The sequence below is a fragment of the Triplophysa dalaica genome, chromosome 4 (assembly GCF_015846415.1).
Source record: "Triplophysa dalaica isolate WHDGS20190420 chromosome 4, ASM1584641v1, whole genome shotgun sequence".
Taxonomy (NCBI): domain Eukaryota; kingdom Metazoa; phylum Chordata; class Actinopteri; order Cypriniformes; family Nemacheilidae; genus Triplophysa; species Triplophysa dalaica.
The window spans coordinates 14,718,812-14,790,900 of NC_079545.1; the positions used below are offsets into that span (position 1 = coordinate 14,718,812).

A 72,089-nucleotide genomic window follows, 5' to 3' on the forward strand; every position below is an offset into this window, starting at 1 on the left:
GATCCATTCTGCAGACTGGCACAGGCTTTTGGCAAGAAGTCTATAACGGAAAATCTGAGCAAAAGTCCTGTAGTGTATTTTAGCCTTAAGTTGGCAACTTAGAAAAGTGTGTCAAAAGTGTAATGTATTAATTTTGCTTAATTGGTTAAGTAACATAGAATTACATGACAACAGCGAGTCTTTATCATTTTGACGGTGTAATGATAAATCTTGTCCCCCCTGTGATTCCGCTCAGGACCCTGCATGGCCAAAAGAACTTCTAATGGGTATACTCTTTTTAGCTTTTTGTAATTCGTACAAAATAACATTACGATTTCTGTCACTAGTACTTTGTTAAAATGACAATTATTGTCTTTTTACTAAAGGCTTCAAATAATAGTACAAAGATGAGGCTATGGGTAGTGAAATCAAACAAATCTCGTTCATTTTGCTTATTTACTATAAAAAAAACATGGTAACTTTAAATATCAAAATTTATGTATTTTGTTTGTTAAGCAGATGTTGACCCAGATGTTGAAATATTGAAATACTTATTTTACATCAAGCTTTGACTAAAAATCTGTGTTATATGTTTTTCATAAACTTCAAATTTAACATGTTATTTTAATGCTTTTATTTTCCACAGCTACGGTTAGCCATACAACAACATTTCGAGATAAAAGCTTTGTGATCATGCTTTACAACTTAACATTGAAAAGCCCGGGTAGAAAATAGCCTATTACTGTTTTTGAATGTAAAACCACGCAAATGTCATAAGTTGACATCATACAACAGTATAAAACAATAATAAAGCCCAGTTCATGACACCTTTAAAACACAAAAAAGAGCATGATAATTGCCATTTTATACATTTCACATTGGAAAGAGAGTCGTACGCACATTTTCTATGCATATACGTTTAATCTAAAATAAAATTTAGGACGGTATCTACGAAGCATTTTATTAATAGGGCCCATAATATTGATAAATAAAGTACATTATGATACAACAATGGCATCTTATTGCAAACTCTCATTGCAAACTTACACAGCATTTTCTCTGTGCTAATACTGTGTGTGTGCTGTCATTCTGTAGAGCTGTGGACCATTTGCACGTCATTCTCCGTATCCCAGAATCCTGTGGGAATAGGCTAAGTGGCTCAGAATGTCTAACACAGCATTTACACTGACAGTGATTAAATCGCCGCAGGTTGCAAAGTCCTTACTTTATTGTAGTTACTATAAGGTAAAAGCTTCACTCCTATTTAAACTAAACCATCTCAGATTTCTAAGACAAGTGGATTGAACACCATTTTACTTTACTGAAACAGTTGTTCACGCAGAAATAACATTTCTGTCATCATTTACTAATAGCCGCAAATTGATCCAAAGCCTTATGATCGTAACTGTGCTTTCACACCGCCAGCGAAACCCAGCGACAAAGCGAGGTAATGTCATTCATTTCAATGGAGAGCTGTAGTTCTGTTTTTAAACACGTAAAAAAGTTTCCTGCATAAATACCTTATCAGATTATCCTACAGGATAAAATAAACAAGTAGGATTAATTTGTAATGCAGGTCAAGTTGTCCTACCAGTAGTAAATAAATATGTAGAATGATTTTACAACGAAAATAACCAGATTGTCATAGCAGTATTAAATTAACAGGTATTTAACAGTGCAAAAAGGTGAGGTAATATTGATGTGCGCATGCCTGTTAGGACAATCAGTTAAGTTGAAATCAGGACACCGGCGACTTCCGGCAACACAAGCAACAGTGACATATTTTTTGAGGATTGGTTACCTGTGGTATTATCTTAATTTGATTACACATATTATGGTTAAACCGCTCATTATAGTGAGACAGTGGTAAGTTTGTGGTTACCATGGTTTTTCTACAAATAAAACCCGAAATCTATTGTTCCTATACTGAAAACATATTATTATGTGCCTTAGTAGATTTTATGAAAATAAATTATTAAGATATTCCATTCCATTCCATTTTCTACCGCTTATCCGAACTACCTCGGGTCACGGGGAGCCTGTGCCTATCTCAGGAGTCATCAGGCATCAAGGCAGGATACACCCTGGATGGAGTGCCAACCCATCGCAGGGCACACACACTCACTCATTCACTCACACACTCACACCCTACGGACAATTTTCCAGAGACACCAATCAACCTACCATGCATGTCTTTGGACCAGGGGAGGAAACCGGAGTACCCGGAGGAAACCCCCGGGGCACGGGGAGAACATGCAAACTCCACACACACAAGTCGGAAGCGGGAATCAAACCCCCAACCCAGGAGGTGTGAGGCGAAATTATTAAGATATATTTAATATAATTATGTTAAAATGTAAAAATCTTGGTTATTCTACTAATTTTGGTTGTTAAGATTTTAATTATTGTGTTTGAGTAATTTTAATTGAACAAATTATTAAGTAAATCCAACTAAATTGTATTATGTTAATCCCATTTAAATTGGTCAAATTAAATTCACTTATTTATTTTGAGTTGAGACTACATAAATATTTTTTTAAATATACAAAAAGTTGAAAAAACACTAGGCCAGTGTTACATATTTCCTTTAGCAGAGTACTTACAATATCTCAAATGTTTCCAACTACTTGTAATTCGTGAGAAAATCGCCATTCTAAACAGTGATACGGGGTTGTGCAGTCGCCTGTCAATGGCGTCTTATCCGCATTTTATCTTTTGTTCAGACCAAATGCGAATGGTGCGTCAAGCGTGAGTGATTTACATGTTAAGTCAATGCAAAGACGCGATAGACCTACTTGCGGCACGAATCGCGCGAATTACGCAAATTGCGGGAATCCCATCATCCTCACTCCTTCACAGTGTCATCAAGCTACGCCATTGTTGTTGTTTTGATCGTACGCCCTCATAGCAGCGTTTTTTACAAACTGTAGCTTTAACTGTCATTTCAAGTGTTTTTCAGTAAAAAATAAAGACTTGTTCGTGTTTTTGTTGATTTATCTTAGAGATTTAGATTTTTTTGTATAATTTTTAAGCTTGGTTTTTTTTAAGATGTTGCCATTGTTCAGAACAGCGATGCTTGTGCTTAGGCTGAGGGAGGCACGATATTATTCATAATGAAATGTATTATTTCACTTATTGAGCCATAACTGTGCTAATGCCAGTACAGATACCACAAGTCTCTTCTTGCTTGACTATCTATGTTGTAAATAATAAATATGTTTCAATATGAAAGTAATGAAAGTAATTACGAGAAGTTTGATTTCGGTGTAATTTTTTTGTTTACTTGAAGTAACATTTATTTGATCATTTAACAAAAACTAAATGTATTTAATGATTAGAATTTACTTTATTCTCGTTAGTAAGTTGCACTTGAATTAAAGCAGCAAATTTTATTTTAAAAAAAAATGTGGAAATTCTTACGAGGATTTTATAAAGCAATTTTACAGGTTATTTTTCCCTGCAGGCTATGGTTAAACCATGGTATATTTTCATAAGGGATAGAGAATATTTTTCCAATCATGGTGAACTGTCCCTTTAAGAATACATACTCCTAAATTAAACACTATATAGTACAAATAGTATGCAAATTAAAACCCGGCACTAATTGGAATCTAACAGAAGACTTTGCAAAGTATAATGTTATTTTAGAAAGTGAAAGGATTCTTGATCCATCATGGATTTCAAGCGAGATTGAAATGGATGAGAAATTGCACAATTTACTTCAGAGCAAACCCATTGTCTGGAAATCATTAACTTGGCTCAATCAATTACCGCCTTTTCTTCATCCTCACCAAATACTCCACGGGGGAAAGAAAATATTAAAGGATAAAGAAAGAAGCTGTTGGTTCAGCAAGAGAGGCTTCGTTGCCCAGATAATAAAAAGGGTTATTTAATTTAACCTCCGTTTACACTAAACACTTCATTAGGCTGCTACACTTCAAATCATCTCATTAAAACAATTTTTTAAAGTTCGCCACGCGCTTCTCAGCAGAAGATATCACTGAGGGTGCGAAAATAAAGTTCAGCAATTCCAAAATAATATGCGGTTTTATTCGCAATCACAACTCACAGTGCAAATTACAAGATTTGGCTTTAGCACAAACAAAGTACACCCTTGGAATAAATTCCATCTGAAATATAATCTGTTTACACTTTAACAGTATAAAGTGTGGAAAAGCAAAGACGTGCTGTTATCTCCAAGCTGAGCAAAGTAAAAACCGAAAACTTTCGTTTCAGACGTACCCACTATTCTTCACTCTGAGCACGTAATGTCACATAAATAAAATCTAGCCGCTGTTATCCTTGAATTCAAACAGTAATTTTTAGAAAGTGACACTGATGTGTTTATGATCATGCTTATATTTTTATTATTAGTCTATTGGAGGAATTGAGGAAAGATTGGGTGATGAAACAATAGGGCACATTCAGACAACTGACATTTCAGCAGACTCATAAAGAAAGGATAAAGTGCAAAGCCAGACAGTGAGGAAAATCAAGGGGAAAAGAATAAAATTATATATACTTTGCATTTGACATTGTGACATTTTTCAGTAAAGCACGACTCTTTATATAAATAATAAAGAAAGAATTACATTTCTTTGCTTTACAGAATGTGAATTTAAGGCGCTAAATATCTTTCAGCAAGATATAAGAGTGTGCAGTGACATATGACTCAAACATGTTCATCTTGAATCAAAATAGTACTTTACACTATTGGTGTAAATAATGCATAATGTGCGCAGTATGTTAAAAGCAAAAATGGTCAGAAGTGCAGGAGAAGCTATTCTGGTGAGAAGTGGAGTGTATTTTATAAAGCAGGCATGTGAAACACCTCCCCGCTGGTCAGTCTGCGTACAAGCTCCTTCCACAAAAGATCTCTCTCCATCTGAACTCCTTTCATAACGCCACGGTTCTCCTGCGCCCGACGGGACAAGTACGGCATCACTTCGTTCACCGGGCCGTACGGAACGTACTTGTACACCGGAAAACCTGCCTGGGCTAAAGATATACAGTGTTTTTCAGTTATTTCATTTAACACTTATATTTTTATTAACACCATAACATTATTATTGGAGTTTTCTCAGTGATGAAGCAACAGAATTTGAACAAACACTTATATTTACATAACGCATTTGACATATAATTTAATCCAAAGTGATTTAAGATGCATTAAAAGTACATTGTGCCTTTTTGAAGTGTCTTCCCTGGGAATCAAATCCACGACCTGAGCTAAATAAACATGTATCCAAAATGTACAATGATGTTAATTGCACGTTAGCATTTTCTACAAATTATTGTAAAATTTTGAGCTCAACTGGTTGAGGATTGTGTTAGCAACACACAGGTCATGAGATCGATCCCAGGCCAAATGCGTACATGTTAATATATTTGAAGGTAAAATAACAACGAAGCATGCCAGAATAATAATAGTTAGTGAGCTCAATAAATGTTACAAGCCCCTTTCGCACATACTGACTTTACTGGTAAATTATCATAAGGTTCATGTGTGAACACTACTGATAGATCTGGATAGAAACATACACTTGTTTCTTGTTTATTTCATTTTTCCCATTTATTACAATATTAATCATATGTATTCATTCATTTATTTTATTATTCACTTCTATTCATATTATTTGTTCCTTACTTTCCTGTTGTTTAACCTCGTTGGGAGTTGTATTGCATCTCATTTGTTGCAAATGTATGATTATTTAATTTTGAAACATCAAGATGATGTTAAGAATATAGGGCCAAGAGTGTTATATTTGGAAGAAGTAGAATTACAGCCACTACAGGGGGGCCTCAATGGGTACACTTATACTATAGTTTTTGTAAATTCTAATTGTTCCAAATCACAAGGAAAAGCTGGTGCTAAATGCACAGTTGTTAGACCATTAACGATATCAAATTCTCACAGATGTGTGTTCAGGTCAATTTTCCTTGGAATACTCACCTAGAGGTTACAAGCACAATGTGCTACTACAGAGGTTGTTCTTATCCACGTTACAACTCATGGCATTTGCCTAAATATGATAATACTGGCTCCAATACCCAATTTGCACTCGATGTAAAATCTGAGGTCATTTCCTTCTGGTGTTTTGAAAGGAATGGTGCAGGAAGTAATTCTGACCCAAACCTGACTTTTCAGGTTTCTAAATGTAATATGAACTTTATCACAAATTCAGCATTCATTGCTCCTAATGGAACACACTTTGTTTGTGGTAACAAAGCTTATTCGTTCCTTCCTAAGGGATGGAGAGGAAGGTGTTATTTGGCTTATGTTTTACCAGCAGTTCGAGCAGGGCCGGCCCTGGCCAATTTGCTGCCCTAGGCAAGATTTCACCTGGTGCCCCAGGAATTTTGTTATTAAACTTACACAGAAACAAACTGCACAGCTTTGTCTTGATTTGTCTTTTGATTTGTCTCATTTTAAATAAAGATTTACGTTTATATAGCAACATTTTATGCAGAACTCATTTAAATAAAGATTTATATGTCACTACTTTCTACTCAAGGACCTTGACAGAATTGTAGTGGAGTAAAAAGTACGATATTTGTCTTTCAAATGTAGTGAAGTTAAAGTAAAACATCTCCTGAAAAAATAATACATATAACATTACTAATTTAGCCAATTCAAATAAAAATACCATAAAATACTGCACAAGTTCGACTAACTATGTCATAAGCTAATTCAAATTAGCGAACTTTACAGGCATCGTTGAACTAACTTAATGCAACATAGATAAACTAATCATTACCTACCTCTGTCTTTTTCGCGTTTTTCTTCCTCTTCTCTTCTTTTTTTTCTTCCCTGGGCACCAGATGGCTTCGGTCTTTTTGACATAATGACAACTTATCAGTGTCGGTGAATTCGGCCATCTGTCACTCACAATCACACACAGGTAACGGATGTTTGTTTTGTTTTTCAGCAGGGCGGGGGCGGGGGAGATTGATGCGTCACTCAGTCGGACCGGGGTGGATCGGGATTCGGGAAAGCAATGTTGTAGTTTTGTCTTTATCGGACGATCGCTTTTTTTAATCCATAATATTTAAGTAGTATTGGTAATAAAAAAATTAAAATATATTCATAAAAATAATAATTTGGGTGCTCGGGCGCCCCAAGGGGTGGGCGGCGCCCTTAGCATTTGCCTATTCCGCCTATGCCCAGGGCCGGCCCTGAGTTCGAGTAGTGTCAGAAGATTATGTTAGACATAATTTAATCCTGACACGTACTAGGCGTTCCCTTTCCAAGGCTGAAAAGTGGTTAGGGCGATTTGTACCATTCCTCGGAGTGACTGATCTACAAACTGAAGTACAGGCATTACAGGAAGCTTTTGAGGAAACAGCAACCAGTACTCTTCAGTCTATCACCAACATCTCTGTTGAAATGTATGCAATGAGAAAAGATGTTCTGCAAAATCGAATGGCTTTAGATATAATGTTAGCCTCTCAGGGAGCAGCCTTTAAAATAATTGGTACTGAGTGTTGTTCTTACATTCCAGACAATTCTGAGGAAGTTGTCCACAATCTAGCTCAAGTTCTACATGAACAGGTTGCTAAAATCAACAAAGATCATGGTATATTCTCATCTGAGTGGGATACATGGTTCGGATCAATATTAGGACCAATCTGGAATCACTTGAAAGCATTTGTAACAATTGTAGTGTCAGGGGTGTTAATCATCTTGCTCTTGTACATTACTTTGAAGTTGTTTATTTGTTTTGTCAAAAGTACAATGCTGGTCAGACGACAGCACATTGAGACTAGTCACACCCCCTTTTCTCGTGCTAGTATGCGGTATGAAAGAGAAAATGACCTGTCCATTTAAAGGGCATGGAGAATGGAAAAGTATGGCCTGATCAACCAAACTTTTGTTTTTGTTGTTGTTGGTTTGTCATGATTATGAGAGGTTGCTTGCTTTTAATCATTAAGATTTATAATCATACATAATCTAATCTATTCATATATGATTAAGAAGGGGGTATGATAGATCTGGATAGAAACATACACTTGTTTCTTGTTTATTTCATTTATCCCATTTATTACAATATTCATCATATGTATTCATTCATTTATTTTATTATTTACTTCTATTCATATTATTTGTTCCTTACTTTCCTGTTGTTTAACCTCGTTGGGAGTTGTATTGTGTCTTATGCTGATATGCGTATCCGTTGGTCTGCATCTCAAGGTCCATAATAGACAATGTTTTGATACTGTTATCTTGAATGGTTAAAAACACATATTGAATCTGTTTCTAGTCAGACGAAGTTTGACAGAGCTTGACTGAGCATCAACGCACAACTGAGATTATTCAATAAATCATTTCTCTGTCTATTTAACATCACTTCGTCTCCTGCCTGCTGTTCTTCCCTTCAGCTCTAAGAAGTGTTTTTTCAGTGTAAGAAGTTGTAACATTACCAGTAATTACCAGTATGATGTTATGAAAAACAGAATAGAATTAGAGAATGAAAGTTCGCTTTGAGTCAATCCTAACGCAAATGACGCGTTTAAACTGTTCAACAAATATGGACGATCTACAGTACGTCCAGATACAAAGTCATACTGCCGTGTTTTCATACACAACATCAGCGATGATGGAGACCTTTAGAGGAAAGTTATGCCTAATTTCCCCAGAGTTAATTTATCCGTACTGTGTGAAAATGTCAACTGTTACTGTAATTTCATAATCTTGAGATTTACAACAGCTGGCAGTGGCTTTAGAGGGGTTTCCCAAACATCGTGTGTGTTTGTTCGTGCGGTTTACCTAACGGAAAGCTGATTTGGTCGCCCATTCCCAGGAACTGGCCAAAGTACACCATCTTATCTGCGGGAGCCAGACCCATTTCATTCATCCTGTCAGAGCATAAACACACAGCGCCATCACAGCAAGTGAAAAATGAGAAAGGTCTCTTTGGCAAGGTCATTAGTAATGATACATTTCACTCACGGTTCTACTTCCATTATATTCATGATACACACACCTGATACATTTTGTGATACTTAAGAGTGTAATTATGTGTGAACTATGTAAAATGAGGATAACTTGTGTGTAGTTTACTTTATTAGAATCTAATGACACTGTGGGTTAATGATGTTTGTCAATGCATTTATTAAATGAGGTCACACCCCTACGGAGTGATTACATGAAGATTAATGATCTCACATTTCAGTGTCCACTGACACGGACTAATGTACTTCCAGAGACAACGACCAAATAGCAAAGAATAGAAAAAAAACAACACTATAAAAAGCCATCCATGATACTAGCGAATAAAACATGGGCAGAATGGGGCACAGTAGTGGCCAAAAGTGATCTCTAACTTACAAAATGCATCCAAACATTTATTTAAACATATTTTTTATAATAATTTAATAATGACTTATAAATGTCATATGCATGAACGCATAGTTTTGTGAAGAATTAAAGGACGCTGATGGCCTTTTGGGCCAAACGATTCGTCATATAGCGTAACGTGTTTCCGCTGACCCGTGTTTGGTTGCCGGCTTGAGGTCTTTTGCCAACACACTGTACTTTCCTGTCCTCTTCATATACAGTCATGGAACAAAATGACCATTCACAATTTTCTTTTAATCAGTAATTCTAGATGTAATGTGGCCATATCAGTGTCTGTTGAAACCAAACCTCAGGAGTGACAAAGCCGTCCAACAGCAATGTGAAACACTTATAGCATGAAAAGACACATGAAACTGTGAAAAAAATCCAGGTTGTCACATCATTTTTTTTTAACAACAATAATGTTGTATTGCTCAAGTCAATATGAACTTGTTTTCTTTTGAGTATTTGAGATCTACAGAGCCTATTTTCACCCGTTTCTCCAGTTTTTATCAAATAAATACAAAGGGAAACAATGTTTCTATTTGAAATTTGGTAGAAATATTGTTAGTAGTTCACAGATCAACAGAGGAATGCTAAAAAATAAAACATATATTCCGTTACACTGCAGTTTGCCCTTTTGCAATCATTTCGTCAATCAAATACCTTACCGAAGTTTAGTAATATTTCAATTTTGTGCGGTACTCCTGATATTTTGATAGTTTAATCTAACCTAGTGTCATTATAAGCATGTGCCCTCTGGACATCACTTTTGGCCACTACTGTACATCACTGCGTGCACCTATCAGGGTCAGAAATTAACAAGGGGCAAAACTTCCAGTGGGCAATTTTTTAATGGCAATTTCGTAAGCTCTGTTTCTGGTTGGTTGTAATATTCAACTCTCAAACCACAGAAATAATTTCTGATGCGTGATCAGATCTGAACACTGCAACGGACACTTAATTCATTTTCAATTTTCGTGTCATATCTCATCATAATTGTGACAGTTGTATTCGTTTTATTGAGCAGAGCCAATTTTTCTTCTTTTGACACAAATTTTGGTGTGCTTTTTGTTCATCTTCATGGCATTTTTGCCTCAAGTCCCCGTAAATTTTTGACCCTGGTACCTACAGTATGTACTTTAACCTTATTTGGCGATGTCCTATAAAAAGGTGTTTTTTAAATGTGAAAAAGCAGGTCTGTTTTCTGTTAGAATATGTGTTAAAGTTTCAATACACTTGGTGCGATTTCCCGGACAGGGCTTAAGCCTAGACCAGAGGTGAGCAAACTATGGCCTGTGGGCCATATCCGCCCCCCCCAAGCAATTTCATCCTTTTGAAACGCCCCGCGCTGAGATGGGATGAGTATTGTGAGCTTTGGTTTACTATAGCATGACATGGCAATTTCTGTTATCAAAAGCGTGTCTCGAGACACTTGTGGCCTGAGCGCTGAGAAAGAGATACAGCTGTTACGTATGGTTCTGCAATCGGTCACTATTGCTGTAAAAGGCTATTAGAGCGACTGCTTTTACTTTCTCTTCTTATAAGTCCAACTTGTGAAATGGTTCCCGTCATAGATATATATAGTATCAGATTCGAGGACCAGAATAATTGTAAATATGGCTCATAATGGAAACAGTATAAATTAAAGTGAGATTTACAATGGCAAATATTTAACTCGTATTGTAATATTAATTCAATATATGTGGACCAAAATCCGGGTGACCCGCCTGCTTGGGTCAATTGATGGAAGGGTTGCAGGGGTGTTGTGCAGGGCAAATAGGGCACCCCTCATTATTGTTTTAGTCTTTTAATGACTTTATATCTTACATTACAATTTTCATGTCAAATTCTTAAATGTTAATCAATATATTTATTCAGAATAATAAGACAGACTGTTTAATGCAGCTCTAAGGGCCATGAATGGTATATCTGTAAGGTTTCATTTTAATTCAGCATTTACATTTTGCCATAGATCTCAACGTCAGACATGAAATAACTTGCATCTAAATGCGGTTTAAAAAGCACAGAGCAGTTCGTCCCTTCACGGATCCCGTACTTTGGTTTATTAATTAGAAGAATAATTTCATTGTTTATTTACACGGAAGGATGGATTTATCACTGTTTGCATATTGCAGTTAATATTCACAAGAACCGCTTATGGTCACAGTAGGGGAAATATTAGAAATAAACTCTATATTACCTGTCTTTATTCAGAGTTGTCTGCAGAACACAACACTCTTTTCATAACATGTTTTTTGTAAAAGCAAAGAAAGTGTAACAACAAAAGCTCTACTGCATCTACCTGTCGATCGATGGAACGATCTGTCGTCTCCAGTGAGAGGACACAGACTGTGAGGAGCGAGCGTTAAATGGAAACCTCGGAGTGGAATATGCGGACCTTTAGCCGTGTAATAAGAGATAGTTTTAAGGGGATGTGAATCCTTTTTTTTGGAGGACACAGGTGACTTCTTTTATTATAAGCGCAATGCACACGTGACATATGTAATAAACAATTGCCACGGACATATCTTAAAATATATTAGTGTGATATTTTGTATTAAGATGCACAACAGTGGTGTTTGTAGCTCAGTAATACAGTGTCCTGTAGCTCAGTGGTTAGAGCATGGCGCTAACAACGGCAAGGTCATGGGTTCGATCCCAGGGGATTGCACATACTTAGAAACAAAATGTATAGGATAATGTAATGTAAGTCACATTGCATAAAAGCATCTGCCAAATGCATAGATGTAAAATGTAAATGTAGTCGTGAGAAAAAAACTTGTTAGTCAGTATAAAAACAACAGTCTGTTCCTATCGTGATCGGCTAAGTAAATGCACAGAAAAACGAGTCTTACCATTTAAGCGTATGTTTAACTGTATCTATGTTATGTGACGCCACCATGACATTTGCTTTCTTGTTCAGCTCGATCTCCTCCAGCCCATAATCCAGACATCTGAAAGAAAGCAGTGGCTCATACATCAGCCTGCTTTTGCTCTCGACTTGTAATCGACGCGTTGAGTTGACGGTTGATCGGCAAACACAAAAGCTATTGAGAACATCAGATTTATTTTGAAAGCTGTCAGAAAATGCCTTGATCATAAGAAGCTTACCTATGACGAGATAAGTCTAGATATATCTCTTTACTGTGAAACCTTCTGTCAGTAGGTAGACTGTCTAAATGAAGCACAGGTTATGTTTGATGATCAGATAAGGATGTTCTGTAACATGTCTTAAAACCGTCTCAGAAACTTATTCCCGATAAAGCAAAGTGAATCTGACCTTAAGGTTCAGTTATTTACTGTATGTGGTGTGGGTGTCTGTAGATGCTTTCATATGGGTCACCTATGGGTTTGAATTGGAAGTGGTCCAAAAAGTTCCCTTTGATGACAGTGAGGTAGTATGCTGGGTTTTCGAACTGATCGCTTGGTTACGTATTTAACCTCAGTTCCCTGATGGAGGGAACGAGACGTTGTGTCGAGAACGACAGATGGGGTTCGCCCTTGAAAAAACCAATCAACTCTGACTACTATAGAAAAGGCCAATGAAATTTGCCGAATGAAATTTGCATGCCGGTCTCCGCCCCCGGATGTCCCTTATAAAAGGAAGCCTGCGAGCAGCATTCATTTACCTCTTGTTCTGAAGAGCCTGAGAGCCTCTCACGGCTGCAGCAGAATACGGTACATGTTTGTGGCATAAGGGACACAACGTCTCGTTCCCTCCATCAGGGAACTGAGGTTACAGACGTAACCAAGACGTTCCCTTTCTGTCGGTCTCTCGACGTTGTGTCGAGAACGACAGATGGGGTTACCTATGGAAAGCGCCAGACACTGTATCGCGTCACAATCTCTAGCGAAGCAACGGTAACAGGCCTGGGCATGTCATCTGTAAGCTTTCGCGAAACTGTAACCTTCCAGTGTGGTGGTCGGGGGGTTCCAGAGCTTTCTTGGAGAAAGATGGGTACAGCCCTGACAGGTAACCTTTCACGGACGGAGGCCTTAGCTCTCTACTGGCGAGAGGCCGTTCGGCTTGGGTTTACAACGTGTAAGCGCAACTTCTTTAATTAGGGATGCGCTGCAGAGGCCACCTCCTACCCTTGTGGAGGAATACGGTGGACATAGGTATGGTCTCGTCCTTGGAGGAGAACGCATGGAACTTGCAGGCTGAGTATTTAACCGGAAGGTGGAGGTTCACCTGGGGAAGATGATTGGTTACCAGGAGTGGGAACCATTTCATGAGGACACATCAGACGGAACAGCCCACGGAGGGGGTGTTACAGACGTCAGGTAGCACTAGGTCCGGTTAGAGCTATCTGTGATAGTAAATATGGTGTCCCGGCCTAAGGGGGAAGGCTGCTCTGCCCAGCCGACCCCAAGGGGGTGCTTGCTTAGTGATGGATGGAGTGCCTGTTCTTAACCAGTGTTTGGGTAAGAAGGAAGGTTGGTGAGATACCTGTTATTAGCCATATGTTTGGGTAAGAAGAGAGTTAGATAGCACACTGACCCAACCTGCTGGAGGGTGGGAAGGTGCTTTCGCAGGCATACGCCCCCCCGGATGCCAGTCCTACATGTCGCCACGCAGGACACCGGGTTTACGCGAAGGTTATTAACCCTTGTGAGGGTGTTTAGGTGTTGCCCAACCCGCAGCTCTACAGATGTCTGCTAGAGAGGCGCTTCTGGCCAGTGCACAGGAGGTGGCTATATCCCTTGTGGAGTGAGCTCTCACTGCCAATGGGCATGGGAGATTCTGAGATCGGTATGCCGTCGTAATGGCATCCACGACCCAGTGCGCCAGCCTCTGCTTGGAGACAGCCTTTCCCTTCTGCTGTCCTCCAACACAGACAAGGATTTGGTCTGAGCTTCTGAGCTTTGCGTGCGGTCCAGGTAGAGGCGCAGTGCGCGTATTGGACACAACACGGATCGGGTTGTGTCTTCCTCCCCGATGGGGAGCGGCTGCAAGTTCACCTCTTTGCCCCGGAAGGGAGTAGTGGGAACTCTTGGGCACGCATCCGGGCCTTGGTCTCAAGATAAAGTGAGAGTTGCCAGGGCCGATTTCAAGGCAATCCGGGGACACGGAGAATGCTTGGAGGTCCCCTACCCTCTTGAAGAAAGCGAGCACCATCAGGAGGGCCATCTTACTCGTCAGGTGAGGAAGATCGGAACCTCTGAAGGGCTCTTGGGGGAGCCCAGAGGGCCCCCAGGACCACTTTAGGGTCCCAAGAAGGTATTGAGTGGAGACGAGGCGGATTCTGCCCTCTCGCGCCCCTTAGGAACCTGGTGAACAGGTCGTGTTGCCCTAGAAACATTCCATCAACTGAGTCGTGATGAGTGGCGATAGCGACTACATACACATTCAGTGTGGAGGGGAGATGTTAGTCTCCAGTCTCGTAAGAAGGACAACACAATCCTGATCGAGCTCCTCAGTGGGTCTTTCTCGTTGAGAGAGACACCAGGACGAGAAGAGGCGCTGTCTAGAGGCGTTTAACCGCCTGGTAGAGCTGTCGCGGTAACCGCTGTATTGTACTACCGCGCTACTGACAAGCCAACCACAGGGGCAGGAACACAACCGCAGAAACCGCGCCAACCACCTTTTTTTGAGTATGACATCAGGGTATGCTGTTCTTTTTTACACCTATGCATTCTGCAAAGAATGTTTAATAAGTCAATGATGAATACAAGAGTGTTACGTGTATCATTGTCCCTCCAACTGTTAGTATCGGGTGTTTTTAAAGATGGACGCAATAGCAGGCGCTCTGGTCCCAAAACCTAATGTAATGTCGCCAGTTTGGGAATACTTTGGGTTTGAACCGAATCTTAAGGGAGAGCCAGCTAATTTAGAGAGCCGATATGCAACATTTGCAGAAGAAAGGTGCCTGTAACACGCGGCAATACGTCGAATTTGAGGTCTCATCTCACGGACAATCTCCTCATCAGTGTCCGTACCTAGGAGAGTTCGCGCAGATAACGAGCTCACGTGCTAATAGACTCTAACGCAAATCCACTCTCCTTGGTGGCGCAAAAACCAGGGCAGATTTCAGATGCTAGCAAATGTGTATTTGTGCGACCAGCACACCATCAGAAAGAGTTTTCAGTGCCGCCGAATAAATTGTTACACCTATGCGTTCGTCCCTGAAACCACATAATGTTAATATGTTAGTTTTTCTAGCACGAAACAAGGACAACATAACCCAGGATTAAATCACATTCCTTGACGCTCAAGTGACTGAAGTCATATTTATTTAGCTTTTATTATTTATTTGCTGTATTTTCATTTACACTGTTTTCATGTGATACTCGAGTTCTTTCGTTTTTCAGAATGCATTTTATTGTTATAGCATATTGCTGTGTTCGGCATTTAGCATTGGACAAAAACATTTTATAACCCGTCTCTCCTTCATTTATAAAGTTAATGATCAAGTGAAGTTATAGCCTATTTATTATCTTTTTATTTGCTGTATTTTGATTCAAACTGTTTTTCTTTGATAGGCTAATTTAGTTTTTTCGTTTTTCAGATTCAAGGCATGGTTCATGGTGTTCTGTTCTGCATTTAACAATAAAAAAATATATATATAACCTGTCTCTCTGTCATTTAAAAACCAAAAAAAATATATACTTCAATGTAACAAATGATCAATAAATATTTAAATGCACTAAAACAATGAAAAATCACTCAAAAAATGTGGGTGGGTGCGGTAATACCGCCGACCGCGCTATTGTGCCAGCCATATTTACCGCAAGGGAAATTTCCTAACCGCGACAGGACTACCGCCTGGTAGATGGGGCCCTAGCCTGGGTGATTGTCTCCGCCATAGAGGGCGAGTGGCCAACTCAGGATCTTCTCGTCCCGTCTAGAGCCCAGACTTGGGTGTTCCAGAGGTCTGATCTGGGATGCCAGAACACGCCCTTCCCCTGAGAGACTGGGTCCTCTGTCAGGGGAATGGGCCAGGGGGAGTCGTTGCCCAGAGCCTCAGCTCTGAAAGCCAAGTGCGGTTGGGCCAGTGTGGCACAACCAATGACACCTGGAACTCCTCTTCAATGACGAGACACGAGAAAGATCACTCAATCTCACACAAAACCATAGGTTATGCCATGACTCCACTCAAACAACAAGAATAAACATGACATGATAGTGGAATCATGACATAAGCCCCCCCTTTAATGAGCACCTCCAGGTGTTCATCAAGGGGTAACTAACGAGACAAGACTGACTGGGAAACAGACAAAAACCAGACAGACAAGGTGAACATGACAAGGGGCATACAAGAAATAATAACAAATGGGTTGGGGTGAGACAACAAAAATAGCAAACAAGGGAGGGGGGGTGGGGGCAGACAAGAAAACATGGGTAGTCCAGAAGGGGGAGGGCTGGGTGGGGAAGTTCCAGCCCTTGGGGACGCGCCAGGGCGCGGAGCCCCAGGAGGCTTGACAGGAGTAGTCCTGGGGGGAACTGTCCTAGTCCCCTGCAGGACTGTAGGGCTGGACCACGGCTGGAATGCCGGGCTGGACCAGGGTTGGAAGATCGGCTGGGCAGCCGGACTTGACGGCGGCTGGGCAGACGGACTTGACGGCGGCTGGGCAGCCGGACTTGACGGCGGCTGGGCAGCCGGACTTGACGGCGGCTGGGCAGCCGGACTTGACGGCGGCTGGGCAGCCGGACTTGACGGCGGCTGGGCAGCCGGACTTGACGGCGGCTGGGCAGCCGGACTTGACGGCGGCTGGGCAGCCGGACTTGACGGCGGCTGGGCAGCCGGACTTGACGGCGGCTGGGCAGCCGGACTTGACGGCGGCTGGGCAGCCGGACTTGACGGCGGCTGGGCAGCCGGACTTGACGGCGGCTGGGCAGCCGGACTTGACGGCGGCTGGGCAGCCGGACTTGACGGCGGCTGGGCAGCCGGACTTGACGGCGGCTGGGCAGCGCTCTCTGACGGCGGCTGGGCAGCGCTCTCTGACGGCGGCTGGGCAGCGCTCTCTGACGGCGGCTGGGCAGCGCTCTCTGACGGCGGCTGGGCAGCGCTCTCTGACGGCGGCTGGGCAGCGCTCTCTGACGGCGGCTGGGCAGCGCTCTCTGACGGCGGCTGGGCAGCGACCTCTGGCGGCTGGGCAGCGACCTCTGGCGGCTGGGCAGCGACCTCTGGCGGCTGGGCAGCGACCTCCGGCGGCTGCTGGGCCGGGCTCGGTGCCGGACGGACCGTCACCTTCCCACAGCGCCCCCCCAAAAAATATTTGGGGTTTGACACCACCGGACTCGGGACCACAGGACTCGGGACCACAGGACTCGGGACCACAGGACTCGGGACCACAGGCCTCGGGACCACAGGACTCGGGACCACAGGACTCGGGACCCCAGGACTCGGGACCACAGGACTCGGGACCACAGGACTCGGGACCAACTGGTTCCCGGCTGACCTCCGCTGCCTCTTCTTTTTCAGCCGAGCCACCCGTCTGGTGGTCGGCTGAAGGAAGGAGGTAAAGGGCAAAGCCGGTTCCGGGTTGGAGGCCTCAGAGGAAGACCCTGAGGAAGTTCTCCTCCCCCGCTTGCCACGGAGACCAGTCGGTGGTGGTGAAGCTGCTGCGGTTGAGGCGGAGGGCACGGTGATGCCCACAACCCCGACCTGCAGGGTACGACCCTCTGGAATAGCAGCCAGCGGAGATGGATAGCAGGATTGTACTGGGACCCTGGACTCGGACCTGTTCGTGGCATACCGCCACACGACATCGAAGTCCAGCGGTCTCAGCATCCTCATCTCCGCCGGCGACAGAGGATCCCTGAGGCCGCGGCTGAACAACACCGCTAGCTCCGCCTCCCCAAAGACCACCTCCTCTGCGGCATCCAGGAACCTCTCTACGTAGGTCCCCAGATCACCATCTCCTTGGCGGATACCGCAGAGGTGGCGTGCCTGGCGGGACCGCAAGCAGTTCACCTTGGCTGCCTGCTGGGTTCTGTTTGGCGCGTTCATTCTGTCATGCTTCTCTCTTTGAGACATGGCGTGAGAACCCAATTGCAGGCAGGACTCAGACGTGGGGTAAACAAGGGAATTTATTAACAAAGAAACACAAAACAAAGACCCACGATGGGGTAAAACAAGACAGGATAACAATATAAACTTTAACAAGGACAAGAACACTAACTAACTAGACTATAAAACAAACACTTGAAACAAGCACTAAACTAACACTTACTATAAGGGAGGAAACAGGAACAAGATGACAAGCATAGAATGACGTTCAGACGAGGACCAGGTACATCTACAATGAACGCGCACAGGACAATGAAACATGAGGACTCTTTATAGGGAAGACAGACACAGGATCATAACAAGCAACAGGTGCTGGGGATTAGCACTAAGGAGAGGCTGACGAGGAACGAGATGTAGGGAACAATGACGAGACACGAGAAAGATCACTCAATCTCACACAAAACCATAGGTTATGCCATGACTCCACTCAAACAACAAGAATAAACATGACATGATAGTGGAATCATGACATCTCTTCCCTGACCTTGGACAGTGTCTGTGCTAGGAGGCTTATTGGGGGGAAGGCGTACTTCTGCCTGTCGCTCGGTCAGCTGTGCACAAGGGTCTCCGTGCCCAGGTGGCCTCGGACAGGGAGTACCAAAGCGGCAATGGTGGTGTTGAGGGAGGCAAACAGGTTTTCCTGGGCCTGCCCGAACAGCATCCAAATGAGCTGGACTGCGCGGGGTGGAGTCGCCACTCTCCGCGAGGCGTATACTGACGAGAAAGCGCGTCAGCTGTCTCGTTCAGTTTGCCTGGGATGTGAGTGGCCCCCAGGGAACGGGTCACCTGTTGACTCCACAGGAGGAGGCGTCGAGCAAGTCGTGTTAGCTGCCATGAGCGTATGCCACCCTGACCATTTGATGTACGCCACACCTTTGACCAGCACATGCTTGTCCTGCACGAGGGCCGCAGTCTGCTCAGTGTAAGTAGCACAGCCCACAAATCCTGGCAATTGATATGCCAGCGCAGGCGGGGGTTCGTCCAACGGACCGCTACTGTGTGCTCATTACACACTGCACTGCACCCCTGCAGGGAGGCGTCCGTCGTCACCACGACTTGCCTCGTAACCTGCCCAGAGGGACCTTACTCCGTCGAAAGGTCATGGAAGACCAGGGGGTTATGGTGCGTCGGCAGCAGGGCGTCATCACCATGCGCCTGCTGCCGGTGTGCCACGCTCTCCTCGGAGCTCGACTCTGAAGACCAGTGTTGGAGCGGTCTCATGTGCATCAACCCGAGGGGTATTACCAGGAGCCTCTGAATTGTTTCAGGGGGACCGCTGTCTGCCTGAAGTGTTCCAGGCAGTTCAACACCGACTGGGCGCGTACTGCGGACAGTCGCGCCAACATGGTGACAGAGTTGAGTTCCAGACCGAGAAAGAGGATGCTCTGCATTGGGGAGAGCTTGCCCTTCTCTCGGTTGACCTGTAGTCCCAATCGATCTAGGTGCCGGAGCACAAGGTCCCTTTTGTGTACATAGCAGATCTCGCAAATATGTCAAGATAAGCCAGTCGTTGAGATAGTTTAGTACCCGATCTTCGTGAAGACCGTGGGGTCAGGGACAGACCGAAAGAGAGAACAGGTCGATTGACACAAAACCAATCCTGACACCTGATAGATGTCTGGATGCGCCTTTGCGTGAGCATCCTGAACGGCAGCTTGGAAAGGTTCTTTGTTCAGGGTACGCAGACCTGTTGGGCACGACCTGTCGTCTTTCTTGGGAACGATGAAGTGCGGGCTGTAACCCACTGAACATCTTGGTTTTGAGGGACGAACTCGATACCTGTTTCCCCAGAAGGGTGGTGACCTCTACCCGAAGTACGGAGGCATCTCTGCCTCTGACAGAGGAAGAGAGGATGCCCAGAAACTTGGGAGAGTCTCTGGCGAACTGGATCGAGTAACCAAGACGGACCAGCCTCATTAGCCACCGAGACAGTGTGGGCAGCTCTCAAGCTCCCAGGGACTTTCACAGGGGGACCAAGGACGTCACGCGGGATCTCGGAGGCCTCTAGGCGGCAGAGTCGCGGCGCGGTTAAATGTGGCTAATCGCCACTGTCTGCTTCTTCACCGTCAAAAACTGCTGAGCGCAGTCCTCAACGGTGTTGCCAACAACTCACCCTGCGAGACGGGTGCATCAAGAAAGCGGACTTTCTCTTTGTCACTCACCTGCGTAAGGTTCAGCCGGCGGTGTCTCTCCTGGACCACTACCGTGGACATCGTCCGACCCAGGGCCAGTTCCGCCACCTTGGTCGTCCGTAGAGTGCTGTCAGTGGCGGCACGGAGATCCTGTTTTATAACCGGGTCGGCCTTACCCTCGTGGAGCTCTCTCAATGCCTTGGCCTGACGGACCTGCAGGATGGCCATAGCATAGAGAGAGGAGGCAGCTTGGCCCACGGCAGCGCAAGCCTTCGACACCAATGATGCCAAAGTCCTACACGCCTTGCACGGTAGGCGTGGCTGGTTCTCCCAGGTGGCAGCCATCTGCAGACACAGGTGCACCGCAGCCGCACGTTCCACCTGGGGGATCTCGACGTAGCCTTTGGCTGCCCCACCATCGAGGGAAGTGAGGGAGCTGGAGCTGGTTTGACTGGAGCGGGCCGTGAGTGGAGCGCTCCAAGTCTTACACAGCTCCTCATGCACCTCCGGGAAAAAAATGGCCCCCGGGGTGGGCGCGCTTTGCACCACGCTCCGACCCCAGGAACCACGTATCCCCGGGTTAGCATGGCTGACATCACTTCTGCTTCCTCCTGAGCTCGACCCCCCTGGGGGGGAGCTCAGATTCGTCAGAGTCGGATGCCAGTCTCCCTCCAATGCTGCGAGCGACATCTCATCTACGTCATGCATCGTTTCCGAGCGCGTGCCAGAGGATCTGGACGGTATGCCACCCCCTGTTTGGGAACGTTCAGAAGAGCGAATCGATGTGCACTTGGCCTGCGGGTTTACGTTTGCAGAGGTCCCCACATCACTAACCCTGCTAACACTGGTGGGCATCGGGGCCTTGGCCACCGACGTCACGGCCCGGGTAGCAATGAAATGGTGGCTGGTTCCCGTAGGTGTCAACCAAAGCTGCCTCCGTGTGCTGGAAATGCCCAGACAATTGACGCAGCTATCGTGTCCACCCCCTCCTCGATGAGAGTACCGCACCCAAGATCACAGCGGGACATGCCGCGCTGAAGAATGCTCAGTCCTGAAAAGAAAAAATCTCTAACACCTCCGGAACCGCCGAGACGCCCAGGGGAAGGTCGCTGCAGGTAGGGACGATCCGCTGCTCTACGTCATAGATCCGGCAATGTAGAATAAGAAGAATTTGTTGAATTCGTTTTGTTCGTAGTCATGAGCGAAGGCTCTGAAGAACAAAAGGTAAATGAATGCTGCACGCTGGCTTCATTTTATACCGGACATCTGGGGGGCGGAGACCGGCATGCAAATTTCATTCGCCAAATTTCATTGGTCTTTTCTATAGTAGTCAGAGTTGATTGGTTCTCAAGGGCAAACCCCATCTGTCGTTCTCAACACAACGTCGAGAGACCGACAGAAAGGGAACTTGTGTTATTCTCATATGCCTTTTCACACTGTGAAATGGATGGGGAATAGGTTGTACAGTTTTGTACCTGTGATAAATTCTGTGAGTAGACTGTTAGTCTGGGTTGATGGGATCTTCATATCCAATCTCAGCTGCTCGGCTTCTTTCCTGGTGCATGTACGCCCCTCTGATCAGTTTAGCAGCGAAACACCAACCCTCTCTCCTTGATAGCTCTACGTCCACTGAAACATTGTCAAACGCCTCCTAAACACACAGAACCAACAAACTTGATGAATTAGACATCCTAAAAGATCACTATTTTATTAGCAATATTTCAGGAACATTTCACCCAAAAAGGAAAATCTTGTCTTCATTTACTCACCCTCGAGTAAATGTTCCAAATCTGTATAAATGTTTTTGTTTTAATAAACACAGAGAAAGATATTTGGAAGAATGCTTGTAACCAAACAGTTCTTGGCCACCAATGACTACCATAGCTGGAAAAATTGCTTTATAAATGTCTTTGTTCTGTTGAACACAAAAGAAGATATTTTGAAGAATAACAGTTCTGGGGCACTTTTGACTATTGTTTTTATTTTTTCCTACTATGGTAGTCAATGGTGGCCAAGAACTGTTTACAAGCATTATTCCCAATATATTTTTCTGTTTTCATCAGAACTAAGAAATGTATACAGATTTGGAACAACTCGAGGCCAAGTAAATGATGACAGAGATTTTATTTTGGGGGAAACTGCTCCTTCAATTACATTATTAAAACCACCAGCAACCAAGTAAAGAATACAAGAAAATACTTAACCATTATTTAGGTGCAAGAAACCATGACTAACATAATATGCTAACATCTTGTCATCAGTCTGTTTGTTGCACGTGTTGTTTCGAAGCTGCGTTGTGTAAATGTTAAATTTGGAGTATAATGACAAACACAGAACCTTCAAAGCATCTACCCATCTGTCTGCAGATAAATCCCAAACCGTCATCATCTGTTCCGCGTTAACACTTCATATACGTGTCAGACTCCTGTGCGTGTGTGCGTGTGAGAGAGAAGGCAAGGACTGATAGGTGTTGAAAATGACATCTTTGTCTCGGTTGAAAATTCTCTGCAACTCCACAGTGAACCAGCTGATGGCAGGCTGGAAATATGTCTATTCTTCGTCCACCATAAGCCTAACGCCATGTTCAACAGCATGCTGTTCAAAACATAGAAACGTTCAGGAGATTGTATGGAGTTCTCTGTTGTGTTTCCTTTAAGGGTTAAGTGTGTATTTTTAGGAGGATCTATTGACAGAAATGCAATATAATATACATAACTATGTTTTCAGAGGTGTATAAAGACCTTACATAATGACATCTGCTATGTTAGATGTTAGATTCCATTACATGGAATTCATCATGTTGTTTCTACAGTAGCCAAAAACGGACAAACTGCTCTACAGAGCGCATTTCATAAATGCGTTATCTCCTTCAGAAAAAAAGCATTAGCATGACGACATCGTAGACGGGTGTCAGCCACTGTAGTGCTTCAAAGGGAGAGGTGAAGTGAGCAGTTGCAATTGGCAAACGCTAGATGCACTAAATTTCATACAAAGGACCTTTAATGTCAGCTATGTCTCAGATCATCCTGAAATTGCTTAAGAGATATAAAATTGTTAAAATCCGTGAAGATTACGGAGGTGTAAAATGAATGTAGATTCTAGAGGAAAAATAATCTGGTTTTGAGTAAATTTTATGTGAAATGTTTTTGTTCATTCTGAGATCCTCATTAATATTGAAATTAGATTGCAAACTTGACAAATCTGAGCTCAGTTTGAGACATTGTTGACATCTCTTCTGAAACTTGAACAGAAGTGTCACATAAGCGCTTTATTTATTCTCGATGATGTCTAAAAGCAATAACTGAGATATTAAAGAGGTCTTATCTGTGTCTTTCGGTCTCGACATCTGAAAGGAATACTCAGTGAGTAATACATAATATTAAAGTATAAATAAATACAACAAACTCAAAGTAAACTGGGCCAGCGCAGCATTACTGTTAAATGAAATATCACAATGTTGTCTGATTCAGTACTTAAAATCTGAGAAACACCAAGCACGGCTCACACTGAGCATCACACAGCATGTGTTGCTTGTACCGGCGGCCATTCACAGCGCGACATAAACCCGATACATGTTCCTCACATCAAACTGACGGGGCGGAACAGCTCTCGAACCTCCACACTCCAAAGAAAGCTTTCTTAAAATCCATCTCTGTTACGTTCCATGTCGATAGCTGTCTGTTAGATCGTGACCTTCCGACACTGCGCATGAATGATATTATATAAGAAAAATAAAAGAGGAACAAGGTCTATAAACGAACCTTAGCCAAGACGTCGATTCGCTGAAGGATTCGTGTCATCTGGCCTTCCTTTTCAGCTGTGAATTTAGACAGAAGAGGCTCTAGCCGACCGGTCTGTTCAAACGGAAATGAAGAAATTCATTAGTTGGGCACAAATTTGTCTATTTAATGAATACCATTCATATTTAGATCTTCATTTGCTTGTTCGGATATAGAAAAACCCTCCCACGCACACCATAGAAGCATCGTGACGGGTCCGATTTTGTTAAATGTTTAAAACTAGTTATCAATTCCATTAAGTGTGGCAGAAAAGAGACATTTACCTTTAATTCCTGCTATTACACAAGGGCATTTCTGTGCTTTACGACTAAACGTTTCTCTCGCAGGCACAATTCCAGACCTGTCTTTATAATTCAATTACTTTGAAAAACTCAAAACTGCAACGGGCCCCTGTTTATGGAACCAATTTCATCACACAAAATCGATCCCTCTCTTCATTTTGGCTGTGGTTAACGTATCCGTTTCTTGCTGTCTGCCTACCTGTAGGTTCGGGACAACTAGAAGATCAGATGTCTTCGTTCTGTCATCAATTAAACCGTTCCAGTCCAGCACGTCGAAAACGCTTCGAAGAGCAGAGAAACAGCGTTTAGCACATTACAGGTAATGTTCTTTTTTATTCATGAAACACACATTGAGCACCATTTCACTGGTCGACCCTGCAAAGCAAATTCTTCTAAGTGCTCACACGGTATGCAAGGTTATATCGTACGCATAATTTTGTTAATAACCACGTTTGGAGACTCGGGGGGTTTCGTCGAATGTGGGGGCTCGAGCGAAGCGGGGTGGTATAACAGAGAGCACCCATCGAGGTAATCTTTGAGTAATTCTAAAGATAACTTCATTGTCTGCTATTGATTTAGGAGATTTATAAGTCTGAGTGTCAGGCGTCTACGGGAAACTGGCATTTCTCACCCTGATAAGTGCTGCCGTCCATCAGAGAACCAGCCCTGAATGTTTCCTTCGGCTCCCAGGCTGGCGAGACATGCCTATTAAAAGAAAACACAAGCATCTCCATTCTTATGACCAAACACAGCACAATTATCAATCCAAACCTGACTTGGCTTTTTAAAACATTTTTTGATGGATGTTATAGTGGCTGTATAGCATACAGTGACCACGGGAGGCTGTCAAGGTCCCAAAAGAAGACGAATAAGCACCATTAAATTGAATGATGTATTTCTCACCTCTGAAACCAAAGGTTGTCCACGGAGAAGCAGTTTTCCAATATTTAACATCTGCCACAATATTCAGATTTTCTGTTCTGTGGTCACATGACAAATGAGAGCCAATGGAAATTGGCCTTATTGCTATCAAACTTGGCATGAAGCGTTATCACACAGTGCTTACAATAATGTATTCATTAACGTAAAAAAATATCTGAAAGCTACAGGAAATCGAAGATTTTCATTGAATAACGTCTTCTTTCATTTGTTCATCGTGTAAAGCTTACACAAAGAAATGTTTTGGTGTTTCTGAGAGCTTGACAACCTCTGGACACTTTTATTTCATGAAAACAACAGAATGCCATTTTCCAAAAGGAGAAAAGTATTCAATCTGGTTGATAGATAAACAAGTGAAGAGTTTATTTGCAAAAACAAATTTTAAACATGTTCAAAAATCATGTTTTATTATGTTATTTTACTGTGTTAGTTAGCTGCATTGTTTAATTTTTGTGTTATTATTACTTATTCAAAGCAACACTACAAAGAATGGTGGTTTATTTCAACCCAAATGCTGGGTTGTTTTAACCAATTGTTTGGTCAAATATAAACATTTTTAGGTTAATTTAATCCAACAGTTGGGTTTATCCCTTTTTGACTCAACAATGGGTTGAAATAACCCAAGACTTTTTTGAGTAAACTCAAATGAAGTTTAATTGATATTGCTAGGAATGCACAATAAAAGATTTCGCAAATGAACTCTCCAAGTGTAGATATGCTTATGCATGTAATAAAATACGATAACATCGCAGGATTTAACTCCGCAAGAGACAATCTGTGTACTGCCATCACTGTACCCTTAAAAAAAAGATGTTTATGAGTATGCTGTATTGTGTATTATGAATAAAAGCATCTTAAATTTCCCAATTATGACAATAAATAATTATGAATTATGAGTTGGCCTCATTTGCTATATTGCGGTTGTAACAGATCTTCTAGGCATCTTTTTACTCGCCGTAGGTCGATTTGTCATAGCCACTATAATCCTTTAATGCAATATTAATCATGCTGTAGTGTCTGTGAATCTTTCTGCCTTGGCCGTGGTTTGAACCCATAATGTACCTGCAGTCGTTCTAGATCCAGTTTCTGCTCCAACACCTCCGCGTCATCTTTGCCCTGCTTGGCAGCCAGGAAACTAAAAATGCACCTCCATTTCACCAGCACCTCTGAAAACTGGAGCTACACACGCCCGGGGGAGAATGAGGGACCCGTTTAGTTCACAAAGTTGAGGGATTTTAACCTATGTTTTTGATGAACCTGTTCTGAACTCCACTCTTACCAGGAATTGTGGGCGCCCGAGGGCAGTAATCTTAATAGCCGAGAAACCATCTTCTGAACTTCCACCTGAACGACCGGTGATTTTCTTTTAGAGGTATTATACTGCGGCAATAAGAGCCAAACCATGCCTTTTTGGAAACGATTTTCCAGCAACATGAATGAATTCTGTACTATTCTGTTTTATACTTGGTCTAGCACAGACCCATTACAACAGGTGTTTCTCCGATAGTGCTTGCATAATGGAAACTCTGAGCTGCATGCACATTCTCAAATATAAATGCTTTCAAAAGTTGGTTGTCTTCCACGCTTTGATCTTTCACCAGGCACTTGGCACACTTAAGTATGCACTAAAAATAAATACAAATAACATCTGCGAAGTAAATGCGAAAGGATAACAGGATAAAAGTTGTTGGCACTCTTTCCAATCTGTGGTACATTTTGAAAAGTGCATTGCTTACATTATTGTGTTTTGGTCATTCCTGTTTGTTGCGTCTGGCTTTTGTTTTGAAGTTTGCAAACTTTGAAAAAGTTAGCTATTATATACTTCTTTACCTGCTGCTTTGATGCATTTCAGAAAAGTCTCCATGTGCTCATCTCGCATTTCATCTCATCGGCGTAGAAATACATAGGAGCGCTCGTAACGCCCTCCCGCAGATCGCCAAACCTTCTGTGGGATATGAACCTCAACTCTCTGTGGTCCACTCCTGTTGAAGAGGAAAAATTTGGCCTTTCGATTTCAATAAAAGAATCAGAATGTTGAAAAGGTAAAGCTACTCACCAGGGCTTTCCTCCTCTGATGCAAACATGCCTGATCTATCAAAATGAGAAAGACATTGACGTTTGTAATAAAACAGGAGCCTAATGAAACCGACTACTTGTACTTTAGGTCTTTTTAGAGACCTTTAGCAAAACAAAATGAAGAAACAGCAGTTTCTGTACAGAGAAATCAATAATAAACTGCAGGGGCTGGTATGAGCTCACTTTATTGCATTGTGAGGCTGCTTTTTGTTTTCCTTCAACATTTCACGGTCAGAAACACACACACAGTCTCTTGCCTGATGTCTCCATCTCTACTGCACTGACACTCATGCCAGATACTTCAACAAACTCGAAGATTCAGTTCCTGTGATATCCACATCCTTCCACATACAATCTCATCATGCTGCACTTAACAGTGCGCCCCCCACCCCCCCAGCGCCAGCTCACTGGAGACAATGTTTTGACGTCTGCAACGTTTCAACAGGAAGTCATGTTGAGAAGTTGATGGGGTCAATAGTTGACAGCTTGACCCTTGCTGGCTGGAAGTGCTCGGTTAATGCAAAAAATACCTCATCTAAACAAAGCTGAGGTATTGAATTGACATTTAAGAAAAGTATATTTTTGAGTCTGTTTTTCAACCGATTAAATGTTTTTCCTCATTAACATTTTCAAAAATATGATTTATAACTTCTGGGTTAATGTTATATTATAGGTAACAGTAACACTTAACAATATGGTCTCATTCGTTAATATTAGTTACTGTATTAGCTAATGTGAGCTAACAATGAGCCCCTCAAAAGTTGCATTGATATTTCAAAATGTACATGTTTTTAATTCTTACCTTTATACTTAATTCTATACAGCTTTTCTTCACTTTTTCATTCTATTCTTCTTTTTTTATACTGTTTGTTCTAAAATGTTTTTTTTCTGTTAAACGGTTTGGCATTAATGCAAGACGTTATAAGGCAAAAAATTGAAAATAAATCTGAACTAAATAAATGCTATGGAAGTATTGTTACATTTTAGTACATATGACCTAATTTAGTTCTAATAAATAAAAGCGTATTGTAATGCATTACCATATTCTATTCTATTCTATACCTATAATTGTTACAATCAACACATATAGTATAATTAATATCATTATGTTAACTTTGCAATATAGTCAAACATAGAATAAACGTATTACGTAACCGTTTTTTTCTACAAAAAGGTACAAATCAGGAATGCCATGGCATTCTCTTGGAACAATGAGCCCAGAGCTCTTGCATATTAGATATCAGCCTACTCAGAAGCCACATCCTCCAGCATCTCCTCTCTATCACACCCTTGATAATGCGGAAAAGCCAAGCTGAGCACTCTATTCTGTGTAACAGCATTACAGGATCCATTGGGCTGGATGTTAATGCAATATTGATAGGGGCAGAGGCTCTAAAACACACATAACGAACATAAATTAGCTTTTATTAGCCAGTGACCAGGCAGGGTCCTCTGTGGTTGTAAAGAGCATTTCCAATAAACGCTCCATTTCAGGTCATTCTTGCCATTATGGGAATTTGTGGTGATTTAGCGCCACTTCTGGCGAGAATTTGTATTTGCAGAGAAATAAGGGGAGGGATGAGCGCTAAATTGCTCCGACCTCTGACAAGCTGGGTTTGGAAATGAGAGCAGTGATGTAGGGGAGTAGTCGTCCACTTATTGGATCTCTCTCTGTGCCACTGCCTTTTCCTCCAAATCTAAATGCCATTTCATCTACTCGTGTATCTCTGTCTGTCTCTCTCACTCCCTCTCCTCAGGCAATACATTTCATTTATGTTCAGCAGCATACTCTTGGGCACAGTACTGACAATCTCATTTCCAAAAGGTCAATGACAAGAACAAATGAAGATTTTTTTAATCAAATGTCAAAACGCTGACACATATGTTGAAATGTACGTAGGTGAGGCTGATGGTTAAGGAGCCAGGCTGATAACAGAAAGGTTATGGGTTCGGTTAAAGGTTGAAAGAGTTCCTTTCGGAGTTATTACGATCAAAACCTACAAGGATCCTGACATTCAAAATGACTGTTTTCCTTCCAGCCATTAGCGTTAGCCATTGGAGAGATGAGTGTCTGCTATTTAAATAATGAATGTGAATATTTCTGCTAACAGGAAATTAAGCAATTGGATTAGAAAATTGATTTTTACCATACTTTGAAATCTCAAAATAATTTCTCATAAATGTCATAAATTATTTCCCTCCTGTCATTGAAAACCTGTATATGACTCTTTCTTCTGTGAATCACAAAATAAGATATTTTGAGATATGTCCCAGTGGTTTTGTGTGCATACAATGCAAGTCAATGGGGCCAATATTATTTGATTACCAGCGTTCTTCAAAATATATTATTTTGTTCCGCACAAGTCACACAGGTTTGGAATGACTTGAGGTGAGTAAATAATGGAATCATTTTCATTTTTGGGTGAACTATTCTTTTAGCACACACATTGTGCAAGATAAATTGCACACTACAGATCAAAGACTTATTCGAATCACTATTCTCAATACGAGAATTTGTATTAGTTTTTCTGTATTTTGTATTAGCCTTGCAAGAATATCTAAGAAACTATTTGAAAAGCAATGATAAAAGTAAGCCAACAGAAGAGAAACTACTATAAAACCTTATCTTTTGCGAAAACAGAGCCACACTTGACAGTCTCCATTTAGCCTTGGGAACCTTGTGACAAAATTCCTAAAGAGTGAGCACGCCAATAGCACAATATCAACCAATGGTAAACAATGGGCCTTAACCGTGAAAACCAATAGGATCTCGGCTCTTTGTTTACATCTGTGACAGCAGATCAAATCTCAGTCTATTTCTGTGAGCTCTCCGCATGAGTGAAATCGCAGCATGGTCATTAGCTTTCAGGCCCTCCACCAAAAACTACTTCACTTAATGCAAAGCAAGTCTTAAACACTAATTCAGACAAATACAAGGGAATGTGCACTGCCAAGAGAAGTAGCGGGGCATTAAAAGTGGAAAAAGTTTAAAATTTAAAGTTTCAAGTAACTTTCTAAAACATCATGTTGTGGGGATAATGTTAGAAAACCAAGAACCTTGGTTGTGTTGCGTCATATACTTTGGAGTTTGGGGATATACAGTATAGCAAAGTTTGTCCGTACATTTGGGAGCAGAATAATAGCGGTCATTTTTAATTCTGATGATACGTCACTGATCTTATTCTTCTGCTCTTAATTGAATAAATCTGGCTGATGTTTGTTGTGATTAAATGCCTGCAATTCAGCTTCACATTCTCCTGCCCAAACAATATATTCTCATAGATTGTATTTCTTTTAATCATAGATCAGTGACCTGATCAGTAACAGATGAAACTTGGTAGTTTGCGGAGGTAGAGGCTGGATTTCGACACTTACTCCATCTCCTTCCTTTCCGCTTCTTCTTGCGAGAGATCCTCTTCTACACAGTAATCCAGCACGGCACCCACTCCATATGCCCGGTTCTTCTGTATGAGGGGCCTGATGGATTTGTGATCTTCACCCGCCACAAACTGACCATAGAACGTAATTTTCATGAACCGTTCAAACATCTTTTGTCCAAGAAACGTTCGGCAGAGATCCATTATCTGAGGAGGGGAAAAACACAGCATTTGAGTGAAATTGAATTCTGTGCAGCATTTCATATCTAGATTTTTTGAGTCAGAGGTTTAAATACATACATATACAAAATATTTAATCTTCCTTAAGCAAGCTTTCAACAATCTCTAAAATGTCTACAAATATTCTGACAGCTTGGAAGTAGTGAATTATGTACAATATACACAAACATCTGACCCAACAACTTTATGCAAATCTTCCTTATCTGAACAGGACGGAAATAATGCAGTTCTCAAAATATGCACATATCACAGCTTGATCTGAATTCAATTTGGACACTATTGATACTTGGAATTTGAAGTGTCAGGAGCTCACACATACAGTAAATAAAAAGTTGGCATGCTTTAGGCCTATATACCCTTGGGGAGGTATTCAACACAAACTAGTATTTGTATGCATACAGCCGCGGAAAAACTATTGTCAGTGTTTCTGAGTTTACAATCTATGTTTTTAGGTAAAATTGTCATTTTTGTTTCATTCTGTAAACTACTAACAATATATCTCCCAAATTTCAAATAAAAATATTGTTTATATGTGCATTTATTTGCAGAAAATGAGAGGTGGAGAAAAAGGTAAAAATATCAGAATAGATGCTCTGCAAAGAAAACAAGTTCGTTTTCACTTTTAAGCACTGCAACAGTTATATTTGTACACATATTTAGAGAAAGTTCAATAAAAAACAAAAGTATCATACTTTTCATGTGTCTTGTCATGCTGTGAGTCTTTCACATCGCTGTTGGTTGACTTTGTCACTCCTGAGGTTTGATTTTGTTGAAATTCAACGGAATGGCCACAATACATCTAAAAATGATGCTTAAATGAAAATTTTATAATGCTCTTATAAATTTAGATGTTTTTACACAGCTGCATATGTGAGTACAATAGATTTTTGCAAATGTAATGAAGTTGAACCACATGAAGGTGGTTTATTTTATAAGTCACCATTTACAGAACACTCCATTTATGCACTCTATTCTGCCCTTTTCAGTCTTGTTGTCTATGGAACCCCCATACACTAACCATATGACCTGTGCCTGGGCTTCTATATAAAACAAGAGTACATTCACTCGAGGACAGATGATAAATGCAAAACAGAACTGCACATCTTTAACGGGTAATGGAATTCAATTATATGCATTGAATGCATTACATACCTCTTTGTTCCTATCAACCAGGATGTCATGGAGCACAGTTTAAAAACTAACAAGCTTCTAAGTAGCTCAAGAGTATCTTTTTTTTTTAGACATTTGGCAGACGCTTTGAAAGCGACTTACATTGCTTTATCCTATACATTTTACATAGGTATTTGCAATCCCCTGCCTTCGAACCCACAACCTTGCGTTTTTTTTTAACGCAATGCTCTTACCACTGAGCTACAGGAAAGCATCTTTGCTCTGGTAGACATCTTTTGTCTGTTCCAAGTCAATGGAGATGTTTTACTGGATGACACATCTTCCCTGCAATAAACAGGGTCCTTTTTTGTTTTTGTAGGGTCTAAAGTGTGATAGGCATTTCCAACGGAGGGCGTCAGACTCCTGATATTGCTGTAAAGGGTCGCAGCAGTAAAGACAGATATAGTTTTGTTGAGAAACATGAATTTAAGAATTTTGTAGTGGGCATAGAATATAAAACATACAGTGGTCCAGCTGTCCCACGGTTCTGTGAACGCAACATGTAAACAAATATTATTTATATTTAACGATAATGAGAGTGTGATTGGTCGATGTCTAGACGTCTCCGTTTTCTGACGAAGTACACATAGGATTGTCATGGAACGTTGCAAAGATCTTGGAAATTAAGATAAATGTCAGAAACAGAACTGTCTTACTTTAGATGAGTACATAAATAGGCAAATCATTTTACTGTATGCAGTTTCATGTCTAAGTTTTATTGTGCATGTTTCATTATGACAACAGAAGGGGGAGCCGTTGGATAGTTTTAAATTAATTCATGTTCACTGCAGGACTGAAGAAAAACAGCAAGAACTTTATATTCTTATATTGTGTTGTCAAATTTGCAGTGGGCGAAATTATGACTACATTTTAAAACTAGCCATAAATTGTTATTATGACAAAACGTTTAATCTGTAACGACATTTAAAGCGAATAAATACGATAAAAAACGAAAAACCCTTCATTGAGAACCACGAGAGATTAAATAATCTAAATTTCAATTATTTTTATCCCATTTTAACGTTAGTGTGTTTTTGAGGAAACTTGAGCTCTCGAGCGTGTGCTGGTACCGGATGATGGATCCACGGTAGTTTAAACAGTCACACCCCTTAGAGGAGTTACTACGACAGTTTCAGGGCTTCTCTCACGAGCCAGTAACACAAAATGTTATAAGGTAATAGTTTTCAACCATACATCCTCCTGTATAGTTTTACTATATATCCCTAACATTACATAACATATCACTGAACATGGTGCCATCTAGTGGATTCTTACGAATAACAGGCACAAATAATGGATTTAACATTTCCTTATGAGAACCATTCATTTTAAAGTTGGCTAGAAGTTTTGCAATATGAAGCAACTAGAGACATGATAAAGTTTTACTTTCGTTTAAAGTAAACCGTGGAAATGTTAAGAAATTAAAACGTGTTTGTGCTTTTAATCCCGAAAAAAAACCAGCTCTCCCATTGGGATCATTGGGCTTTTAGTGCTCTGTTGCCCTCACTAATATGGCGGCGCCGTTGACGTATCGCAGCAGCGGAGGAAAGCTGCCTATGCGTAGTTTAGGTATTTATTATGTCTATGGTTTTAACACTGCGGGCTGTTCTCTAATGGATAACAGCATTATGGTAGGAGCGTGACAGGACTGATTTCAAAATAAAAGCAATCTTTCTAACTCAGCATGTCTATTAAAAATGAAATGATTAAAAGTAATTTAATTATCACATGAAACACAACAAGAAATAGGCCTGATCAAAATAGTTATACAAAACAATAATACATGCACACTTAACTAGATTAAAAGGTTATAGTCGATATAACATCACAAAATGTTGTAAAACAGGAAAGAATGGAGTAAGTGTCTGTTTGAACAGATTTGTATATTTTCAGCAACTGATCAGTTGAGTACAAAGCTTTAAGTAATGCATTAAAATAGTTATACAGAAACATTATACAAATAAGGCACTCTTTGATATCTGTTTTTAAACTTCAGTAGTTTTTTGTCACTCCTGAGGCAGATTTGAAAGAGAAATTAATTTCCGACATGATACAAAAACTCACTTCGTGGTTCATCATCGGCACATACTTTTAGATGATATCACGTCTCTTGACACAAGATATAAGATAACTTTAAAAGTTTTGAACATTTAAAAACAATTAATGAACATTAAGTGATAAGATAGTGAAAGAGGCACTTCTGAAGATCACACTGCACATTCTGATAAAGCAGACACAGTACAAACCAATAGGTGCTCTGGATCATAACGTCATCATTGCAGTTACTTCACTTTAGTAAACACTAACATTTGTATTAAATATCATTGTGTGTTAAGGCAGTAATGGGGTTACACTAAAATATTGTTCATCACATGTAAAGTATAAACACGTCTTATGTTTATACAATGAATGTTTACTGAAGAAAATGACTTAATCTTTGTCATTATCCACTCACACGTCTGTTGCTTTAAACCTGTTTGACATCATCTTTCTGTGCATCTTCTTTCAAATGCAATGTACATGCACAGTGTTTCTCTAAGGTGGTGCTTTTTGAAGCGAAAACAGTGTAACTGCAGAGAAACAATCTAGCAACAACCCAGAAAACCGCAGAAACACAAGGAAGTTCAAGTTCAATCGATAAAGGCCACTTTTATTTTGAAATTCGAGCTCTCGCGCTCATACCGTAATCCCCAGTATGCGCGCACAACAAACAGCTCTACCACTGGAAGAAACGGCCGAAATTGTTCAAATGAGGAACCTCGCCAAACTTAAAGATATTTTTTAGACAATGTAAAATATCACACAATAGGCCTATCTATTATTAAATAACAATACTGGTGGCAGTGTGGCAATTTTACTAACATTACCTGTCACGCCATTTGCTCTATTGCCTTAGTAAACCTAACGTTACATAGTTCCCAACAAAAGTCTTGTTTGGTGTAAAACATGTTGAAGATTAGCGGAGGCTATCACTTTATTAAGTGCTTCGCCATTTCCTCACACAAGCAGTTATTTAGCCCATTGAAGGCTGTCCTTCATTGACATCCATTCAAAAAAACCTCCCCTGCGTACTGCAACGTTACGCATTTTTAGCTATGATCGGGGGCTTGCCTTAAAGCGGCTTTGGCTTGAACGACTTCTTCTAACCGGAGGCTGGCCTGACCACAGTAAATGGACGCACATAAAGTTACGAAGACCTTTTGTTTCTCGACACATTTAAAAAACATCTTTTCCAAAACTTTGCACTCAACAATAGATGGATTACTAGGATATTTACAATTTTTTTTAGCAATGCACCAGTTACATCTTACAGTATTTGGAGCGCAAACTAACCCCAGTTCTCCGCAGGAACTGGAGCTGAAGAAGCTGACTCTGGTTGTATAACTTCTGCACGACTCTCCTCTCTTCTTCCTCTGCCTGTTTTTCAGTCTTTTTGGAGTCCGAAAGGCAGTGGATAAACGTGACGTTACGATTTAAGCGAATCATTTAACTTCCAAACTTCCCGTTGATGTTTGAAGCTGAAAGATTTCGGGCTTTGGAGATACAAAATATCAGCGTGAATTTGGAAAGGAATGCTGAGCAGAAGAGCCGCATGGAGAGATGAGGATGCTTCTATCATGGCACTGAAAGGCACTTTAGCAGTTTCTGTGGTTCTGATTCTTTGCTTTTGTTCCGTTTTTACTCACGAACTAAATCCAAAGGGCAGGAATGTGTGCAAAGCTCCAGGGTAAGTTGGATACATTTGTTTTATAGCTTAATCCATGTGCTGTTTGGTCCAAGACTAAGCGCAAATAGCGCACTGACAATTTATCTTTATCTTTTCAAATCACATGAAATCACACCAAAGGTCTGTGGGCATAAAATACAACACGAGACTGTATTGCCAAATAAATAAATAAAATGCACTTCTAAAGTATAAAACACATTTTTGTGAGCTTTTTGTGAAAATTGGTAAATCACACAGATACGGTAAAGTTGCAGATAACCTTAAAATAACTTTACATTTCAAGTTCTTTAATTTATTTATTAATGATGTCCATTTTTAATGCAAAATGGATGAAATATACTGTATGTGAAAGTGCAAAGAAAACTTTTTTTCTATTAGCTGTTATCTGTTGTGTGTAGCACACGCACACACACACACGAACACACACACATTGAGTGATAGGGGGCGACACCAGTGACTCTGGGACTGAAGTCGTGGCACAGTTTAAATGACTTAGTGGAACAACAACAACAGTAAAAAAAAGTTTGGAAGATCAAATCTCAATCAAATCTTATACATTTAATGCATTAGCCAACAATGAACAATATTTTTATAGCATGTATTTATATGTGTTAATTGTTTGCTCATTGCGCTTTAATTAAAGTTTACATCATTTGATTTTTACTATGTATAGTAAATGTTCAAATTAACACAAATGCAAAAGTACTAACATTTTGTTGTAGAAGTATTGTTTGTGTGAACTAGCTAACTAATGTTAACAAATGGAACCTTTGTTTTAAAGCGTTAAATAAATGAAGAATCATGTGAAAAGCCCCTTTTTGACCATTCAACTTTGTATATTTAAGAGCACAAGGATCAAACATAAAGCATTATCTTTGTAATTCCACATTAGTTGCCGATTGTAAAATATTCCCTGACGTAAACACAGAAGTAATTTATCAAGGGTGCGACATCTAACCATAACACATCAGCCTACTCCATCCATTCCACCTGGAATAACATATAGGTCACAAATAAATTCCTAGTAGAATGAAATCAGAAATCACGTCAAGGTTGATGTGAATGTCCAGATCACTGATATCACGGGCATGTGCAAACCAGTACAGTACAGCTTTCAAATGGGTCTCTGAGGCTATAGATTTTGGATCTAATTATTCTTTTTCAGATTATCTCAAAAAGGATTAAATATACATTTTCAGCCTGTCTGATATATTGGACTTTCACTAGTCAAATAGATTATATAAATTATAGTTTATATGTAATTAAAAAGAGACATTTTGATGTGCGTTATTCATATCAAAGCTGGTCTTTATGTTCTGTTCTACAATGTAGTTGTATTTCAGCTCGGAGGACATTTTAGGGGAATTTTAGCCGTGTTAAGTGCTGAATAGTTTACCCGGTTGTTTTAAAATGTGTTTACTTTGAGATTAGTGGCTCCAGATGGATATCGCCGAATTCAGGATCAAAATGGAAACCACCAGATATAATCTAGAGCATTTTCTCCCAAGCAGTGCTTCTCACAAGCTACAGACGTTGACAGGAAGTTCACATTCTTTTCATAAAGTTCCTCAAAATTTCCTCACAGGATTTTATTGTTGTTGAACCCCGTTGGCCCCCCAGCTGTTGAGCGATTCTCAGTTTCCATTTGTTTATGCTTTCATCCCCGTACGTGAATGCGGGTCTACCTTCTTATTCTGGCCGTGGTGTTTGTGTGTTGAGTTTGACATTGAGCAGGGAAGTCAGGGCTGCGGTGTAGATCATGTCTGTGGAAGACACACACACACAGGCTAAACAAACTCTGAGTGAAGGCAGAGAGCGACCCCTACGCTCAAGAGGAAGCGAAAGTGTGGACCAGGCCTCATAGAGGTCACATGTGGTGGAATATGAGGGGCGGCATATGTCTTACATCCGAGCAGCACTTACAGAGTATTCACTTTAAGGAGAAACCACTTGAACTGGAGATAGGAGTCATTATTTGATATATGTAAAGGATAACCATAAAAGCTTGTTTTTTGCGTTATGTGTGTGTGTACGCGCAATGTTGGAGATAACTGAAGGGAAACTAGAGCTATAGGCATTTAATTCAAAATATATCTTCATGCATGGATAAGCTGTTGATCGCGTCTAGAAGTATTATAGGTGTATCATAGAAAGTCCAGATCACATTTCATCCAAATAGCAAAAACTACAGTACATATAAGTCTACTATATGCATGATGTTGTGATTGAAGAAAGAGCATTTTAAAGGAATAGTTCATCCCAAAATTAACATTTTGTCACGATTTACTCATCCTGGATAACTTTTTTACCTTTGCAGAACACAAGATATTTTGAAATAACGTTTGTATCCAAACAACATTAGAGCCCATTGACTTCCATTGTATGGACACAAGACTTTTCTCAAACATTTCACAAAATATCTTTTGTATTCCACAGAAGAGTCATAGACAGGATTTGAACTTTTCGAACGATAAGAGTGAAAATTTATTTTTGGGTGAACTATCCCTTTAAACCAAATACTATGATTCCAAAGACCAGTGACCAGACCGACTTGAACTCTGGCCTGATTTACGACCTTTGCATTACTAATCGCATCAGGCTGTGGTCTTATTTTGCATCCAATCATTGTTTCTCCCTGTCTGGTGATCCAATGAAGTTATCACTTCAAACGCATGTCTGGTTTCCATGTCGCCTTCTGACAGCAAGCGGGTAGAGACGGGATTGAATGCTTACGCTTGTGTTTGTGCGAGTCCGTGTATGTTAGCTATCTGAAACATCTGCTCTTGTGAAGCTCAGGCAGATGGCACCCAGGCATCCGCAGTGTTCCCTGTGAACCACATGAATGAGATGCATGCTTGGATCTCTCCTGGACGGTTGAAATTTGGGTCAGAGCATTTGCAAAACAGGCTGATGCAAATTTACAGCTGTTCTTTGAAATATGAAAGAATACTGACGAATGTCATCTGAGCATATACTGTATATTCTCTAAATAAAGAGTTTAGATTGAACACATTGAACACATTTGACTCAAATATTTTGTGTGTTCCAATTTACAAACTCTTAACATGATTTGTCATCTTTTTAAAAGGTCATCAGGGTTTGTGTGCTGCAGCGGATGGTCACAACAAGGCGAAGAATGTTTAACACGTAAGTTAATTTCCTGTACGTTGAATCTCTTCCTGAGTTTACTTTATTTGAATTGCATGTTTATTGTGTTTGTTTGTCCTCAGCTGTCTGTGAGGGTAACTTCACTTGTAATGAGAATGAGGTGTGTGTACGACCGAACGAGTGCCGCTGTCGTCATGGCTATTTCGGGGCAAGCTGTGACACAAGTAAGTTGTCAATTTATCATGAGTTTTCCCATCAGGTCGAAGACCATCCATCTGCTACTAATGTAGTCTTAAGAACCCACTTTTTGCAGATATAGACCACTTGGGTGTCAAACTATACTTTCTCAAATTAGAATGTCACCTTTCCATAAAACACTTGAAGGCGAAAAATCATTGTTAACTTGAACTTAAGGCTATTAGTTATTGAAACGTTTGTTTGTTAAAAATAGGAATGCAAGATATATTAGAATTAAATTAAATACAATTAAATATCACAAAAGTGGATATATTCACAGTATTCATATAGCAATGTTTCGCAAATTATTTTGATATGATTTATGGTCAATAAAGATAGCAAGAGAGACTGGCGGGACATTGAGAGATTGATGCTTTCTTTTGCCGTAAAGTGAAATATGATTTTATAATTGCCGCTTTTAAACATTATAATTGATTTAACATACTTAGAAGTTAATAGCACATTTTGCAAATCGTATATTGTGCAGCTCTAGCTAAAAGTGAATTTTAATAATGTTTAGCATTATATGATTTTGGATGTAGGACACCTCAAAGCTAACAAAATTTGACTTTGTAGGGTAAAAATAACCTAAATATGTAATAGTCTTTGGCAAATTAAGCTGTAAAATATTACACATAGGGACACGCCAACATAGCACGAGTCGACCACCTTCAGTGCAACACTGTCAATATATCCAGCTATTGTTTTATGACTCTCTTTAAACATTTAATCCTTCTCCAGAGTGCCCGGCTCAGTTCTGGGGTCCCGACTGCAAGGGCCTGTGCACATGTCACCCCAATGGTAAATGCGACGACGTGACCGGGAAATGCAGCTGTTACCCCAACCGCTGGGGGGAAAACTGTGAAAAACCCTGCCATTGTCAGAAAGGGAAGTGTGACCAGGAAACTGGGAAATGCACCTGCCATGCGAGTTACTGGGGAGCACAGTGCAACAACAACTGTTACTGCAGCATCAACTCGGTGTGCGAACAGACCTCGGGACGATGCGTCTGCAATCCGGGCTGGTTTGGCCGTAACTGCGGAGCGCAGTGCAACTGCAACAACTCACCCTGCGAGCAGTTCACGGGCCGATGTCAGTGCAGGGAGAGACTCTGGGGTCAGCGCTGTGAGCGCTACTGCCAGTGCGCCCACGGGAAGTGTAACCCGACCGATGGTTCTTGTACCTGTAAACCCGGATACAGAGGGAAGCTGTGCCGCGAACCTTGTCCAGCTGGGTTTTATGGACAGAACTGCAGAAACAGGTTTGGAAATTTTAACATTACTTGGTTGTAGGGTTTGTAATATAATGAACAGTATAATGAAAGTGAATCAATATTTGTGTTTTGGATCTAACCATTCTTCAAACTAAATTAAATCTAAAACAATCTTTCCACGTGTTTGTTCTGTGCAGGTGCGGTCACTGTAAAGGCCAGCAGCCCTGTAAGGTCACGGAGGGTCGATGTGTGACCTGCGAGAGTGGATGGAATGGAACTAAATGTGATCAGATGTGTGCACCAGGTTTCTTCGGAGAGAACTGTATGAAAGAATGTCCACCGTGCAAAGACGGTCACTACTGCAACCGCATAGATGGCAAGTGCTCGCACTGCAATCCCGGCTGGATCGGAGATCGGTACGATTTTTATGTTATGGCAAACGCCATTGTAAAAAACAAAGAAAAATGCTTTCTGTATAAGTTATAATAGAATATTATTGATTATTATATACAGATCCTTATCAGCACAATAGTATAATTATAATAGTAGTATAATTTACAATGACCGTACAGCATCACTATTTTAAGACACTCTACTCCATCATTATCACTTGATGAAATACTGTTGAGTGTGTTTCGTCAACACATTGCGATCCATAAGCTTACTTACATTAACAAAGGATTTTTTGTACTTAAGCTGTGACGTGCGCTGTCCCAACGGCACCTATGGAGAAAACTGTGAGAGAGATTGCAGCCATTGTTTCAATGGAGACTGTCACTTTGCCACAGGAGAGTGTCTGTGTGACCCTGGATTTTATGGCACATAGTAAGTCACATCTCTGAGTCACGCACATATTTTCAATGTTAACCACAGCTTAGGTCATTTTGATATGTAGCCCTGTTTCCGTGCGAGTATAAATCAAAATAAAACTATTGAATGTGTCATGCATAATGGTTTAAAGATGAATTAGGCTTTAAACCAGGATGCTAAATAGGAAACTCAAAAACACTATGTTTGATTGATTATTTTTGCTAAATATTCCTTCATTGAACAGAGCATCTTAGATGTCAGGGGAAGCAAATTCAAAGGATTTGCGTTCGTGCACAAATATTTTAAAAGCAATTTATGATTTATTTAAGCTTTAAATGTCTGTTAGAATTGAACCCTTAAAGTCCCAGTGAAATAAAAAAATACAATTCCTATTTTATCATGAAACATGGTAGTGTTTATTATAAATAGCTTATCAATGTGTGTCATCCTCTTTTTAAAATTCATGTGCGCTCATAATCTTCACTTAAAATTTGAAAATGCACTTCTGCCCTCTCTAGTGACTATACATCGGCCTGGGTGGAGCATCCGTTAACTCCTACCCTTCACATGTCAGTCTGCTTCCAGTTCCATTTCATAATGCAACTGCTGTTTTTATACATCAAATCGCAGTAAAAACAAGCCACGCCCACTATTTTTTTATTCGAAAATCAGTTTCACTCAGGAACGGAAGTTAAAGCGATAGCAACTTCCGATTCACAAGTGTTTTAACCCTTACGACATTTCAGCTACAGGAAAACATACAGTAAAAATGTTTTATGAGAACATTGCTTTGTTTATAACTTTATGATATTCCTCAAACATTTTTTATATAAATATAGCAAGAAAGTCAAATAAAGTGCCCGTTGACTTTTAATGTTAGAATGTTCTCCGTTTCCATTGAAATGACTGTGATGACGTCATCGTCCTAATTGCGTAATTGCCCATAATTCCCAAAATTGCCTGATGCCGGTTTTACAGGAAGCTCCTGTTGCTATGTACACAATGCATTTACACAGTCTCTCCTCAACGGTCTGTTGTGCTTTTTGTGTTCCTCTTCCCTGCTTTTAGCTGCAACCTGACATGTGAATTTGGTCAGTTTGGAGTGAACTGCGCCCAGACCTGTCCGTGCCACGACAAGAACTGCAACCCAGTCTCAGGGGCCTGCAATCTATGTAAGAGGAACTCCATTTTGTGAATATCTAGAGCCTTGTGTCATATGCCGGAGACACAGGACTCCTGAACCATTGTGACATATTTGTGGAGTCCAACATGTCTCATATTTTCCATTACGTAAAAGGAGGGAAGATAGCTGCCCAGATGACACTGGGGTCAGCTCAAGATTCGACCCTTTGTACAAATTTTCCAACGTGTCACTTACTGAAGGTTGAACATTATGGCCCGGTTTCACTGACAAGGCTCCAAAAAAGGGACAGTTTACCCCAAAAGTTTTAATTCTATCATCATTTACTCGTTGTGAGTGAGACAATGAGACTTGTTGTCTCACTCACATGAGAGTTGTTCCAAATCTGTATACATTTCTTTGTTTTGAGGAACACACAGAAAGATATTGGAAACTTTTTGCTTTCCTACATCCTTCAAAATATCATCTTTTGGGTTTTCATAAAGAAATGTATAAAGCAATTTGTCCTACTATGGTAGTCAGTTGTGGCCAAGAACTGTTTAGTTAAAACTCTTCTTCCAAATATCTTTCTCTGTGTTCATCAGAACAAAGAAATTAATACAGATTAAGGACAACATGAGTGCGAGTAAATGATAAGAGAGGGTTTTTTTTGAGTGAATTGTCCCTTTAAAAATGTTGAAGTGTAGGATTGATGGTATTTTTCTTTGAGTCTGAGAGGTTGTGGGTGTAAATCCTTCCTGGTAAACACTTTTTTAGTTTACACTTTAGTAAACACTTTTTCTAAGTTAGTGGTGAGTAGGGATAATGATTACTGGTTTTATGATAAACCACAATAAAACGGTTAGTAACAGGTTAGTAATATCATGCTCTATTTTAGTTATCATTAAGCCGTACCAACTTATCGTTATTAATGGTAAATACTTGTCATTTACTTAGCAACAGCATAACATAGGGGCAGTATGAAAGGCGGGTTTTGTTCATTTATAAAATGATAAAGCAAAATAATGTTATTGATATGAGACATGCATATTGATCCTCATCTGCTCCCGTTTATTTGTGATCAAAGGGGCTTTTTGTACAAAATGTGCATATTGGGGGAACTATAGATATACTGAAACACGTTTACTTCATATTAGACAGACTGATGATTTTTTGCATATTTGTATATTGTAGGAGATGCTGCAGTTAAGATCCTTATGCAGCTTTAAATTAAATTGAATATATATTAAAATATACCTTTCCTACAATAAACATAATTGGGTGTTATTTTCAAGCATACAATGATCAAATGCAGCATAGATATGTTAGAGATTTAAGTATTAAGTTTGTTCATCACACAGATGGGCATACACTGGGCGAAATTGAATAGAATAAATTGACTTTTTTTAGGACGTAGCTAAAAAGGAGAACCCCTAAATAGCATCTAGAATGGCCTTCTTACTAAGGTCAAACAAAAGCTTTGCATGAGGAGCTTAAGAATACAATTGTAGACTCAAGCGATTATTTACTGAAATTCCTGTCTTAGTGTAATGAACAATTAATTTTCAGTTGGCTTATTCTTTTATATCATGGCATTATATAAACTTTTTAATATGAAGCTTTGTCATTTCCCTTTAAAAACACACACAGCAACAGTTGCTGTCTGTGTGCATGCACGTAGTCCTCACTATGTAGGTCACCGCAATAGACGGCAGCCGTTTAACATCGCCCTCCTGATGGGCTTTCCAGAGCAGTGTCTTAGTTTTGCGGCTGGGTTTTGGCCCTTTCCTGCCTGTGAGTGAGCCTGTGTTGTTTCATCCAGCTGAGAGAAATACTACAGGAAGAGAGTGAGAGAAAAGGCCAGGAGGAAAGGTGTGGGTCAGCACAGGGACCTGAGTGAAAGCAGTCATGATGTCATGTCAGACCATGTGGATGTCCCACACCCCAATGCTATACCCAGAGCGAGATTGTCTCTTTTCTCTCATAAATCGCAGAGAAATGAAGGTTGTTGGCTGTAATGCTTTAACTTTACATTTTGACAGAATCACAAAACTATCTGAGTTTATCCAATTTTTATTTTCTGCAAATAAACATAAACAAAATCAATAATTTTATTAAAAAAAATTAGGGAAAATATTGTCAGTAGTTCTCAGAATTTAACAAAACATGTAATTTTACACAAACACATACCTATAAATGGTACATTCAGAAAAACTGAAAAAAAATGTTGAAGGTCTCTTAATTTTTTGTCTCCAGTTTTCCTTTGGGTGCTTAATAAACCAGAATTGCATTTTGGTTCCCCGTTCGGCATTATTACAATGTACATCCATCCTGTAAATCATTTGAATTGTGGCGTTTGATCATGTTTCTGATCTTTCTCTTTTTCTCAGATCCTAACCAGCGGATGGGAGTTATAGCTGCAGGAACATTAGTGACGTTCCTGTTTATCGTCCTTCTCTCCCTGCTGTGTTGCTGTTTTATCTGTAGTAACAAGAACAATCGCAAGTGAGTTTGAAAACCAAACAAGCCTTCAAATCCTTGTTTTAAAATATATTAAGCGTTGAAGATGTGTCTAAGAAAAAACATGATAAAACGTGGACGTGTGAAATGTCAGCTATTGACTAAACCAGTGTGTATTCATTGTTCCTCTGGATTCATCTCTCGACACCGACACAAATCCACAGTTGTCTGATATACGAAATGGTCTAACATCATCGTTTCTCTTTCAGCGCTGACCAGGAAAACTCCACCAACAGCAAGAAGGCCAAAATAATCCTCTGTGGTGGGTTCAGTCGAATCAGCACCAAACTTCCCAGAATCCCTCTAAGGAGACAAAAACTACCTAAAGTTGTTGGTATGTCTGTATTTTCCATTATTTTGTAACAAGTATAATTCGGGTCATACTCTTAAAAATAAAGGTGCTTAAAAGGTTCTTCACAGAGATGCTATAGAAGAACCATTTTTGGTTTCACAAAGAACCATTCATTCAAAGGTTCTTTAAAGAAGCATTTCTTTCTTACCCTTTTAAAATCTGAAGAATCTTCTTTCACAACAAAGAACCTTTTGTGAAACAGAAAGGTTCATCGGATGTTAAAGGCTCTTTATGTAACTATTTAGACAAAAAAAATATTTTACGGTATCGTGAAGCACCTTTATTTATAATAATCCAGCGTGTTGAATGTGTATGCACTATGTACTTTTGCATCAGCTTGCAGGATGATTAGTCTTAGTGTCTTGATTCTAATTGGCTGTGCTTCGTGAGGTAAATTTCTTGTTTGTGGTGCATGTTTTTTTTATAATTTGCATCTAGCTTTTATGATGAAAACTGGAACTTTACACCTTAAGGTTTAGGGTAAACTGTAATTTGTTGAGGTTTTGATTCTAGTCCATTTTAACGTCCTTTTTTAATGTGATTATAATAAGATGTTCATCTAATGGAGTGCAATTAAATCTCAAGATTTGTTTCAAGTCTTTTAGGGACAATTTCCTGGGGCCAGTTGTATAAATGTAACCGCTAAATTAAGACTGCGTTTTAACAACAAGTCTCACTGACAGCAATTGTTTAGGACCAATCGGTCTTACTTTTCAGATTTCAATTAGACCAATCTACCTTTTTATGTAACTAACTTTAACAAGTTATGACCAGAAATGAGATGACTAACTTGTAAGACTATTCTAAGTAGTTTAAAGCCCCATAGACAGGGTTTAAGCCTAGTCCCAGACTAATTTAAATGTAAGTGTCTTGGTCGAAAGCAACTTGCACTGGCATATTTTAAAATATATCTTTTCCTTTAACTTCTTACTTTCCTTTTTTTATTAAAGCATTATTAAAGCATCTATTCATCAATATGCATTAGGTGAAGCGTAATAGAATTTAAATAAAATTACATGGAAACAGATTGCTAATCCCCAATGAGAGATGACTCATTTTTGTCAGCATGGAACCGTCTTGTAGTTGAGGAACTGGATTGGTAAACAACTTGCAGAAGTTTGCTTTAAAGACTTCATTTAAATGCCCATGCAAATACTGTATATTATACTTTTTAAATAGGGATTTGGTCACAATATTCATATTCAAAGAGAAATAAAGGTACATAAATAAAATGAGCAAATTCAGGTTGAGATGTCGGTTAAGATGTCATGTGAATATTCGTTTGCCATCATTTGACTGTAACCCATGTAAATAAAAAAATAAAGTAACCTACAATGTTTCAAACATAGATGACAATGGGGAAGTGAACATTATGGATTGCCGCTTTAAAGGAAATTAATCTAAAAATAAAAATTCTATCATCATTTACTCGAACTTATGTTGTTTAAGAAGTGATACAGTAATACTCATTTCCCAAATTTGGTTTATTTAGTTTTTTATGCTTTTCGTAAAGACAACCGGGTAACACTTGAATGTAAAAAACAGCTTGTTTGATAAAAAGCAACTATTTAACACAATATATAAAACAATGCTCCATTGTGTGGACAGTGGGTCACGGATGATAGAGAACAACAAGCCAATGAGAGAAAGCTACAAGCCATGCTGCCCTCTTAAAGACATGTGCTTCCTCACCTAATTTAACACATTAAGAAGTTAAAAAGTAATTGCCGTCGGGCTTGGGTAACAAAGTCCTCTTTAAACAATAATGATACTGTTGGTTAGGGTCAAGCATGGCCTGCAGCTTGTTTCAATAAACCTTAGGCCGTGAAACCCAGGAGAGACCAATCACGAGGTGAAATGCAATAATAAGGTGCCACTTTATTCTAAAGATATTTGAGAACCAGGTTTCGACAGAATTTAAGAGGGAGAATAAAAAACAAATGCAGATGTAGATTTACCAGATCCTTTTCTGGTGTTCCCCGCCCAATCATACTTCTCACTTTATGGGAGGAGCTGGATGAAAATATCACTCTTGCTTCCTTCTCTTCCTCTTGCGAACTGGCTGTTCTGCTGTCCTCATTGGCTGACCACAGTCGAAAGTGAGGTCTGCTATTTCTTTCCTTTTCTTCTCTTCACCACTTTTTTGTAACTCTACCCTATTAGGAGAGAAGTGGGCTGTGGGGGTTCTTTAGACAGGAAGTGACCAAATATACCTCTGGGTATTTCTGAGCTGTTTTTAACCATGTTGCTGCTGGTAATGATGAATTTAGAATAGGAGAAAGGGCAAAAAAGCAAATGTTAACCCCCTTCTTCTCCTGAGAGTTTTACATTGTGTTTCTGTAGATAGTTTGAATAAAGATGTCTAGGAAAAAGCATCCCTATACCAGGCATTTTGCTTTAAAATGGCCAATGTAGACATATTTTGGTAAATCTAAACTGACCAAAATGTGTCATGGGGTCTCATTTATAAAACTGTGCGTAGGATCCTTACTAAAAGTGTACCTGTGCCCGAAAGCTAAAAATAGCGTACGGAAAAAGATTTTCAGATGTATATAACCTGTGCATACGCACACCTGTAAGCAATGATCGCTTTATAAATCACCTACAAGTGCGTGTACGTGAATCAGCCTCATATCCCCCCCTTTAAACCTAAAATAGTCAGTGCAAAGCACTTCATGAATGCTGATTCGTATATTAATGAGCCTTGTTACCCCTGACATCATGCAGCATAATGGACATATAGCGTTTCCGCTATCAGATGCCATAGGAAAATAAAAAATGATGTAGAACCATAACCAGATATAATATCTAGATACGCCATTGTCAGCTAGATCGTAGGTCAACGCCGCCGCCATATTGTTCAGGGCAAAAGCCGACTATAACACATACAAGTGAATGGTAGAGCTGCGGTTTTCTGCATATAAACACAATAACAGGTTAATTTCTCAACTAATTCCAATTCTTTATTATATGCGCATGGAGTACAGAAACGTTACGGCTACAATTAAAGATGGTAGGATTTTAATTGTCATACAGAAATGTTAAAACCCAAGCTTGTCAAGCGTTCATTTAGGCTTAACAATTGTGTACACATGTGGTGTTATTTAAGGTGATGAAATGCACATTAGAACACAGCTTGTTTACTTTAAAATCTTGTGAAAAACCTGGTTGTATTAATCTTGGGTCTTACATGTATAACCATATTTCATAGTACTATTTATAATGCATGACAGTTATTTGTTTTACTATCTAACATACGTGTTTTTCTGCTGTAATTTTAACGGATGTATATAAGATCATCTTTAATTTTGAAATTTTATAAAATGATGACACAAAGCCATTTCCCCAACTTTTTAGACAATATGTAAATGAAATCATTTTACCTTGTGTTTTGTTCAATGTTTCTGAGATTTATTTGAATCAATCTCAACATGATGCATTTTATTCTCGATTTATAATTCCACGTTTGGTTATTTATTATTTTGCTTGTCCTGCATAAACAGTATCTTAACATATCACTGAACATCTCAAATGCCATCTAGTGGATTTTCCTGAATAACAGGCTCAATTATTTTATATTTCACAATTCCTTATGACAAAGATTAATTTAAAGTATAACTATAGAGATATTAAGAACCTAGGGCCAAGATACATTCGTACTCATTAAACCATTGAAATGTGTTAAGTAGTGTAAACGTGATTGTGCTTTTAATGCCAAAAAAGTTCACTCACTTCTGATATATATATTTATGTCTATCTTAGTTAGGCAGGCGCAAGAGTTTAATTGGTATGAAACCGAATGTCAAACGTCAAACAAACTTTACCGCTGTCTTCTGATGATATACAGTGGGTATGGAAAGTATTCAGACCCCCTTAAATTTTTCACTCTTTGTTATATTGCAGCCATTTGCTAAAATCGTTCATACAGTCATGTGACCACGATAATATTGAGACAATTTTGCTATTGTGATAAACACAATATCGATAATATTGTTACATCCCTACAAAACATGGAGATACGAGGTTGCAGAAGGACAGCAGCAATATGCAACATTATTGTCACTTTTTTGTCATAAAGATACCAGTAATGAGAATCTTTTGTGGTCATTGTTTTACACTTTACACAACAAGAATTTGGGAATAAATGCTTAAATTAATGCAGTCCATGCAAAAATACTTTAAAATACTGATGGTCATAAGACTGGTGTTTTTTTTTACATTTCTTTCACTTTTTTGAGGCCATGTGACTTGTTCTAGGGCTAGATGTAGTTTTTTTGTCCATTTATAAACATGTTTCTAGACAGGCGTCAGAGAGACAGGCCACCTGCTGCCTACAGTAACAGCAGAGATTTTTTTCGCAGCTGTGGATGAGCCACTAAAACACTTTTGTTCAAGGTCTGTAGAGCGATGGGGTGGGCTGCCAGACCGAGTCTCTCTGTCTCAGTCGAAGACAGCAGTTGTCCAATGTCAGTAACTCTTATAACACCATTGCATCTGTTTGTATGAATCCCCGACACGCATGTTGTGCATTTAATGGTGTGGTGGTCCCACAATGACCTTGTGAGTCCCTATGATCAGCAGCAGACACAGAGATAAGATTTTCCTTTGACATGAAGTTCTCGCCAGCTGTTCGGAAAACGAATAAAGAGTGGAATGTAAATTGTTACGTTATAGGCGATTCTCCAAAAATGCATTTTATTTCTCTGTGGTTTACAGCGCTATGTGCTGCAGAAAAGTTTTACCGTCCTTGGAGAAATGAGCTCTGAGAAATGAGTAAGATGAGCCCTTTGCAAAAAAGCAAAGAAAAGCAAGAAGCATCTACGTTTGCTCAAATCACGTATGGTTAAACAAAACAGTAAAGTTATATTCTTGGAGTGTATTTCACTTTGAGAGTGTAGAAACCAATGTAAACAGCCCGTGGTTCCTCAAGTGTCTGATACAAATCTTTCACTCTGTACTTCTCAGCCGCTAAGCAAAAGTAACATTTGTTTCTGTAGTTTTAAACCAAGATTAAGAAAACATAAATGTTGCACAATATCTTGTATACAGAATGTAAACATGGTTACTTTTGATTCATGTTGACTTTAAAGTGTAATGAAGGTTGTTTTAAAGGTTGCACGGCTAAATAATAAATATTAAAAAGACCAAAACGGGACAGGCTAGCTTGTGTGGTTGGCAAATACTTCAATGCCTCATGGCGGAAAGGAGACCACAGGAATCTCTAGCTAACCATCTTTTCTAGGTCAGCATAAAGGCATCATCACATTTAAACTGTCCAGACGGAAATGCGCTTTGTACATTTTTTATGTTTAATGGTATTTTTGTTATCTAAAAATACAACAACAAAAGGAAGGAAAATGTAATTGTGTAATGTAAATGTAAGAAAATGATTATAATGTTTATTTTGCAACTTTAAGATGCAATAAAAAGCATAAATGATATCCACATCTTATATTAAGTGAATAATAAAGCTGATTCTCCACAGTCAATTATTTCCTCTTTTGAGAATGTCACTGGTGTGCTTAAAGTGCAGAATCTGCCATCAACGCTGGCTTTCAAACCGACTCTCTGCGCTCATTCTGTAGACTTAATGGCCTTGTCTTTCACCAGTGGACTCCGGAGAGCCTAAAATCTCCACACACATGCTGTCAAAGAGCTTTTGTTCAGTCTGGAACCCAGCGAGCTGTCTGCTGACCTAACCTTTCTGTTTGTTTTCTTCTTTTCCAAACTCTTAGTCACCCACCATGACCCAGAAAACACCTTCAACAGTATTATTGAGCCACCCTCCGTGATGGACCAACCTTCTCCGTCGTGGTCGTCCCAGGAGTCCTTCTCTTCCTGCGAGACAAGCGAAGACGACCATCATTACTCCCTCCCACCTGAAGGTGAGACAGTGGGAATATATATTTTGTAAAGCTTTTCTTCAGATCATAACTTCGCTGTCCTTCCGAAACCTTGTACTTTTTAAATGATTGAGTACTGTGATGTCAAAGTTGACAAAGACTTTTTAATCGCTTTTATTTGTTCAATATTTGCAAACCCAGTGACAGACATAAAAAGTGACTTATAATAATGATTTATGATAAAAAAATTCAATCACGAAATGGAGATATGAGGTTTCAGAAGGACAGCAGCGATAATTTTGTTAATGGTGTTATTCATTTTAAGTATATACATTTTTAGCATTTTATTAAAACAATATCAATAATTGCAGTTATTAGTAGCATCCATCATAGAATCTTACACAAGTCACGCATTTTATTTTCTCTAAAATCTTTTGTTTTCTCTCTGGCTTAGAATCTATGAATGACAGTTGTGAGAAAGGAAGTGCTGCTCAAGAACTCTCATCAACAACCAATGAAGATGATGCTGGAGAGTACACGTCCCTCAAAGACACCATAAAGACGTCAGTTAATGATGGTTCCGAGCAGCCACTCCTGAAGTTTTCAGACAGCGAGGGGTCCACCAGCGGTTCCGAGTCCACCATGGGCGCCGTTTACGCTCATATAGCCCGTCTTTCAAAACACTCCAAAGAGGAGGAGGAAAGTTCGACACCAGAGGTCAAAGGTAACGGCAAAGCACCATCTCCAGAGAAGACAAAACCTCGTCCTCCTGACCCTTCAACCAAACCGAAGGTATCTTGGATCCATGGAACAGCTGGAAGCATCCAATCAGAGCAAGGCCAGACTCCGACAGCGCAAAACGAGAAGAAGAGCTCTGGAAAGGTTGATGAGAAACAGAGGTCAAAAGAGAAGTCGAGCAAGAACATTGAGAAGCATCAAGACAGCAAGAAGGCCAATGGAAATGAATCCCCAAGCAAAAGCAAAGCCTCTGAAACCATAGACCACCTCAATGGAACGTTACAAAATGCCTGGAAGAAAATTGGCAACTTCCACTCGGACAAGAAAGCCAACGATACCATTAAAGATCCGCCCAAGAGTCCAAAACTCATGCATCCGCACATGAACTCCGAGGCTGCCACCCTACTGGCCGCTCAGCTGAAGGAGAAGACCCAGAGCCTAAATCGTAATGAGGGTCTCACGGTGGAGGTCAAATCCAATGGCATCTCGACCCCTCAAATCAACAAAGAAAAACCGACCCCACCTCAAAAGACCAAGCGTTCTGTTACGGGGAGCAACAAACCCCTCCTGCCCACCTCCAGTAACCTGCAGAAGATGGTGACCCCTATTTCAGACTCGACCCCTGAGCCTAAAAGTCCAGAGAAACAGGGGGTAAACGGGACCAAGGTAGAAGTGGAAGGCGATGTCACACCAAAGAAAACACCCATCAAGAAACCACCGAGGAAAAAAGGAAAGGAGGGAACACTGGAAACAGAAAGCAAAACCACTCCAAAGATGGCCATTATGCCACCTCAGACGGTCAAATAGAGAAGAGCTCTGCTTTAATACTGAACCTCACACATTTGTTTTTCTTCTTATTATTTTGTTTACCGAGCTCATCTCAGTGCACTCTGGGATTGATCCTGTGTGAAGAAAACATGACGCTGCCTTTCAATTAGATCTTTGTTCTGGAAAAGACTTTGCAGCAGCATGCATACTAGACTTAATATCAGACTTGTTGCATCCATTTTTTGAGAACTTGTGACATCTTGTGATGGATTCCCTATCTTTAGGAATTGGACGATGGACGATGAACGAGCTGCTTATAGGATTTATAATTATGAAGGATTTTGGTTCTTATTAAGTCCTGATAACGGAAACAACACTTAACTGCTATGACTGTACAGGTAAAAAAAGGAAGATTTTGTAATAAGCTTATTCCATTCAGTTTCGGTTTTATCTACACCATGAACAAAACATTTGAACAAGACGTCATGTTTTTGAAGGTTGGTTTTGGTAAAAGAACAAACCCATGGTACTGAAGCGGTACAGGATTGATGCAAAATATGTTTTACTCTTATTTTCTCTCAGGCTTATGTGTATGTTCAATACAATACGAGTGATGTCAAATCATGAAAATTCACTGTTTATGGTCTGTTTTCATACTTTGTATATTTAAAAATATGCAGTTTAGCCAAGGACCAGTGTTCCCCATCCATTTACAATAGAACCACATGAAAGTTCATAGTAATATACTGTTAGTGTATTATATATCTGTTAGTATTCAATTTTAAACTCAGTGTTTAGAATTCATCTTGTCAGGCAGTTATTTTTGCCAAAATCAACTCTGATTAGGATACTAGTTGGCCAGCAGCTTAGACCAGCAAAACTACCTTTGTTAGTTTGGTCAAGCTGAAGATTTCATTTTATCTCTTAGTAGTTAATAACCGTTCTGATGTGTCCGTCTATATCTTTTGCCAAAATGAGAGCCATTGGAGAAGAGAAAGAGTCGCGCCAACTTCGTTCACTGAAATGGAACATATTTATTTCACAGCAAAACAGACAGAGAGAGATTAACTTTTAACACATTTAAAGGCGTAAATCAAGAATTAAATAAAGAATTAAAAGACATAAACAACTTCATGAAGGCTCCATGATTCACGTGATGCTCGAGAATTGTTTACTTCTGTTGACACGACTCTCTCTCTCAATCATCAGTTATGTGTATTGTGATCCAAAACCATGGCTTGTAAAATTCACCTGCCATAAGCAATATCATTTTTCGTCTGACATTGCAAATACTGTACTTTCAAACATCAGATTTGAATTTCTTGCTTACATTTGGATAAAGAACTCCAACTCTTTTATCACCAGTGATGCCTATTATCCGTACAAAGGACTTTGTAGCATCCATCAATACTTTACCAAATCATTCTTTGAACAACTTAATCCATAAAAATGCATTTAGTGAAAATACAAACCAACCATATATCATTTTTTTGAACAGCATTGCTTGAGTTTAAATATCTGTTAAGAGATTGTAATTGTCATGTCATATAATGCTCTTTATTATATTTTGCAGTATTGTTGTATATTAGCATTATGATAGGACATGTCTTATAGAAGTGTTAGTTTGGCTTTTAAATTCGTTTACTACCCAGTTATGGACAGCAATGCTGTGTTTTCATCGATTTTAGGATAGAAGCAAGATGCCAGTATTAAGCAATTTAGTCAGTGGTTCTTAAACCCTAAAATAGATCGAAGAGGGCCACAGATTTTGTGGCATTTTATGAAATATAGCAATATATCAAATTTTATGCAATCAATTATCAGACAAATAAAACCAGCAGCCAAAATAATTGATGTTCCAGTATTGTATAACTGAATATATTTTTGGATTAACAAAATTCTAAATTTAAGATTATGGCCCAGTTTCACAGACACGGTTGAGTTTAAGACAGGACTATCCCTAAATTGAATTAAGATATTTAAGTCACCTTTATGTCACCATTACCGGTGTGCATCTTGAGACAAAACAATGGCACTGATATATTTTAAGATATTTCTGGGCCAAGTAATATGCAGTTAAGACATGTAACGCGTTCATTTTAGTCTGGTACTAGCTTTAAGCCTTGTCTGTGAAACCGGTTATATAAGTCTTTATTTGGGGGGGTGCAAAGCGATGCACCCTATACAAGGGGGCCCTTACAACAAAAAAATTTGAGAACCACTGAACTAAGGGGTACCTCCCATTTAGGTACAACTTTATTGAGCACAAATTTGAGATTAAGACTGCAGCTAAGGATGTTGACTTGTAAATTAATTCTTAGCTTTGTGTGAATGCTTTACTTTTTCTATCCAGTTGCAGCAAAGCACCAAAATTGTTAAGATGACAAAAGGCCTTTTCATTTTTTTATCTGTTTCTTTGTTTATTGTCCCTAACACCCCACAGCACTTGCAAATAATTTTTAAGCTGATTCCAAAAAGAAAGATGAAGGAAAAGAAAACTAGATGGTAACGTTAGGTGGTAACCTCTAGAATTAAACATTCAACATGGACCTGTAGATCTCTTTAGAATGTAAACAGGTTCATGAAGACCGGATTTTTGATTGTGGTGTACAGTAACTACTATTCCCTCATATGGTACGTTATATTTTTCTACATGCTAAGATATTTTGTAATAATATTGTTACCTACATTTGTAAGCTGTGCTTATATGACGTATATCTTGCTTTTTTGTATGTCAAATGAACTGGTTTTCAAATTTGATGACATTTATTTTGCTTATTTTATGCGCCAACATCAGGTACATTCTGTTTTAATATCTTACTGTTTACCTTTTGAGGTTTTTCACATTTCTCTGTGGACGTTATTGTTTTTCTTGTTTTAGAAACGATAAACTGTATGATGCAGAGGTCTATGAGAGACGACCGTTATCTATGCATGTAACCCCATGTTCCTATTTATCCACGCAGGATGTTCGACAAAAAACGACTTTTCATGTTTTTGCACGCAGTCCAGAACATTACATACTGCAGTATATGATTTTTTCAGAAGTTTGAATAACATAAACCGTTTCTACTCTGACTTTGGCGTGAGCTTGGAAGTGAAGCCTAGCCTTTAAACATGGAGCATTATCAATAACAATCGCGTTTTTTGGTCTGATTTGTCATTTTATGTTAATGTTTGGATATTACCATATTTGAAATAAAAAGACTGTAGGCCTAACTGGTAAACGTACAATTCATTGACGTATTCTTTCAATGTTCTTTAGTGCTCAGACGGTCATGTGATCACATCATGGCAACCACAGCGACTGTCAACTTTGTGCTTCAAACCAGGATGATGGTAGAGAATTGAAAGTTATGTATTGCACTTTTTGTGTAGTCTCAAAAGCTATTCTCTCTCCTTCACCTATATGCTTCTACGGTAAAAACTTTACAGTTTCCCCTGACTCCTGGCTGGCGTTGCAGGGGATCCTGGGGAGGTTTTTCATAGCGCAAACTGCTGTTTCAGCGGTGGTCATATGCTCATGAAAGTCTGAAGGGCCCACAGGACCTCCTCTACTGGCACAACAGCCTCTTTCACACAGAAACAGTTGGAAGTCTGTGCGAGGGGCCCTGCAGTTAAAGCATCATGCACGACGTATTTGCTCTCGCTCTCTTTTTTCCTCTTTTCAGGGAAAGATGAGGACTTGAAGAAAGCAGCCAAGGTTTCATGGGCAGCAGGCAATGAAGATCATGTGATCGCTAATTGAAACCAGAGAAGACGGGCTCTGTTCGCGCACGTTTAAGTATCCACACACACATGTATGTTTTCAATGCAGTCGTGCAACGTCTGACATTGAGTCTCACGTTGCAATAACTGTGAGTCTTCATGTGTTTTACAAACAAAACCTTAAGTGAAATATAAAGGCTCTGACAGGTTACATTAATCTGCTGCTGGCTTCAGATCATATTAAACATACAGTATATACTTTACACACACACATACATACATATATAAAATTGATGTTCCAGCATTGTATAACTGAAAATATTTTTGGATAAAAAAATTCTGAGTTTAAGATTATACATTTTATTTGGGTTAGCCGCAAAGCGATGCACCCTACAGAAGGGGAGGCCTTATAACAAAAATGTTTGAGAAGCACACAACTAAGCAGTACCTCCCATTTAGGTACAACTTTATTGAGCACAAACTTGAGATTAAGACTTCAGCTAAGGATGTTGACTTGTAAATAAACTCTTAGTTTTGTCTGAATGCTTTACTTTTTCTATACAGTTGCACCAAAGCTCCAAAAATGTTAAGATGACCGAAGCCTTTTCATTTTTTACCTGTTTTTTCTGCAAGTAAATGCAAAAAAACTATATATATTTTTTAATTTGAGAGAAATATTGTCAGTTCTTCACAGAATAAAACAAAAAATATAATTTTACCCAAGCACACACATATAAACAATACATTTTAAAAGGAAAAAATAACACATCTTTTTTTCTGCAGCTGTATATATATATATATACATATATTTGAATGTTTTCTAGTCATTTTCAGTTTAACTTTGTCTATTCCAATGTATTAACTATAAAACTGCTTAATGTTCTAAAACAATTAAATATACTTGATCAAATTAAATATTTATTTTTTAAGTATTACAAAAAACACCAAAATGTTAGAAAGTGCTGCAGCGATAAATTTGAATTTGAAAAAACTCACCCAAATCAGTAGAAAATGTTAATTTTGCTTACAGTTTTTCTCGATTGCTTAAACACATTTCTTGAAATCATGCCTCATATTCTCAAAACATTAAGCACAAATCCATAACATCTCACCCAATTCCCCAAACATCTTATTTTCAGGTCAAAATGAAGCTCTCAAAACCATTCAAACTTGCTGAAAAACCAAACTTTTCCTGCAGATATGACACACAAGCCCTCAAAATCACCCACACTGCAACATAGTCTGAGACTCTGGTGAGATCAATTCAAAACACTTTTACTAAAACCTCTTATTGGGATTCAAGAAAACTTTGACAGTTTAGTGTTTATAAGAATATACAACATTAAAGAGTGCTGACAGAGGGAAATGCAGGAATGAGCTTTAGGAAAAAATAAAAATAAAACATTAAACTACTCTAAAGTAGATGAAGATGATCTTACAAGACAAGAAAAGTCCAAAAACCAAAGAACAATATGAACTGGTCATGCAACACAACACAGTACACAACTGCACAAATTATATTTGCATTCAGGCGACAGAAGATAAAGGAAACAATACAGTGAAAGGATTTGTCAATAGGAGGCAATGTAAAAAAACATGGCATCCTCTGCACTTTTGGCCCAATTTCGTAAAAGTATTCCATATTTTCTGCAAAAATACAGAACAGGTAAAAATGGTTTACACGTGCTACAGTTTACTGCAAAAAAAAAATCATATCAAGTGTGTACTGCTATAATACTGCATGTTTACAGTAAGTAGTATAGACTAGAGCCCAGTAGATGATACTAGGATGCACAATTACCTGTGATCCTATTGATATGAGATTCTGAATGGTGTGTCATCAGTTTTGCCACTGAATGTTTACTGATGGATAAATGTGTGCTATTTGCGTTTACATCTTGACACTTCAGTTCATTATATTTTGTGTTTTCTGAATGAGAACGTTGTTAAACCTTTGCAAATTGACGCTGTTTTGGTGAGGGGTTTGTACAAGTTGATGTATTGTTCTGTGAATGTGTTCATAGTTGTCAGAAAATGGTGAATTGTGTCATGAATTGTGTGTTAGCGATCAAGAAAAACTGTAAAAGAGAATCAACACTTCTTAATATAGTTTTTTCATTCCATTAATATAATCATAAAAATTACATAAATTCATAGCAAAATTGTTTAATAAAGAAATATTGTTGTATACTTTTTTAAGAACATTAACATTTAAAATGTTATACATAAATCTCAAGTACACTAAAGAATAACGCAAAATTTAAGCTACATGTTGCTTTCTGTGCAATTTAAAAAGCGAACGTTTTGCAGCTCTTGTGATTCAAAAACAGTTAATTGTGAATCCATTTTTAATACCAAAAAGGACAAAAAAGTGTCTTAAATTTAAAAGTAAAGTTAAAAGTATAAAGCAATGTTGCATTGTAAAACAAAACTGTTTCTTAATTTCTGGGGGCATTGACATGTTTTTGAAAGGCTTCAATGTCACTATGCAATAAAAGATTCTTGAATTTTCCACACCGTTCTTAAAACATTCCAATGACATCTTATCCACAATTGTTTTCTGCAGATATCGAATCCAGTTGAGGTTACCGACATCACACAGCACTCCAGAGCTCTCCAACTCATTCAACCGTGTTCCTTCAAGAAGGTTTATTTCTAAAGGTATGACTGCATTCACAAAGCAAAGACTTCAGAAGCAAACACAAGGCCTTCTCAATAAATCTTAAGATATGGTTTATGGCAGTCATCTGCGAGTGAAGAGAAAATACTTTTCGGAGGAGATTATATAACAAATTGTATGCCAGTCTAAACATATCTCTCAATGTCTTGGATGTTACTCAGGTGGCAGGTCCTCCGAAACAACAGGACCGTCCTGTGCGCAGCCACTGAACGTCAGCCAGTTGACACACAACTACAAGGGTTTGCAGAACAAGCCTGCGGTCGTTATGGCAACAGGAACAGATTGCACTCACATCTGGTAGTGATTTAAACTCATGTGAAAGAAAAAAACGAGAAAGAAATTTATGAGTTAAGGCAAAAAAGACAAACATTTTCTGCAATGTGAAGCACAAAAGAGCCAAGGGTCGAGTTACGCTTGAAAGGAGATGAAAAATGTGTTTTGTTTGTTTGTTTTTTGTCCAAACAGAGTGGAAGCAATGCATTATTGTCATATAAGTTAGGAGACTTTAATAAAGCTGTGGAAAATCATTGCTGGTATGAGCAGGTTTCCATTGGAAAAAAGGCTTTTAAGTGGGCAACTGGCTGCAAAATTGTAACGCTGACATACAGAAACTTGTACATATGTCTCTAAATTCCTTAATGAGTTTATCATACTTCCATGCAGGGGTTTTCAAACTTTATAATGCCAGTGACCCCCAAATAAATGTATATCCATCTGTAATTTTTGTGTTTAAAAAATCATTGAAACTTGTTTGCATCAATAGCAAATATTATATTATAAAGACATCATATTGCTTTCAAACCTCAATAGCATGGCTACACTGGTTGAATGTATATACATAACCCTCAAGAGGAATTTCACAATTGTGTCCTTGACCTTTTTTTGGGTGCCCCTTACAACCTTCTGGAGGTCCCCTGGGGGTCCCTGGACCCAGTTTCAAAACCCCTACTTCAAGGTACAGAAATCCACTCCAAAAGAGTTTCTGGACACTTCAAGACTTTAGCCACACATGCATAAATGTTATTGAATTGGATAACAAAACATTACAAACAAGTGGAATTTATTTAAAATATGACAAACTTAGGCCTATAAAAATAAGTTTGGTATGCTAGACTTTAAATGGTGAAAAGTTAATTGAACGAAGATAAAATTATTAGTTTTTTAGGTGATGAAATGTCCAAACAAGTATTAGAATAACTGTATTTCTCATACGTGTCTGAAACTCATGCCTTTTTCTGTGTGTGCAGTGCATGTAGCATTCTCAGAGGTCAGTGAATCACAGCATACGTGTCTGTGCGTCTGCCATGTGTGGGTTATTACTGGAAGGACGCTTGGCGCGTGTCGCTGCTTCTAACCGCTGGATGCTGAGCTCAGCGCTTCACGGGAGTGCTGAGATCATGTGTGTGCATAAAATATTATTACAGGCTAAATCTACCGTACTCACACTGTGATATGAGTCTGACCCATCTGAGGTGATAACACGCTAGTCAGTCATACAGTTAAGATGATTTAGGGCTTAAATGAACTATTATTTATATGTATACAGTAGGAGGTACCAGTATACTCATTGTTCACCAGTTTGCAAGAAGGAGAGAACTAGAATTGATGTATGGTTAGCGCCCTGACATTAAGTGCCACTGCATCTCCGGCAACCTGTGTTCGAATCCCGATTCGAGGTCCTTTGCCGATTCAGCCCCCTACTCTCCATCTCACACTTTCCTGTCAATCTCTACCATTATGTCTAGAAGCATGGAAAAGGCAAAAAAAAACACTGGTAAAAAAAATAATGGGTGGTTCATCATTGTGCCGAAGGACCTGTTGTGTACCAGTTAAATATTAGGAGTACAAAACATTACAGGGATAGTTCACCCAAAAATGAAAATTCTGTCATCGTTTACTCACCCTCATGTTGTTCCAGATACATGTCTTGGTTCTGCTGAACACAAAGGAAGATATTTGGAAGAATGTCAGTAACCAAACCCCATCCACCATTGACTCTCATAGTATTTATTTTCCCTACTACAGTGGGTACCGAAAGTATTCAGAGCCCCTTAAATTTTTCACTCTTTCTTATATTGCAGCCATTTGCTAAAATCATTTAAGTTCATTTTTTTTCCTCATTAATGTACACAAAGCACCCCACATTGACAGAAAAACACAGAATTGTTGACATTTTTGCAGATTTATTAAAAAAGTAAAACTGAAATATCACATGGTCCTAAGTATTCAGACTCTTTGCTGTGATACTCATATATTTAACTCAGGTGCTGTCCATTTCTTCTGATCATCCTTGAGATGGTTCTACACCTTCATTTGAGTCCAGCTGTGTTTGATTATACTGATTAGACTTGATTAGGAAAGCCACACACCTGTCTATATAAGACCTTACAGCTCACAGTGCATGTCAAAGCAAATGAGAATCATGAGGTCAAAGGAACTGCCTGAAGAGCGCAGAGACAGAAGGCACTGATCCGGCCAAGGTTACAAAAACAATTCGGCTGCACTTCAGGTTCCTAAGAGCACAGTGGCCTCCATTATCCTTAAAAGGCAGATGTTTGGGACGACCAGAACCCTTCCTAGAGCTGGCCGTCCGGCCACACTGAGCTATCGGGCGAAAAGAGCCTTGGTGAGAGAGGTAAAGAAGAAAGAAAAGATCACTGTGGCTGAGCTCCAGAGATGCAGTCGGGAGATGGGAGAAAGTTGTAGAAAGTCAACCATCACTGCAGCCCTCCACCAGTCGTGGCTGACGGAAGCCTCTCCTCAGTGCAAGACACATGAAATCCTGCATGGAGTTTGCTAAAAAACACCCGAAGGACTCCAAGATGGTGACAAATAAGATTCTCTGGTCTGATGAGACCAAGATATAACTTTTTGGCCTTAATTCTAAGCAGTATGTGTTGAGAAAACCAGGCACTGGTCATCACCTGTCCAATACAGTCCCAACAGTGAAGCAAGGTGGTGGCAGCATCATGCTGTGGGGGTGTTTTTCAGCTGCTGGGACAGGACGACTGGTTGAAATCAAGGGAAAGATGAATGCGGCCAAGTACAGGGATATCCTGGACGAAAACCTTCTCCAGAGTGCTCAGGACCTCAGACTGGGCCGAAGGTTTACCTTCCAACAAGACAACGACCCTAAGCACACAGCTAAAATAAGGGAGTGGTTTCACAACAACTCCGTGACTGTTCTTGAATGGCCCAGACAGAGCCCTGACTTAAACCCAATTGAGCATCTCTAGAGAGACTTAAAAATGGCTGTCCACCAACGTTTACAATCCAACTCTACAGAACTGTAGAGGATCTGCAAGGAGGACTGGCAGAGGATCGCCAAATCCAGGTGTGAAAAACTTGTTGCATCTTTCCCAAAAAGACTCATGGCTGTATTAAATCAAAAGGGTGCTTCAACTAAATACTAAGCAAAGGTTCTGAATACTTAGGACCATGTGATATTTCGGTTTTTCTTTTTTAATAAATCTGCAAATAAAAATCTGTCAATATGGGGTGCTGTGTGCACATTGAGGAAAATGATTTTAGCAAATGGCTGCAATATAACAAAGAGTGAAAAATTTATGGGGAAGTAAAGGGGGGTTGAGATCTGTTTTGTTTTCTGACAATCTTTCAAATAAATTTCTTTTTGTGTTAAGCAGAACAATGACATTTATAAAAGTTTGGAACAATCTGAGAGTGTGTAAATGTTCATTTTGAGATGAACTATGCCTTTAAACTGTGTTTTTAAAATGTACCCATGTCCATTTAGTCCAACAACATTATATTGTTTTGGAAACCAGTACAAAAATGAGTAAGGTACAGTTTTAAACCCATTTTCCATATTTAGGTTACAGATTCAAATGTACGCAGGCCCATTCAGTCACAGTTTGTCCCTGGTCCAATTAATTCAGATGAAATCCCTGCCAGTTTTGTCGATTTCATTGTGTTGTTCTGATCGTCCAAACTGCACTACCTTCATTTATTCAATAAATTGTTTAAGACTGCGAAAGATGCTCATTGGCACCATATGTTAGGCCAACAGCTTCGCTCATGTCTTAAAAACAAACACAGTTTCTACATTTACATTTATGCATTTGGCTGACGCTTTTATCCTAAATGAGTTCCAGTGCATTCAGTACTTTTTTCATTATGATTCGTGTTCCATGGGAATCGAGCCCGCAACCTCTCTGCTCGCACACCCCGCTAAATGAGCTACAGGAATAGTTGCTCACCAAACCAACACTGTATTTTTAAACAAATTTCTGACCCATAAGTATCAGCTATAGTAAAAATCGTATCTGCCTTTTAATTTAAAGTATTGAAGACAAGATACAGAACATTCTCTTTTAATACACAAAATCTCCAGTGACAGATTTGTGTTCAATGTGCAAAAGTGTGCTGCAGAATTGTCTGACCCATTTTCATCCTCACATATACAAGCAAAGCTATTCTGATTAGATGAAGAGATGCACGGTCAGCAAACTGCTGTCTACACTCCTCACTTTTTCCTCTTTTATCAGCATATTTCTGCCTTCTGTTTATTCAAGAGGATCTGCATCTAACGGAAAATTTCCCGTCTCCCCATTTCTCCCTGCACACATCCCTCCCCCTTAGCCCTCTTTTCCCTCTCTCTCTCTCTCTCTCTCTCTCTCTCTCTGACTGAGAGGAGGAAGTAGTATGGTTTATTCATGGCTCAGGTTTCAGATTCTCAGACTAGAGATTTTTTCGGATTTCACGAAGAGACAGAGAGGGAGAGCTTCTGTTACGATCACACCAATGAAAAGTGTTGAAGATTGAGGAAAATAGCTCACGGCTCTTCTTTCTTAGACCATTATATAGAAAGTAAAACCTTCACATGTATTCATTTATTTAAGATCACGTACATGGATGTGCCGGTACTTGTTTAAACAAAATCATTATTATTATTATCTTTACATTTTTTTTTTTTTAACTTTTTTTTTTTTATTCTTTTCAAATTTTGCAAAAACAATATTTCTTTGGATTTCAATTTAGAGAATTTTTTTAGTTATTTTATTTAACAACTCTTTTGTCAGGAAAATTATGCTATTTTTATCTAATTATAAATCAACTACTTGTAATTTCATATTACACATACCCTTATCTACAAAAAAATATATACAATGGAAATCTGGCAGACTTCACAAATCCAGATCCTTTTTTTAAATAAAAATGATCCATCTCCCAGTGTCGAAGCTCTGAATCTCCCATGTACTGCCAGTATCTAAAGAAACCCACAGTCAGAATTCATTAAAAGGCCCTTTAAAGCAATGTCTACATCCTGTTGCTTTATCTTTCACACTTCCTCCCTCTCTCTCCTCTCCTTTTACTGTCTGTCTCTTGCTCTTTCTTTCTCCCTCTCTCTGAGCCCCAGTCATTTCAGAGAGCATGTGGTTTTCATTATGAGACTTGGATTAGAGCACAAGGGTAGATCAGCAATGGTGGAGATCCACATTTGTCTCCTTTTCTGCTTTTCCTCCATTATCTCACATGCGATCAGCTTTGGCCTTTCACTTTGCGTGTGTGTGAATGATTGACCTCAATCCAGCCTAATGATGTCACCACCGCTTAAACCTAAATATATAACGCGGACCAGAAATTCCCATAATTCTCTTTTAATTAGACGTGAACATAAAGCAACCTAAAATCATGGGTTAACCAATTCCATAAAGCCAAAAATAAACAATCACCATTAAGGTTGGTGATGAAACTTGAACTCAAAACTTGTGTATGTGAGCGAGTGTGTGTCTGCTCTGAGGATCCAGACGTCCAGGATCAAACGGTGCTTGTTTTGGAAACAGGGGGAAGAACTACCTAAATGCTGAGTGTGGAGAAACACAACAGGGAGAGGGGGAAAGCCGAGGGAGAGGAAAAAAAGACAAATGAGACCCCGAGGTTCTGGTGGAGGAAATGGCTTCTGCTCATTATGTGTGCTGCTGGAGAACGGCATGCTGGGAAGGGATGGCGGTAATACATGTGTGTGTGCAGTTTAAACTGGAGATGGTACATGTTTGTTCATGTGTGCACATGGTTGGTGGCACTCTCACATGTAAGGAAAAGAGCAGAAGAGCTTGTAAACATGTTTTTGATGTTAAGATGAAGGTGTGACTAGTCTTTAAACACAGGATTCATGTGCTCAATGTTTAAATTCAGAACAATTGAGGGCAAATACACTTTCGTATAAAAACCTTACAAAAAGAAGTTTACTCAAGTGTGTTATTTAAGTGTACTTCTTTTAAACTAACATATAAAGTATACTTTCAGTCTACACTGTCAAAGATTTTTGCTGCCTTAAGGAAAATTTGCTAGTAATTTCACCTTACTATTTTAGTTATTTTTACTTTAATTTATCAAAATAAACCATTATTTTTATGTTACATCGTTAAAATGGTACGTTGAAATTACTTTTGAGTGTACTTAAGCACAATTGTGTACTTTTAATGTACTTCTCAGAAATAAAGTATTTTAAGTAAAATAACTATAAGTACATTTATAAAGGTATACTTCAAGTGTTATAACTTAATATCCAGAAACATAGCAGTGTACTTAAAGTGCAAAATAATATAAAAACAGTGAACGATAAGTATGATATTACAGTAAGTTCACTTAAAGAAAACCTATTTGAAGTTTAAAAAGTTGTATTTTACTACTTTATAGTTCAAAACAAAATGTGCAATTGAACTATCACTGAACTAGTAAACTATTAATATTGTTATTAGTTTTACTGTACCTGTTCACTACACAAGTTCACTACTGTAATATAGTTGCAGTATAAACAAAAAATGTAGTCGCAAACTAGTTGTGTACTTGAAGTTTACAACCTTTACTCAAGTCAACGTTAAAAAAACAGAAAATGTAGCCCTAGCTGCAAGTATACTAATATGTCATTTCTTAATTATTTCTCCTAGACAGCCAGCAAAGCTTAGCTAGTCAAACAGGTCAGCTGTATGTTTAATCCTGTTGATACTGGTTGACCAGGGAAGGTATTGCTGGTTCAGCTAATCAAAACAAAACTCTTGCTCCTGATGCCCAGATTTTTCTCCTGAGAAAAACACCCTGTAAATCTCACACGTCTCCTATAGACTTTTAGAAGAGATCTCAGCATACCCTACAACTGTGCTCCGGTTTCATACCCATATGAAATGTATATTAAAGTAAATAGCTATGAAAGAGCAATAAATTGTTTTTGTTCAGGTTTGAGCTACATCTTCACAGAGTTAGCCTACATTTGGCTTCATGTCTGGCCTCCAGATATTATCATTCTCAGGTCCAAAGGAGAAATCTGGGTCTTTTTAAAGATAGACACTGTGTCATTTGACACATCAGCGTTTGACCACAGCTGTAGAGACAGACATACAGATGGACAGACAGAAAAGGGGCCCCAGCTTTACTTGTGGATGATAGAGGATGATGGTTTTGCTCAAGCATTCCTATGGAGAATGGTTTATTTTCACTGCAAACATAACTGTCTGTGGCAAGAGTTTTGGCAGCAATTTTACTCAAAACGATGCCAAACATCTATCCTGAAACATTAGCGCCCTCTGTAGGTGACCGATAGTGAGTGCATTTGACTGCGTTAGAAATGCAGTGCCCTACTTTATGCATGTAGGGCACTGCAGATGTGTCTATAGTACACATTTATAGACAAATCATTTTGGGTACTACAAACAAAACAATTTCATTTTCATTATTGAGCAATTCAACAGTAATATTTGTAAAAAAAATTATAGACAAAGTTCAAAAATATATTTTTATATGATACCCTTGATTTGCTCTAATGACTTTGACTTGGACTTTTTTCTTATGTGTCTTGTCAGTCTTTCACATTGCTGTTGGATGACTCTATGTCACTCCTGAGGTTTAATTTTGTTCAAAATTCAACAGAAACTGCACTTGATTGGCCACGATACAAATTATTAAAATAAATAGCCTAAAAACTTAGTACTAACACATTGATGGATAAGCAAAATGGATCATAAACATATAATTTAAAAAGTATCAAATCTGGTCAATTAGAAAAACAAAGCACAGTTCAGTCATAACTGGCATAACCTTGAAAGTACTCTTTTGTTTCGTTTTGGTTGTCTTTATTTGAACAGACTTTTCATATTGTCCGTTTATATTTCACATTCTTGTGGTGTCTGTGGAATTGCATAGTTTTTTTCTTATAAACATTGTTCAATGAAAAGTTTTAAATAAATATTTTGAAAACAAAACGCATTTTAATATCAGCTACTCATGCTATTTACATGAGCTTAAACAAGTTAAACGACTCAAGACTAACTCAAAGGCAAACTCTTTGTCAAGATAAACTCAAAGATTAGATCTGAAGAAGACTAATTCCAACGACTAGTTCAACAACAAACTAAAATAATTAAAGACTAAACAACTAACTCAACAACGTATTCAATGACTAACCCGAAGACCAATTCAAACTTTTATTCTCCTGGATCAGAGTTGTTTATACAGCAGCTGTTGTGTTGCGTTCTGTTCTGTTAGTTATTCATCAGTGGATTTGTGGGAGAATGTGACACATGTGCAGCTGGCCGAAAGTATGCTTCGTAAAAACAACTTAACATTAAAGAATCATCTGAAAACATTGGACTACAACAAACAACCTTTACTTTTCTTCATTATTAAATCTTATTATTGTTAATTAAATCTTGATTTAATCAATGCATTTCCTCTGGTTTATGTTTAATTTTTATGCAATGTGATTTCCCTACAATGCCCTAAATCAGCCAATCAGACTTCGCCACATGCCGTCAGAAAGCTATCAGCTACCTATAACTCCTGCCTTGACCCTCATTGCATCAAGAGAGCTCAGTGTTTTTTGGATACGTGCAGGTGTTCGTCCTGCAAGAGCAGGATGTGGCTCAAACTGGTGACTCTTGTGATTCTGTGTGCCACAGGCAAAACATCTGAAAATGTTGCAGAAAGCGTTGGTGAGGAGAAGGAGCTCATCATTGCCAGAGGAAAACTTCTAGTGAGTGCTCGGTACAGTTTATATTAATACTGTACACTCAGTTTGAGAGAATTGTATATTTTATATACTGCACAGCGACATTCATTTTTACAGTTTTTTCTGCGTTTTACTGACAGGCTCCCAGCGTTGTTGGATGATCCATAAAGAAAATGCCAGAGCTCTATGAATTCCTCATGAAGCGATGGGCATTGTAGTATCCTAACATTTCCTTGGATTGAAATCTACCTTGAAAAATGTTTCATGTTTCAATTTCTTTTTCCTTTTGTTAACTATTGTATTTTTTAGAGAATATGAAATGAATAATGAATATTTCTTTAATATCAAGTATAAATTGAATAATATATCAAAGAAATTCAAAATGTTGTGAGATACATAGTCCTATTTCTATAAAGTTGCTTTGTTAAAACAGCATTTTACCAGCACGTTAATGAAAAGTTTACACGCCGCGAGTGCTGTATGTGTGCCATATGTTTAAACATTTGAAAGCCAGAGTCAAAGGTCTTTTCCGGTTTGTCGCTGTTAACCTTAACCTGCTGCTTAAAGTCACAACCTGGAATACGAGTCAGGAGAGGATAAAAAACCACGGCTGATCTTCTACAATGACAAAGACGAGGAGGTCAAGGTAGAACAGACTTAAACACGCATCATCTCACTGTGTTTTGAAGAAAAATATGGTTACGTGGACTACATGGCTATGATAAATTACTTTCTTGTCATGTAAGTGTCTGTCCTAAAATGTAAAAGAACTTACATACACAGTAAAGATGGACTACTAAACAAAACTGTTATTTAAGAGTGTTAAATTAATTACATAAATTACCTTTTATATATAGGCCTACATTACTAATGCATAAACATTCATAAACTGCATCTGTCAATTTATTTATAAAGAGAATGCATATATTTAGTTATTATACTTAATGTCTACTGTATTATATGTTATATTAATGTAGGAAAATACCATGGTGACAAAAGAGGAAGAGTAGCCTTTTTTATGAAATTAGGCTACAAGAGATTGTTTTGATCATGTTAGTCTCTTTAAAGCTTTTTTCACTAACGTTTTCCTTCCTAAGGTTGTGCCTGTGAAAAAGATGAAGGCAGATGAGATCAGCAGCTTGCTGGATTCTCTTGGTTTCTATAAGAGGTCACAGAAAGGTGAGGAGGTCCCAGACAACTTCAAACATTTCCCTTTAAAAGCGCCACGGGATGAACTATGACGCCTGCTGGTTTAAGATGGTACAGCAGCCTGCTAAACATGACGTCCTGGATCTCAAGACTTTACACAGTCAGACTCTGGACTGACACAAAGATGGCAGTTTGTTTTACCACTAGTTTTACTACTTGTCTTAATCTCACAGTGTATAGTTTTTACAATAAACTTTAATATAAAACCTTTTTCTCTTTGATATGTTCATTTACAAAAATGACAACACATGGACATTACACAAAATTGAAGTAAGAATACCTGTGGCAAGAACAGTAATTTGGTAACTATAGTAACCATGCTACATTTCTGTAAGAGTGACGTCTGTAATCCTGCTGTCAGACTCCATCTGTTTAGATGGATTTAATCTGGTTAGCTCTTGGATGGCTCTAATTAATCTGACAGAACACACAATCCAAATGGGAGATGTATGCGTGTACGGATGGTGTTTATCATGCCTGTGTTTTACACACCTATACCACAGAATCTGAGAGTGGGTTTGGCTAATGTCAGCGGCTCAGTGTTTTTAAATAACAGGACGAGAGACAGTGAATATCTCAGGGACTTTTATCAAGATAATGAAGGTGAGACGTCAGTCTTTGTAAAAGGTTTTAAAACCTGTCTAGATTATATATTGTACGTTACAAAATGTGTTGCTTTTTCATGAATCGCAAGTGGATATAAAAAGATAATGTAAATAAAGCACAAAGTGAGCACTACTGCTGTTATGCATTTTACATGAATTGAATATAAAATAAGCTTTCATAGTATTGAAATGTTTTAAAGCCAATAAAAATGTTAGTAGTAATCTTAGATATTTAATAGCTCCATATGATAATGTCCTGTAAAAAAATCACTTTTAAAGTTTAATCAAAATTTTGGCTTTCTATTTGATCAATGATCTGAAAACCCAAACATTAGATTTTTATTTAACTTAAAAATTTAAGTCAGCTTCAAAACTTAAGTTTTTAGTTTTTTCAGAGATGAAATTTCTTGTGGAGTTATATATATATATATATTATAAGATAAGTGATCACAAACTTAATATCTTAGAGACAGATGTCACATTTGTCACATCAGATGTCACATCAGAATTTTTTCGTTTATCTTGAACTGTGCTTATATTTGTTTGGTCAGAGCTTTGGTAAACGTATTTTTAAATAAGACCGAGCTGTACGGTGATATTCAAATTATAAAATAACTTTTCTCTAAAATGAAAGACAATCTTACTAAAGCATCTTGGACTATCAAAACATAGCCAGTATTAAAATTATTCTTTGATTTTTGCCTCTATTGCTTTACAGTAATGAGACTCTTTTGGAAGTTTAAAATATTCTCATAAAACCCACTGACTATGAAGATTATGTTATTTGGTTTACCCCAGGGGTTGAAAGACATCTATAATGGACAATTTAAAAAGCAATTTCATTTGATTAAACATCATTACTGAGTGAATATGTTGTTAAGTGATCTTATCAATCCTGTCGATCTTGACTCACCTGATGTATCTGTGTTCTTCAGGGTGTACTGAGGTCTCCTCTCATCTTCCACTGCAGATGCTGCTCTATTTCAACAGCTTCTTCTTTCCTTTCTGGTGGATTTCTGAGGTTGTTATGCTAAACGTAAAGGTGTGTCAGGTCCTCTATAAACAAATAATGTCATTCAAACTCATATATAAACCAAATGTCAGAACAACTGTATCAAGATACATGTAAAGTGCTTGTTGTGCAGTACAACAAATGGTTGTATCATTTGTGTTACATCATGCTTTACCTTACAATGTAACATTTCCACTTTGTTACATTTTGCTTTAAATGACAAAAATTAGAATGTTGTCAAAAACAACTAAAAAAATCCAAGTGGTCCCAAAAGCATGGATAAAATTGTCCTTTAAATTTGGAGGGTGAGATTAAATTTGATAATTTTAATGAAAACAAATGTCACAAGCCAACTGAGGTTAATGGCAAATGAGAAGCTCTTAACTATTTGAAAATGCTTTCAAATAAGGTAATTTATTATTTTGGTCCTCTGTATTTTGGAAATTGTCTGGTGCAAGGTTATTTTAGTTCACTGAAATTACAACTTTGAAAACGCTCCTGTTCATTAAAATCAAATTAAATATTGGACAAAAATTATTGGAAAAACTGAAACTAATAATAAACAAAATAAATAAAATAAGAATGAATTAATCTTATAGCATCATTAAAAATAAACAAATTAATCATAAAATGTCAAAAGCATATACAAAAAATGCTAAAACGTTAAATAAAATTAACATAAAAATAAGAATCTAAAAATAATTAAACTAAATACGACTACATCCGTGGTAATGACCAGCCGCTTTAAGCTCTAGTGATTCTATAGCTTTCCTGTGGCTCAGTGACAATGCCAAAGTCATGTGTTCGATCCCAGGGGATTGCATATACTGTATAGTACAATGCAATGTAAGTCGCTTTGAATAAAAGCATCTGCCAAATGCATAAATGTAAATGAGAGGGTACATGTAGTCACTCTACCACGTGAGCACGCCGGAGCGCGCCCCTGCGGGTGGCAAAATGACTTTTTTAAAATATGGAAACGCAATGCCGCGTACTTCATTCCTTTGCAAGTCGTAGGAAAGTCGTAGGGGTCACCGTTGAGTGTTTTAATCCCGATTTCTTTGTTTCTCCTATTCACCCCAGCCATTTTGTTGGGTGTTTTGCCACCCAGGGGAGCATGTCCCGA

At 39.0% G+C, this 72,089-nt stretch overlaps 4 protein-coding genes across 4 annotated transcripts in view; 3 read left to right on the plus strand and 1 right to left on the minus strand.

Moving 5' to 3' along the window:
- Positions 1-4,619: 4,619 nt before the first annotated feature.
- prodhb (proline dehydrogenase (oxidase) 1b) lies at positions 4,620-35,834 on the minus strand. The gene is given in 16 exon segments (XM_056747022.1): positions 4,620-4,977; positions 8,747-8,835; positions 12,175-12,273; positions 21,941-22,116; positions 24,227-24,319; positions 24,746-24,827; positions 25,178-25,251; positions 26,548-26,664; positions 26,765-26,829; positions 27,316-27,358; positions 27,361-27,467; positions 27,542-27,576; positions 30,937-31,145; positions 32,331-32,359; positions 32,362-32,406; positions 35,660-35,834. Coding segments are annotated over 16 exon segments (1,629 nt in total). The 3' UTR covers positions 4,620-4,786.
- scarf2 (scavenger receptor class F, member 2) lies at positions 35,413-55,994 on the plus strand. The gene is made up of 11 exons (XM_056746233.1): positions 35,413-36,075; positions 39,164-39,222; positions 39,306-39,407; positions 40,162-40,681; positions 40,831-41,049; positions 41,330-41,458; positions 42,512-42,615; positions 44,954-45,068; positions 45,293-45,417; positions 51,171-51,320; positions 51,733-55,994. The coding sequence occupies exons 1-11, from the start codon at positions 35,921-35,923 to the stop codon at positions 52,821-52,823; spliced, it is 2,769 nt and encodes a 922-aa protein (XP_056602211.1). The 5' UTR covers positions 35,413-35,920; the 3' UTR covers positions 52,824-55,994.
- Positions 55,995-68,011: 12,017 nt separating this feature from the next.
- On the plus strand, positions 68,012-69,511 carry selenoe (selenoprotein e). Its single transcript, XM_056746235.1, has 4 exons — positions 68,012-68,161; positions 68,278-68,354; positions 68,705-68,783; positions 69,235-69,511. The coding sequence occupies exons 1-4, from the start codon at positions 68,045-68,047 to the stop codon at positions 69,376-69,378; spliced, it is 417 nt and encodes a 138-aa protein (XP_056602213.1). The 5' UTR covers positions 68,012-68,044; the 3' UTR covers positions 69,379-69,511.
- Positions 69,512-69,819: 308 nt separating this feature from the next.
- The window catches only part of zgc:112294 (transmembrane protein 17A), a 3,327-nt gene continuing 1,057 nt past the window's right edge, over positions 69,820-72,089 (plus strand). Inside the window, exons 1-2 of the mRNA XM_056747023.1 lie at positions 69,820-69,949; positions 70,887-70,993. Coding sequence (XP_056603001.1) covers positions 69,820-69,949; positions 70,887-70,993 — 237 coding nt within the window. The remainder of the gene's footprint in view (positions 69,950-70,886; positions 70,994-72,089) is intronic.

Excerpts from the sequence above, each read along its gene's own strand:
- scarf2 (XM_056746233.1), top strand. The coding sequence starts at position 35,921 with ATGCTGAGCAGAAGAGCCGCATGGAGAGATGAGGATGCTTCTATCATG. Across the intron at positions 40,682-40,830 it reads GGACAGAACTGCAGAAACAG|GTGCGGTCACTGTAAAGGCC; the intron begins GTTTGGAAATTT and ends TGTTCTGTGCAG. Across the intron at positions 42,616-44,953 it reads CTCAGGGGCCTGCAATCTAT|ATCCTAACCAGCGGATGGGA; the intron begins GTAAGAGGAACT and ends TCTTTTTCTCAG.